Genomic DNA, 72,089 nt, shown 5'->3' on the forward strand with positions numbered 1-72,089 from the left:
TAGGAAGAAGTACAGTCGACGTTTCAGGCCGAGACCCTTCGTCAGGACTAACTGAAGGAAGAGTTAGTAAGGGATTTGAGAGGGGGAGGGGGAGATCCAAAATGATAGGAAGAAGACAGGAGGGGGGAGAGGGATGGAGCCAAGAGCTGGACAGGTGATTGGCAAAAGGGATACGAGAGGATCATGGGACAGGAGGTCCGGGAAGAAAGACAAGGGGGGGGGACCCAGAGGATAGGGCAAAGGGTATATTCAGAGGGACAGACGGAGAAAAAGGAGAGTGAGAGAAAGAATGTGTGTATAAAGAATAGAGTAACAGATGGGGTACGAGGGGGAGGTGGGGCCTTAGCGGAAGTTAGAGAAATCGATGTTCATGCCATCAGGTTGGAGGATACCCAGACGGAATATAAGGTGTTGTTCCTCCCAACCTGAGTGTGGCTTCATCTTTACAGTAGAGGAGGCCGTGGAGACATCAGAATGGGAATGGGATGTGGAATTAAAATGTGTTCCATGGTCGTTGCTGGAGTCCGGGTTTTGAATATGCCCTGGAGGTGTTGGAGCCGGTGAGATCAATGGCAGTGATATACTGCGTCCGGTGCTCCTCCGATGTAGCCTTCTATATATTGGCCAGACCCGACGCAGGACTGGGAGACTGCTTTGCTGAACATTGCTACGGTCTGTCCGCCAGAGAAAGCAGGATCTCCCAGTGGCCACACATTTGTAATTCCACATCCCATTCCCATTCTGACATGTCTATCCACGGCCTCCTCTGCTGTAAAGATGAAGCCACACTCAGGTTGGAGGAACAACACCTTATATTCCGTCTGGGTAGCCTCCAACCTGATGACACGAACATCGACTTCTCTAACTTCCGCGAGGCCCCACCTCTCCCTCGTACCCCATCTGTTACTTATTTTTATGCACACATTCTTTCTCTCACTCTCCTTTTTCTCCCTCTGTCCCTCTGAATATACCTCTTGCCCATCCTCTGGGTCCCCCCCCCCCTTGTCTTTCTTCCCGGACCTCCTGTCCCATGATCCTCTCGTATCCCTTTTGCCAATCACCTGTCCAGCTCTTGGCTCCATCACTCCCCCCTCCTGTCTTCTCCTATCATTTTGGATCTCCCCCTCCCCCTCCAACTTTCAAATCTCTTACTCAATCTTCCTTCAGTTAGTCCTGACGAAGGGTCTCGGCCTGAAACGTCGACTGTACCTCTTCCTGGAGATGCTGCCTGGCCTGCTGCGTTCACCAGCAACTTTTATGTGTGTTGCTTGTGCAATTTGATAGGGTGATTAAGAAGGTGTATTGCCTTCGATAGTTGGGAGATTGAGTTCAAGAGCCGCAAGATAATGTTGCAGTTCTAAAAACTATGGTTAGACCGCACTTACAATATTGTGTTCAGTTCTGGTTGCCTCATTATAGGGCGGTTGGGGCATTTTTAGTGGGGGTGCAGAGAAGGTTTACTAGTATGCTTCTGGGATTAGAGAGAATTTTTTTGAGGATAGATTAAATGAGCTGGGGCATTTCTGTTTGGAACAAAGAATGAGAGGTCTCTTAATGGAGGTGTACAGGATGATAAGAAGCATAGATAGGGTATCCAGCCAGTGCCTCTTCAGGGTGGCAATGACTAATACAAGAGGACATAATTTTAGGTGATTGGAGGACAGTCAGAGGTAGGTTTTTATACTCCAGAGTGTTAAGTATGTGAGGCAGATACATTAGAACATTTAGATAAGCACATGGATGATAAAAACAATTACTGGAGGGCTATGTGAGAAGGAAGGATTAGATGTTCTTACAGTAGGTTTAAAGGTCAACACAATATCATAGGCTGAAGAGCCTGTACTGTTCTATGCAGCAGAAGGCAAAACCATCCTCAAAGAGGGTTGTTGTGGTGGGAGATTTGAATTTTCCCAATATTGATTGGCATCTCCCTCGAGCAAGGGGTTTAGATGGGGTGGAGTTTTGTTAGGTGTGTTCAGGAAGGTTTCTTGACACAATATGTAGATAAGCCTACAAGAGGAGAGACTGTACTTGATCTGGTATTCAGAAATGAACCTGGTCATGTGTCAGGTCTCTCAGTGGGAGAGCATTTTTGAGATAGTGATCACAATTCTATCTCCTTTACCATAGCATTGGAGAGGAACAGGAGCAGACAAATTAGGAAAGCATTTAATTGGAGAAAAGGGAAATATGAAGCTATCAGGCAGGAGACTTCGGAAGCATAAACTAGGAACAGATGTTCTTAAAGGGAAATGAACGGAAGAAATGTGGCAAATGATTAGGGGATATTTGCGTAGTGTTCTGCATAGGTACGTTCCGTTCCAGTGAGACAGGGAAAGGTCGGTAGGGTATAGGAACCGTGGTGTGTAAAGGCTGATGAAAATGTAGTCGAGAAGAAAAGGTTCAAAAAACTAGGCAATGATAGAGATCTAGAAGATTATAAGGCTAGGAGGAAGGAGCTTAAGAATGAAATTAGGAGAGCCAGAAGGGGCCATGAGAAGGCCTTGGCGGGCAGGATTAAGGAAAACCCCAAGGCATTCTAGAAGTATGTGAAGAGCAAGAGGATAAGACGTGAGAGAATAGGACCAATGAAGTGTAACAGTGGAAAGGTGTGTATGGAACCGGAGGAGATAGCAGAGATAACTTAATGAATACTTTGCTTCAGTATTCACTACGGAAGATCTTGGCAATTGTAGGGATGACTTGCAGAGGACTGAAAAGCTTGAGCATATAGACGTTAAGAAAGAGGATGTGCTGGAGGTTTTGGATAGCATCAAGTTGAATAAGTCTCTGGGACTGGACTGAGAAGTACCCCAGGCTACTGTGGGAGGTGAGGGAGGAGATTGCTGAGCCTCTGGCAATGATCTTTGCATCTCATCAAAGGGGACGGGAGAGGTTACGGAAGGTGGAGGGTTGCAGATATTGTTCTCTTATTCAAGAAAGGGAATAGAGACAGCCCAGGTAATTATAGACCAGTGAGTCTTACTTCAGTGGTTGGTAAATTGATGTAGAAGATCCTGAGAGGCAGGATTTATGGAACATTTCGAGAGGTATTATATGGTAAGGAATAGTCAGCTTGGCTTTGTCAAAGGCAGGTCGAGCCTGACTGAATTTTTGAGGATGTGATTAAACACATTGATGAAGGTAGAGCAGTAGATGTAGTGTATATGGATTTCAACAAGGCATTTGATAAGGTACCTCATGCAAGGCTTATTGAGAAAGTAAGGAGGCATGGGATCCAAGGGGACATTGCTTTGTGGATCCAGAATTGGCTTGCCCACAGAAGGCAAAGAGTGGTTGTAGACAGTTATATTCTGCATGGAGGTCAGTGACCAGTGATGTGCCTTAGGTATCTGTTCTGGGACCCCTACTTTCTGTGATTTTTACAAATGACCTGGATGAGGAACTGCAGGGATGGGTTAGTAAATTTGCTGATGACACAAAGGTTGGGGGTGTTGTGGATAGTGTGGAGGGCTGTCAGAGGTTACAGCGGGACATTGATAGGATGCAAAACTGGGCTGAGAAGTCGCAGATGAGTGTGAAGTGGTTCATTTTGGTAGGTCAAATATGATGGGAGATTATAGTATTAATGGTAAGACTCTTGGCAATGTGGAGGATCAGGGGGATCTTGGGGCCCGAGTCTCCCATAGGCCACTCAAAGCTGCCTACACAGGTTGACTCTGTGGTTAAGAAGGCATACGGTGCATTGGCCTCCATCAACCGTGAGATTGAGTTCTAAGAGCTGAGGTAATGTTACAGCTATATAGGACCTTGGTCAGACTGCAATTTCTGAAACTGCACTTTCAGTTCTGGTCACCTCACTACAGGAAGGATGTGGAAAATATAGCAAGGTTGCAGAGGAGATTTACAAAGATGTTGCCTGGATTAGGGAGCATGCCTTATGAGAATAGGTTGAGTGAACTCAGCCTTTTCTCCTTGGAGTGTCAGGATGAGAGGTGACCTGATAGATGTGTATAAGATGATGAGAGGCATTGATCATGTGGATAGTTAGAGGCTTTTCCCCAGGGCTGAAATGGCTAGCACGAGAGGGCACAGTTTTAAGGTGCTTGGAAGTAGGTACAGAGGAGATGTCAGGGTTAAGTTTTTTTACGCAGAGAGTGGTGAGTGCGTGGAATGGGCTGCCAGCAACGGTGGTGGAGATAGATACGATAGGGTATTTTAAGAGACTCCTGGATAGGTACATGGAGCTTAGAAAAATAGAGGGCTATGGTAATTTCTAAAGTAAGTACATGTTCGGCACAGCATTGTTTCTTGAAGGGCCTGTACTGTGCTGTAGGTTTTCTATGTTTCTATAAAAGTGGGTTTTGAGGGGTCTGAAACATCTTTCCACTAGTACATGGATTTAAATTGTATTTACACCCAGAGCAAGAGACAAATATCAAATTCCTACCATTGTCATCCCAAGATGGAAGGAATTTCTCTGCTGTCTCAAGAACTCACCTGGGCATCACATCCTGCCTGTACCCATTGGCATTGTTACTGCCGCCCAGAAGGTAAAGGTGGCCGTGGACTGCAGCCATTCCATGCCAGGCTCGTTCTACTGGGGCATCAGCCCTTCCTTCCCACTGGTTTGACTCTGGGTGGTAACAGTGCATCTCCTTCAAATAATTTCTACCACTTCTCCCACAGGCTACGTATATCTTTCCCGCATGTGCTGCTCCAGCGTGTGCATATACCTAACAGAAGAGAAAGGGTCTGCAAGACATTATTTCCTACAAAGTGAAACCCAATAGTATGAATGGTAGCGATGATTCACTACCAGATGAACTCAACGCCTCTATGCACGCTTTGAAAGGGAGAACACAACTACAGCTGTGAAGATCCCTGCTGCACCTGCTGACCCTGTGATCTCCATCTCAGAGGCCGATGTTAGACTGTATTTAAAAGAGAGTCGAACCCTCACAAGGCAGAAGGTCCTGATGGGAGAATAGTGGGCTGCCTTAATGACTATAGCCCGGTAGCACTCCCATTGGCAGTGATGAAATGCTTTGAGAGGTTGGTTATGACTAGACTGAACTCCTGCCTTAGCAAGGACCTGGACCCATTGCAATTTGTCTATCACCACAACAGGTCAACAGCAGATGCAATCTCAATGGCTCTCCACACAGCTTTAGACCACCTCATCAGGATGCTGTTCATCGACTATAGCTCAGCATTTAACAGCATCATTCCCACAATCCTGATTGAGAAGTTGCAGAACCTGGGCCTCTGTATCCTCCCTCTGCAATTGGATCTTCAACTTCCTTAACTGGAAGACCACAGTCTGTGCGGATTGGTGATAACATATCCTCCTCGCTGACAATCAAAACTGGTGCACCTCAGGGGTGTGTGCTTAGCCCACTGCTTCTACACTCTATATACACATGACTGTGTGGCTAGGCGTAGCTCAAATACCATCTATAAATTTGCTGACGATACAACCATTGTTGGTAGATTCTCAGAGGGCGTACAGGAGTGAGATATGCCAACTAGTGAAATGGTGCTGCAGTAACAACCTGCCATTCAACGTCAGTAAGACGAAAGAGCTGATTGTGGACTTTAGGAACACATACCAATCCTCATAGAAGGATCAGAAGTGGAGAGAGTGAGCAGTTTCATGTTCCTGGGTGTCAAGATCTCTGAGGATCTAACCTGGTCCCAACATATCGATGTAGTTATAAAGAAGGCAAGACAGTGGCTATACTTCATTAGGAGTTTGAAGAGATTTGGCATGTCAACAAATGTCCTCAAAAACTTCTATAGATGTACTGTGGAGAGCATTCTGACAGGCTGCATCACTGTCTGGTATGGAGGGGCTACTACACAGGACCGAAAGAAGCTGCAGATGGTTGTAGATCTAGTCTGCTCCATCTTGGGTACTAGCTTACAAAGTTCCCAGGATATCTTTAGGGAGCGGTGTCTCAGAAAAGGCAGCATCCATTATTAGGGACCTCCAGCACCCAGGGCATGCCCTTCTCTCACTGTTACCATCAGGTAGAAGGTACAGAAGCCTGAAGGCACACACTCAGTGATTCAGGAACAGCTTCTTCCCCTCTGCCATCCGATTCCTAAATGGACATTGAAGCTTTGGACACTACGTCACTTTTTTTAAAAATATACAGTTTTTCTGTTTTTGCACATTTTTAAAATCTATTCAATATATGCAATTGATTTACTTTATTTATTATGTTATATTTTTTTTCTCTCTGCAAGATTACGTATTGAACTGCTGCTGCTAAGTTAATAAATTTCACGTCACATAAACCCAATTCTCAAGTTATTGCTGTACAAGGGGCTCACACCAGTTACTGAAGGCAAAGGTTCACATACTTTTTCCAATAAATACATATAATATTGGATCATTTTTCTCAATAAATATATAAACAAGTACAAGGTTTTTGTGTTATTTATGTAACTGGGTTTCTCTTTATCTAGTTATAGGACGTGTGAAGCTTTGATCGCATTTTAAGTCATATTTATGCAGAAATAGAGAAAATTCTACAAGGTTCACAAACTTTCTAGCACCGCTGTATGTTGATTTCAGCCAGAAACAAACGGGGATCTTTTACAGGAAGAAGAATTATAATGGGAAATAAGAGAATGGAAAAGAAATTGAACAAATTGACAACTGAGTCACTGAAGACATACTGTGATTACCTTAAGTGTCATTTTAGTGCTCTAGCAGAGACGATAAAACTGACTAAAAGGATTCTTGACTGAGGAAAGATGGATACCAATGTTGAGGGTGATAAGTGATGATAGGAAAAGGAATTTGCGAATTGAAGTGGGGGAAAGAGTCGGTGTAGTTTGCAAGGACGGAACAAAGGTTGATTTGTGCTCAACGGGGGGAGGACAGCAGATTTAAATATGCACAATACTTGCAGCAGGGAAAAAAAAATCATCTCACACTCGCTGGAAGTGGGGAGAGGGAAGGCTTATGAAGACAGCAAATCACAAATCAAAACATGAAGTGTTGAGTATTCCAGACTGAATAGCATCAAAGGAAAGAATAACCAGGTGAAAATCAAACTCTTTTTCTTCTGACAGGCATTTAACTATAATTGGCACTTCTACTAAAAGATATACAGATATTGCAAATCAAACTTCGCTAATAAATAGTGAGAATGAAAAAAAACCCAACAAAATGATGACAATGCAGAAAACAATTTATCTTGAAATATCTAACCATTCAAAAAAAAAGTAGATTAGCACAAGGCCAATATTAATATGAACCCTCTGTGCACTGCTGGTATTTCTAGTCAGCTTCAGCCATGGACTGTACATATCTCCACCAATCCAAGAGGGCAGACAACCACTTAATTACTTCAAGTGCAGATTTTTCTATTTAATGCAGCCTCATGTTTTTTGCTGTTTAAAGCCAAGTCAAATGGAATTTTCAACATTAAATGTAAAAAAAAATACAGTCTCCCACTGGGTTTGTAAAGAGTCTGACTTCTAGAAAAGCTAATACTACATTGAAGATTCTTCTGACTGCCATCACTAAGAAACATCTGCTTCAATTATGCCCAGCTTTGCGGAGGTACAATTTAACTAAAGGCAGATTTGATTTAAATGTTGGCAGAATTCCAGCCAATACCTCCAGTGCTAATGTTAGCCTGCGATATAAACTTCCTAAATTAGTGCTCAGCACATCACAGGAACCAGCTTCTCCTCTATGGACTCTGTCTACATTTTTCTAGTGCCTCAGTAAAGCAGGCTACATCAAATACACCACCCACCCCGGACATTCTCTCTTCCCCCATCTCCTATTCAGCAGATGACAGAAAAGCCTGAAGGAACTTCTATCCTGCTGTTATCAGACACTTATTAACTGGCCAACTTGTATGATAAGATGCAATCTTGGCCTAAGACTTTTCCGTTATAACACCATGAGAGATAGGAGCAGAATTAGGCCACTTGACCCACCGAGTCTGCTCCACCATTCCATCGTGGCTGATTATCCCTCTCAACCCCAAATCCCCACCTTCTTCCCGTACCCTGACTAATCAAGAACTTACCAACCTCTGCTTTAAATATACTCAATGACTTGGCCTCCACAGCCACCTGTGGCAATGAATTCCTATGATTCACCATACTCTGGCTAAAGATATTTTATGCCAAAGGACTTCTTCCTCTATGCTATACTCTCAAGCTCACTTAGCAGCACACAGTTAAACCAATGGCTATCGATGGAAATATCACAGAAATGATGCAATATTGGATCTCCTGTTAGGAAACGAATTAGGGCAAGTGACGGAAGTCTGTGTAGGGGAGCACTTTGGTTCCAGTGATCATAACGCCATTAGTTTCAATTTGATCATGGACAAGGATAGATCTGGTCCTAGGATTAAGGTTCTAAACTGGAAGAAGGCCAAATTTGAAGAAATGAGAAAGGATCTAAAAAGCGTGGATTGGGGACAGGTTGTTCTCTGGCAAAGATGTGATTGGTAGGTGGGAGGCCTTCAAAGGGGAAATCTTGAGAGTGCAGAGTTTGTATGTTCCACTGTCAGGATTAAAGGCAAATTGAATAGGAATAAGGAACCTTGGTTCTCAAGGGATATTGCAACTCTGATAAAGAAGAAGAGGGAGTTGTATGAAATGTATAGGAAACAGGGGGTAAATCAGGTGCTTGAGGAGTATAAGAAGTGCAAGAAAATACTTAAGAAAGAAACCAGGAGGGCAAAAAGAAGACATGAGGTTGCCTTGGCAGTCAAAGTGAAGGATAATCCTAAGAGCTTTTACAAGTATATTAAGAGCAAAAGGATTGTAAGGGATAAAATTGGTCCTCGAAGATCAGAGTGGTCGGCTTTGTGCGGAACCAAAGGAAATGGGGGAGATCTTAAATAGGTTTTTTGCATCTGTATTTACTAAAGGAAGCTGGCATGAAATCTATGGAATTGAGGGAATCAAGATCGTAAGACCATGGCAACTGTACAGATTGAAAAGGAGGAGGTGCTTGCTGTCTTGAGGAAAATTAAAGTGGATAAATCCCCGGGACCTGACAGGGTGTTCCCTCGGACCTTGAAGGAGACTAGTGTTGAAATTGCGGGGGCCCTGGCAGAAATATTTAAAATGTCGCTGTCTACAGGTGAAGTGCCGGAGGATTGGAGAGTGGCTCATGTTGTTCCGTTGTTTAAAAAAGGATCGAAAAGTAATCCGGGAAATTATAGGCCGGTGAGTTTAACGTCAGTAGTAGGTAAGTTATTGGAAGGAGTACTAAGAGACAGAATCTACAAGCATTTGGATAGACAGGGGCTTATTAGGGAGAGTCAACATGGCTTTGTGCATGGTAGGTCATGTTTGACCAATCTGTTGGAGTTTTTCGAGGAGGTTACCAAGAAAGTGGATGAAGGGAAGGCAGTGGATATTGTCTACATGGACTTCAGTAAGGCCTTTGACAAGGTCCCGCATGGGAGGTTAGTTAGGAAAATTCAGTCGCTAGGTATACATGGAGAGGTGGTAAATTGGATTGGACATTTTGGCTCGATGGAAGAAGCTTCAGAGAGTGGTGGGTAGAAAATTGCTTCTCTGAGTGGGAGGCCTGTGACTAGTGGTGTGCCACAGGGATCAGTGCTGGGTCCATTGTTATTTGTCATCTATATCGGATATGATCTGGATGATAATGTGGTAAATTGGATCAGCAAGTTTGCTAATAATACAAAGATTGGAGGTGTAGTAGACAGTGAGGAAGGTTTTCAGAGCCGGCAGAGGGACTTGGACCAGCTGGAAAAATGAGCTGAAAAATGGCAGATGGAGTTTAATACTGACAAGTGTGAGGTATTGCACGTTGGAAGGACAAACCAACGTAGAACATACAGGGTTAATGGTAAAGCACTGAGGAGTGCAGTGGAACAGAGGGATCTGGGAATACAGATACAAAATTCCCTAAAAGTGTCGTCACAGGTAGATAGGGTCGTAAAGAGAGCTTTTGGTACATTGGCCTTTATTAATCGAAGTATTGAGTATAAGAGCTGGAATGTTATGATGAGGTCTGTATAAGGCATTGGTGAGGCCGAATCTGGAGTATTGTGTTCAGTTTTGGTCACCAAATTACAGGAATGATATAAATAAGGTTGAAAGAGTGCAGAGAAGGTTTACAAGGATGTTGCCGGGACTTGAGAAACTCAGTTACAGAGAAAGGTTGAATAGGTTAGGACTTTATTCCCTGGAGCGTCAGAAGAATGCGGGGAGATTTGATAGAGGTATATAAAATTATGATGGGTATAGATAGAGTGAATGCAAGCAGGCTTTTTCCACTGAGGCAAGGGGAGAAAAAAACCAGAGGACATGGGTTAAGGGTGAGGGGGGAAAAGTTTAAAAGGGAACATTCAGGGGGGGCTTCTTCATACAGAGAGTGGTGGGAGTATGGAATGAGCTGCCAGACGAGGTGGTAAATGCAGGTTCTTTTTTAACATTTAAGAATAAATTGGACAGATACATGGATGGGAGGTGTATGGAGGGATATGGTCCGTGTGCAGGTCAGTGGGACTAGGCAGAAAATGGTTCAGCACAGCCAAGAAGGGCCAAAGGGCCTGTTTCTGTGCTGTGAGTTTCTATGGTTTAAAATAGCAGTGGTAATATTTATATCTCCACAGAGATAATCAGTCAGTTGAAGCTTAGCAAAATGCATATTTTAGTCAACCTAGAAGATTTTAAGGTAAGCAAGGTACAAGGGAGGAGAAATTTAGGTAATAAATTCCAGAGTCAGGACTTTGAGCAAAGGTATGATTCACAAATCCATGAAAATGAATTAAAATTTATCCTGAAGGAAACAGTCTATTACTGGCAATTTTACTTTCAACCATGTTGAGGGATACAAATACTTTTGGAATTAAGCTTCATCATCAAGTCCTCCCAACAAAATACAGGCTAATTTCACCCATCCCCCTTCCCTCTTTCTGCATTCCCTATTCTGGTCCTCCACTCACCCCCTTTCTCTTCTCCTCACCTGCCCATCACCTCCTTCTTGTTCCCCTCCTCCTTCCCTTTCTCCCATGGTCCACTCTCCTCTCCAATCAGATTCCTCCCTCTCCAGTCTTTCACCACTTCCAGCTATCACCTCCCTGCTTACTTCATTCCCATTCCCTCGCCTGGTCTCACCCATCACCTTCCAGCTTATGTTCCTGCCCCTCCCCACCCCCCTTCTTATTCTGATTTCTTCCCCTTCCTTCCCAGTCCTGATCAAGGGTCTCGGCCTGAAACATCGACTGTTTATTCTCCTCCATAGATACTCCCTGAATCTGCTGAGTTCCTCCAGCATATTGTGTGTCTTGCTGCAAGATATGGAGCAAAGCTCTTATCAACTTTGCCCACACGTTCAGAGTGACAGTTTAAACAGCAGCAATCTTTGAACATTTTGCACATCATCACTGGAAAAAAGTTTGGCACCACCAATAAAGGATTATTATTACCAGCAGAGAGATTCAAAACTAAAAGATACTGATTGCACCAAGTTCTGGTTTTTATATTAGAGGGGAACTTCTTTTAAATCATGTCGATGCACTTCAATGCAAGCTATGCAAGGCGCTATTTTGAGAGCATTACTTACATCGGTAATTTTACACAGTGCTCTCACAGCAGGTCCACGATAATTGTCTTCTTTGCCCGTCATGTCTTTCGTCAAACTGAAGGGAGAAAAAGAACTGTCTAATAATTGCAGCAAGAATTTGGCCACATGACATGAAACAATTCTTTTATTTTGTTGATAAAGAGAACATTTCCAAGACAGCATACACCCATTATACTACCATATCATTTTGCCATTGCCCAAGAGATTCTTTACTCTAGTCTTTAAATCAAGATTCAAGTAGCATCTCTACAACATCAGGATGGTGTACAGCCCACCACAGTCAATATTTTTTGTAGACTTGTCTATAACAAAGAAACATGGTAGCCAATGAAGTTGCTATAACACTTACATAAATGGACAGATTGCAATGATTTTAATCATAATTAGCTAATAACAATGGGAAACTTCAAAGTTCAAAGTAAATTTATTATCAAAGTACATATGTCACCTTATACAACACTGAGATTCATTTTCTTGTGGGCACACTCAACAAATCAAAAGAATAACCATAACTGAATGAATGAAAGTCTGCCAAACAAGGACATTCAACCAGAGTGCAGAAGACAACAAACTGCAAACATAAAAAGAAATAATAATAAATAAGCAATAGATATTGAGAACAAGAGATGAAGATTCTCCTTGAAAGCGAGTTCATTGGTTGTGGGAACATTTCAATGTTGGGGCAAGTGAAGTTGAATGAAGCTACTCCTTTTGCTTCATGAGCCTGATGGTTGAGGAGTAGTAACTGTTCCTGAACCTGATGGCGAGAGTCCAGAGGTGCTAGTGTACCTTCCTTCTTCTTGATGGCAGCACTGGGAAGAGAGCATGTCCTGGGTGGTGGGGGTTTCCTGATGATGGATGCTGCTTTCCTGTGACAGCATTTCATATAGATGTGCTCAATGGTTGGGGGAGCTTTACTCGTGATAGACTGGGCCGTATCCACTACTTTTTGAGGAATTTTTCATCCAAGTGCACTGGTGTTTCCATGCCAGATGTGATGCACCCAGTCAATATACTCTCCACTACAGCTATAGAAGTGTGTCAAGTTTTAGATGACATGCCAAATCTCCACAAACCCCCAAAGGAAGTTTAAGCACTGCCCTGCTTGCTTCGTAATTGCACAGGTCACCCAAAATAATTACACCTAGGAATCCTGCTCTTCAGAATAGTTTCATCTACCCTTTGGGGTAAATATCTCTCCTGAGCACTGCAGAAGACAACTAGCCGAGATATGGTCAAGTCTCCAGATATTTTGACCTTTGGCACAAAGGCAGTCTCCAACATCTGCTGAACACTGTGGACATACTAGGTTGGCACTGGAATAAGTGGCGACACTTGTGGGCTGCACCGGCACATTCTTGGTTTGAGTTTGTTGCCAACATAAACAGCGCATTTCACTGTATGTTTTGATGCACATGTGATAAATGAATCTAAAGATGTTTAGAAAATAATTGACCTCCTTTATTCTTCTGCATTATCTACCACTGGGTGAGACTTTAAAGCAAAATATCTGCTCAAAAGGTCACTTTGCAGAGCGTTTTGGTCAAAACGAAAAAGAAGGAGGGGGGGGGTTTGCTTCTCATTTAACTCGCAGACATTGGATGGCAATAATGAGAAGGCTTGCTTTGATGCATTCCAAAATCTATTAGGACCAGGGGACAAATATTGTTGAAAAATGATGCGAATTCAGAGTTGCTGTAAAGACAGTATGTTCTGTGATGAAGAGTGGATCTTATTAACACCTCATGCTGGTGAAGAACATACTGTCTGCAGTTGGAATATGGCACTTTGGGCGTAATTTATTCCCCATAAACCCCAAAGTAATTGAAACTACACGGCTTCAGGACAAAATTACCATACATGTGGAACTTTATTGCTGATGTTATAGGTTTGGAATCCCTCCCATACCTGTACTTTGAAATCCTGCATGTTGAAGCTGCTGTCCTGGCATCTGTAGTGAACTGTAATATGAAGAGGCGAAAAGAAGAGCTCTAGAATGGCAGAACAGCAGGAACCCGTCACTCTGATATCTCATCCAACCTTCCAGTCTTCATGTTGCACAAACAGGAAATGCTGAGAGACTATTCACTGCTGAATGTCCATCACACATCAGAGTCTAGCCCTGCTCTCACTCTATATCTGCCAGCTTTCAGTCAGTGACTGAACTGCAGCAACTGTGACCAATGGATTTGTTGTTCTTATCTATTAGGGATAAAGTCACATTGGGTTAGTGTGGTTATGCAATGTTAGCATTCATCTGGAGAGGAGTAGAATATATATGCAAGGATTTAATGCTGAGGCATTACAAGGATTAGCCAGACCAAACTTAAGAGTATTGTGAGCAGTTTTGGGATCTGTTTTCTAAGAAAGGATGTGCTGGCATTGGAGAAGCTCCAGAGGCGATTCACAAGAATGATATCGGGAATAACAGGGCTAAAGTATGAGAAACATTTGATGGCACCAGGGCCTGTACTAACTGCGGTTTAGACGAATGGGGGTGGGGTGGGGGGGGTATCTCACTGAAACCTAGCGAATATTAAAATACCTATATAATATGGATGCAGAGAGGATGCTGGAGTCTAGTGGGGGAGTCTAGGACCCAAGGGCACAGCCTCAGAATTGAGGGACATCCAGTTAGGTGAGCAGGAATTTATTTAGCCAGAGGGTAATGAAGCTGTGGAATTCATTACCACAGATTCACTACCTAAAAAGATGGCAGTTCAGGCCAAGCCAATGGGTATATTTAAAGTGAAGGTTGATAGGTTCTTGATTATTAAGAGCATCAAAGGCTATGGGGAGAAGGCAGGAATATGGAGTTGAGAGGGAAAATAAATCAGCCTTGACAAATAGGTGGAGCAGACTTGATGGGCCGAATTCTGCTCCTGTCTCATGTTCAATGCAACACAAACTGGGGTGAAGACATGAACCTCACTAGCTTTCAGCATACCTAGCTTTATCTTGGTAGCCCACTACATAAGATTCCATGGCGACACAGTGAAGCTCACCAGGCAAACCACCATTATTGACTATATCTGGAAAAAAATTGATCAGGACCAATGAATTTTAAAATATACCCCACGTTGCCACGAATAAAACTGCACCCCAAGGAAGGGGATAAATGGGTAAAAACATACTTTCCATGCAAGTGGCTTTTCCAGAAGAAAATTAATAAAATATGCAAAGTTTATTATTTATTGAGAATACAGTGCAGAATAGACCCTTCCGGCCCTTTGAAAGGGGCTGTGCTGCCCAGCAATTCCCTGATTTAATCTGAGTCTAATCATGGGACAATTTACAACACCTAATTAACCTACCAACCATTACGTCTTTGGACCATGGGAGGAAACCGGGGCATCTCTATATTAATACATCATAGAAACTGTTCTGGGCTGCAAATTAACTGAAGATACCTCAGAGATATATGATGATTCAGACTGTGCTCCACTGCAAGATTAACTCTGTTCTACTCTCCAGCAAAGTCAAATTAGGATTAGACTAAAAGGAGGGAAGGGCTAGATTGATGTTGGAGTAGAGTAAAAGGCCAGCACAACATTGTGGGCTGTAGGGTCTGTACTGTTCTATGTTTTATGTTTTAACACTGCCTGAAGAATTTTCCAACACTTTCTGCTTTTAGGTGAGTCTTAAGTGTTTGCTTTAATTAAAAATGTGACTTCAAGAACTAAACATTGTGAAGTGACTGTGAAGGAGCTTCAAGTAACACAAAAAATGCTGCAGGAGCTCAGGCAGCATCGTACATACTTACTGCCCATTACGCCGCTACTGGTTAGGGCAGCAATGAAGGTCCTTCATCTCTGGCTGTGTTCGACAGCTTCCTCTATCATGTCAGCAGCTTCCGCTCAGTTTTCTCTACTGTCAGTCATGCAAGTCCCAGCTGGAGACTCAGGAATACCATCACACTCAGATGTACAAGGATTCTTCATTGCTGTTTCCGTAACAATTTTGTTTTACCAGTCAGGGTTGTTAGCTCCTGAATCTGAAGGACCAGTGGACCACTCTTAGTCTGGCCTCTACCCTTTTTTACCTGTTAGGCATTAGTGACCCTACCAAAAGCCAAAGCATAAAGCCCCGACTCCAGCCAACATAGCTTTCCAGGTCATTGAAGCACACAAGCCCCCAAACCTTATGACAAGGTAGTGGTCCTCTTGGAGGGGGCAGCATCTATAGAAGGGGATAAACAGTTGACATTTTCAGGTCAAACCCCTATCGACGAAGTATCAATAAATCTGATCTGATGAAGAGCGCCAGCCCGAAAGGTTGACTTGTTTATTCCCTCCATAGACGCTGCCTGACTTGCTGAGTTCCTCCAGCATTTTGCATGTGTTCCCTTGGATTTCCAGAATCTGCGGACTCTCCTTTGTTTATGATAGCATATCACTGTAATCTTGCTTTGACAGTATATAACCAGTAAGTTCCCTTAACTAATGAAAACTTCTAAAGGAGAAAAAGAAACTTCAGATGCTCAACATCACATTGACACTCAGCTCCTTAAAAAAAAACAAAGTCTATAATGGAACACAGGTTAACTTGTCAGGTAGAGTTAGACTGAATAAAGTTTAATTGGAAGCACAATGTTGCACAAATTATGAGGTGAAGTCAGAGGAAAATGGGGTTGAGGGGGAACATAAATCAGCCATGATCAAATGGTGGAGAAGATTCAGTAGGCCAAATGGCCTAATTCTGCTCCTGTTTTATGATCACATTTTTAGTTTTCATCCATGTTTTGGCAGCATCAGAAACTAAGCAGTTCTGTGGTTCATGGTGTGCAGAATACTGCTAGCATAGAACTCCACAGCACAGAAACAGGCCCTTCAGCCTATTTAGTCTGTGCTGAACTATGGTATTAATCTGCCTAATTCCATCAATCTCCACCCAAAACATAACCCTCCAATCCCCTCCCACCCATTAACCTATCCAAATTTCTGTTAAGTGTTGCAATCAAGCCCACATTTACCACATCTGCTGGCAGCTCATTCCATACTCCCACAGCCCTCTGAGTGAAGAAGTTTCCCCTCATGTTCTTGTTAAAATATTTCACCTTTCATCCTTAATCCAGTTCTAGACTCTCTCAACCTCAGTGTAAAAAGCTTGCTTGCGTTTACCCTATCTATATCCCTCAAAATTTTGTATACCCCTATCAAATCTCTCCTCATTCTCTTGCACTCTAGGGAATAAAGCTCTAATTTATTCAACCTTTCCCTATAACTCAAGTTCTGGCAACATCCTTGCAATGATTCTTAAATAACCCAAAGGAAAGGTAAGGTGTCTTTATTAACCCCAGGAAACTGACCTGCTGGTAACTATGATGACATCCTCAGCAATGGTAGACATTTCTTTAATTGTCAGGTAGCACATTCTTCGTAAGGTGGGCTAAATGAAACAGCAAGAAAATAAGTGGGTCATTCATTGATATTTTGTGCCTACAAGGTTCAGCAGTAAACACTTGACAATCTGTATGTGAAAATTATTCAGCACTCATACTTTCCTCATTGAATTGATTTTGAAAATTTCGACTAGAAAGGTTGCATTTATCATCTTATTATGAAGCAAGTCACATACAATAAAGTGCTTTGCATCTTCCTACCTATTACAGAGCTAAGCACAGCAGCAATTTTGCATGCGTGAATGGATAAATGATGAGTAAGGCTATTGAATGAGGCTCAAACTGGAATAAGGCAGTTACCACCCTGCTCATCACAAAATACAGGTTTCGACACCCACTCCATATCCTGATCAGAGATACAACTTGCAGGTTGCTTCTAACCTGAATATTGATTTCTCTAACTTCTGGTAATTTTGGCCCCCTCCCCTTCTCTCTTTTTCCGTTCTCCATTCTGGCTCCCCTCTTACCCCCTTCTCTTCTCCTCACCTCACCTGCCCATCATCGCCCTCTGGTGCTCGTCCTTCTCTTTCTCCCATGGTCTACTCTCCTATCAGATGATTCTTTCTTCGGCCCTTTACCTCTTCCACTTACCACCTCCCAGTTTTTCACCCACCTGGCTTCACCCATCACCTCCTGGCTTGATCTCCTTCCACCACCCATCCCAACTTTCTTATTCTGGCTTCTTCCCCCCTTTCTTTCCAGTCCTGAAGGGTCTTGGCTTGAAACTATTTTTATTTATTTATTGACATCTAGCATGGAATAGGCCCTACTGGCCCTTTGAGACATGCCATCCAGCAGCACCCCGATTTTAATCTTAGTCTAATCAACGACCACTTAACCTACCAACCAGTATGTCTTTGGGTTGTGGGAGGAAATCAGAGCACCCGGAGGAAATGTACACAGGGCGAACAAGCAAACTCTTTACAGGCAGCAGTGGGATTCCCCTCCGTAAAGGCTGTCTGACCTGCTGTGTGTGTGTGGCTCTGGAGATCCAGCAACTGCAGAATCAGTCTTTTGTTTACACCTTACTGATGCTTTTATGCTAAATAATGGCAGCTGCTTCAAGGTCCTCGGCAGGATACCTTCTATCTGCCGACTGTGATAACTCCATTCCACTGAACCACAACTGCTGAAACCCCACTGCTTATCAGCTGGTCTCTTGACCCATAATGAACAACCAGGCAAATACGGGGCAAAGGTCCAACTCATCCATGCAAGAAAGGTCTGGAAAGAACTGCTGGGAAAAAAGGACCAACATGTTCTAATGTTACTAACTGATATTCACAAGCCAAGTAACAGAGCTGTTAACTAATCATGACAATTAACCTTCAACAATTATTCCGCAACAGATACAGACAAAGGGTAGGGAAATCTCAGGCTTTGAGTTCTTCCTTCTAGGGAGATTACCATACTTCTCAGATTAGTGAGGGGAGTGGTTTACATCCACTTTCAGCCCAGCCCCCTCCAAACCTCATTACACACAACTCAACATGGAGCATTACAGTACAAGCCCCTTTGGTCATGATGTTAGGCTGACCTTTCAACTTAATGCATGATCAATCTAACCCTTCCCTCCTGCATACCCCTCCAATTTTAAAAAAAAATCATTGTGTCTGCCTAAAAGTTTCCTAAATGCCCCTAATACATCTGCCTCTACCACCAATTGTGGCAGCAGGTTCCACGCACCTTCTACTCTGTGTAAAAAAAAAACACCTGTATCTGACATCCCCCTATATTTTCCTCTAACAACCTTAAATAAATAAATAAATAAATATACCCCTCTCTCACCACCCCCCCATATTAGCTATTTCCACCCTGGGAGACAGCCTCTGGATATCCACTTGACCTATGCTGCTTATAATCTTGTAAACCTCTCTACTACTGACACAATGAAATCTCACATCTGAAATGTAAAGATGTTATGACTCACTGTAAAATTTTAACTAAAGGAGTACTTGGTGATTTCTAACCCAGTAACATTTGATGCAATATAATTAGGGATCAACTTAAAACCCTTCATTTATTCTGCTACAATGCAGAATAGGCCCCTCGGGTCCTGCAAGCTTCACTGTCCTGTGATCCCCAGATTTTAATCTTAGCCTAATCATGGGACAATTTGCAATGTCCTATTAAAAGCATCCAGTAGAAGCCCACATCACAGGGACAGCACGGCAACGATTCCTTACAGGCAGCAGTGGGAATTAAACTCGGGTCACAGGTGGTGTAGTGTTGTGCTAACCACTATGCTACCGAGCCACCCCATGGACTTGCAATGGCATCATTTTGGACAGATGGCTGTCTTTCATTACATCTGTTACAGAGAGAGACCATCCTGGCCAAGGTAAGTTATAAACTATCACAGAAATCAGTAAAGGCCAAAGCACAGAAATAAAGTCTGTCAAGCTTCAATATATTCTTGAGAATTGCAAAGAACAGAATAAAACAGGACATTTTTAAAACTCGAACAGTGCCTAGAATTTTGAACCATAAGATTTACCAGTCGTTCCAAGTTTGCTTTTTTTTATAATGGGATCAGACTGAGTGAAAGTATTAACCCCTTTAGCTGAGGCATAATAGCTTTTCCCTCTGGAGAGCAATGGCTCAGAGCTGGTCATACCGAAACAGGCACAGACTCCGAAGCACAAGAGCACTTATGTGATACGAGTAATGGATACTTACATCATTGGACTGGAAGAGTTTGGTCATAGCAAAAAATGCTTCTGTAGCTTCCACCGAGCCCATGTGCTCTCCCTGTTAACAACAAAAAAGATTTATTTACATTTACAGATTACCCATGAACAAGACCACTGGGTGAACTTACAAGGTTTACGCATGCTTAACTTAACAGCGCAGAACAAAAATGCACATTAGGTTACACAGAAGATGCATTTCACAAATATGTTCCACCTGATGGTATTTCCAACTAATGAGGAAAAGCAGTAAATGCCAAACTCCAGGATGCACGGTCCCCGTGGGAGTTTGGCAGAGTGGAATGGGGGTTGGGTTCTCAAACTCATTTGGAAGGAAAGGAGCATCTTGAGAAGGAACTCATTTAGACACACACAAATCCCTCCATTTGCTCACTTGTTTCTGCAAATAGGTAATTATTATTATTTTTTTTAAAGACGTTTATACAGATTCGGTGTGTCATCTAACACTTTGACAAACTTCTATGGATGCACAGTGGAGAGTATCCTGACTGGTTGCATCACGGCCTGGTATGGAAACACCCATGCCCAAGAACAGAAAATCCTACAAAGTGGTGGATACAGCCGAGTCCTTCACAGGAAAAGCGCCCTCTGCTATTGAGCACATTTACAAGGACACTGCCGCGAGAAAGCAGTACCCAACATCAAGGAGCCCCACCGTCTACGCCATGCTCTCTCCTCACTGCTGCCATTGAGCTGGTGGTGCAGGAGCCTTCGGTCCCACACCATCAGGCTCAGAAACAGTTCCTACCCTTCAATCATCAGGCTCATGAACCAGCGTGGATATCTTCACTCGCCTCAGCACTGAACTGATTCCACGACCTACGGAGTCACTTTCAAGGGCCCACAAGTCATGTTCTCTGTATTATTTATTTATTTATTATTTGTTTTTGTATTTTTACAGTTTATCTTTTTGTACATTGGTTGTTTGCCAGTCTTTGTGTGTAGTTTTTTTTTTAAGTGATTTGATTGTATTTTTGATCTGTGAATGCCTGCAAGAAAACAAATCTCAGGGTAACATATGGCACAACAGTATGTATTTTGATAATAAATAAAATAAAAATACTGGATGTCAGGCAATATCCACCACTGAAAAATAAACATTTGAAAGTCCTGAGGAAGGATATCGGCCTGAAACGTCAACTATTTATTCATTTCCATTGAGGCTGTCTGCCCTGCTGAGTTCCTCAAGAATTTCCATGTGTTGCTCTGGATTTCCAGCATCTGCAGAATCTTGTGTTATTAAAAAATAAAGTTACAAAATCTGAATATCTGAAACAAAAACTACGATGTAGTAAAATATTCAGCAGGTCAGGCAGCATCTGTGGAAAGGGCACTGGAATCAATGACACATACAAAATGTTGGAGTAACTCAGCAGGTCAGGTAACATTTATAGAAAGGAATAATGAGTTGATGTTTCAGGCACAGACCCTTCATCTGGACCTCTTATAAGAGTCTCCGCCCAAAATATTGACCTTAAAATCATTACTAATTCTGAGGAACCTTCTATTGATGGTAAAGATCAAATATAATCACACCAACTGGCACACAGGATTTAAGGGATTGAACAACCTCTCGTCTCCATCTGTTAACTTAAATGTATTTGCAGCTTTATTATTTTACTTCTGGAGGGCAGCAACATTACAAGATCTGGCCATTGAGTAAAACTGAGCAGAAATTCACACTGCTGATGAACCCAAGATGACTGCTCCATCTTAAAATTCTAGATTCCAAAGTTCTCCACATTTCTTCTCCACCCAGCCTTCCAAACCACTGGGATGCCTTCACTCTTGCCCAGGGCCCAACTCCTCTACAAGCACCCGACAACTCGACCATCTTCAATTTCTCTCTTCAACCATCTTCATCATTGGTAAACATCACAGAAAATCAACAAGGTAAGTGCAAGAACTGGCAGGTGGCTGATTGGTACTGGCACTGGAATCCAAGGAGTAATAGTTGGCGTGAACCCAGGAATGATCATAATGCAGTTGTTGCAGGCTTCAGACTGGTCTGTTAAATGGGACAAAATGAGATAGCACAATTCATACTGCAATTGCACCATCTATTGGTGACAACACAGATTGAATCTTCATTCACGGGATATGGACAGCAGTGGCAATACTCTGCACCTACTGCCCATTCATAATTACTCCTCAACCAGCAAGGCAGTTAGGAGTCAAACACATTAGCCAGACCAGTCAAGGACTACATATTTCCTCCCCCCTTCAGCCAGCATGGATAACTTCACCTCAACACTGAGCTGATCACTCAACACAGCCTATCAGCTCATTTTCAAGGACTCTACAATTCATGCTCTCAGTATTATATACATACTTATTAATTTTTTTTAAATATTTGCAGTTTGTCCTCTTTTGCACATTGGCTGCTCGCCAGTCTTTGTGTGTAGTTTTTCCCATCGATTCTTTTGTATCTTTTGATCTACTGGGATTGAGTGCAAAAACTGAATCTCAGAGGTAGTATTCGGTGACATATACGTACTTTGAATCAGGAAAAATTACTTCCTTTTTCAAGTATATCAGCACCGTCGCATAGTAACCAGCACAATGCTTTACAGCACCAGCAACCCGGATTCAATATCCGCTGCTGTCTGTAAGGAGTTTGTACATTCTCCCCATAACCGCATGGGTTTCTTCCATGTGCTCCAGTTTCCTCCTACAGTCCAAAGATCTAACACTTGGTAGGTAATTGGTCATTGTAAATTGTCCCGTGATAAGGTGAAGGGTTAAATTGGGTAATTACTGAGCAGCACGGAAGGACCCACTCCTTGCTGCATCTCAATAAATTATTTATTTACAGCTATATAAGACCTTAGTTAGATCTCACTTGGAATACTGTGTTCAGTTCTGGTCACCTTACTACAGGAAGGGTGTGGATACTATGGAGAGAGTGCAGAGGAGATTAACAAGGATGTTGCCTGGATTGGAGAGCATGCCTTATGAGAATAGGTTGAGTGAACTCGAGTTTTTCTCCTTGGAGCAACAGAGGATGAGAGGTGACCTGACAGAGGTGTACAAGATGATGAGAGGCATTAATTGTGTGGATAGCCAGAGGCTTTTTCCCCCAGGGCTGAAATGGCTAACACGAGGGGGCATAGTTTTAAGGTGCTTGGAAGTTAGGTACAAGGGGAATGTTAGGGGTAAATTTGTTTGTTTGCTTCTTTTTTAAAAAAAGAGTGATGGGTGTGTGGCAGCAAAGGTGGTAGAAGTGGATACAATAGGTCTTTTAAGAGACTTTTAGGTAGGTGCATGGAGTTTAGAAAAAATAGAAGGCCATGCAGTAGGGAAATTCTAGGCAGTTTCTAGAGTAGCACAACATTGTGGGCCGAAGGGCCTGTAACGTGCTTGTAGATTTCTATGTTTCTAATTCTTTTAGAATCTATTGATTGAACAATTAGCCATTTCTCTATTGAATATCTGTTGCCAGAGCTCTCTTCCATGTGAATATTTTGCTTATATATTTTTTATATTTTAATCTTAGACTCTGCAAGACTTGGAGAAGATAAAAAAAACTTCGACCACCTGATTTATTGAACACTAGATTCCAATTAAGAATCAGTGGATAAATTCTCTTTCACTGTTTAAATGCAAACTTTCAACGCCACAGATTCTAAAAGCAGACTCCATTTAAAAAGAATTCCCATGCATGCAACATCTGATCATCAACAGTAAATGAGATGAATTTCAAATAAACTATTTTTTTTTGGTGAGGCTTGACAAGGGCAATCAAATTCTCTGTTTGACACAATATCGGGGGTTCTTCAACTGAGCAAGCAGATGGAAGCTTGATTTAAAGCTTATTTAAAATATAACAGCTCTGACAGTGCACCACTCTCTTGATACTGTGCTGGAGTGTTTGCCTGAATTAAAAAACTTGGACAAGTCTCAACCTTCAGAATCTAGTGCAAGGCTGCCACCTACTGGGGTGGCTGGCAATGACAATGTCAAAATGTCAAAATGCTGCTGGAGGAACTCAGCAGAGTAAGGCTGCATCTATGGAAAAGAGTAAGCAGTCAATGCATTGGGCCGAGAGTCATCTTCAGGACAAGATGTCCACTAGTTTCAACTCATCGGATGACTACAAACCAGAAGCTGGACATCAAAAAGACAACTGTGAAAGTAACAAGACTTCTATTATAATTTTGTCATTTTGTCAGCCTGTATTTACAAGTAAACATATTACTTGGGTGAATGCCATTATATCACTGGCTGCCTCAAGGCGGCAACATCTCAGAATCCCCACCATCCAGGTCATGCAATTTTTTCCCACAGCTATCATTAGGCAGGAGGTACAGAAGCCTAGAAGTCCCACACCACTAAATTCCAGGACAGCTACTTCCCTTCAACCATTTGGTTCTTGAATCAACGGCAAAACTTTGGATCATAAGGTATTATTAAAAGGTAGTTGTACTTGGTCTAATCCCCTTGCACTTGCAATAGATTTGTTTTATTCTATCCTAATTGTGTTTCTTTATCTTATAAGAATTGTATCTATGTTTAATAATGCTGCATATATGATGCAAAAGGTGCCTGTGATGCTGATACAATTATGCTGAGCAGCACAGTTGCTTAGCAGTTAGCATAATGCTATTACTGTGCCAGCGACCAGGATTCAATTCCTCTCACTATTTGCAAACAGCTGGTATGTTCCCTCTGTGGCCATGTGGGTTTCCTCCGGGTGCACTGAGTTTCCACCCACTTTCCAAAGATGTACCAGTTGAGGTTAGTAAGTCGTGGGCATGTTATATTGGCGCCAGAAGCACGGTAACACTTGCAGGCTGCCCTCGGTAAATCTTTTGATTGTGTTGGTCATTGACTCAAAATGACGCATCTCGCTGTATGTTTCAATGTATAAGTAACAAATAAAGCTGGTCTTTATTAAGTTTTTCAGTGCACCAGACCCAAATTTATTGTCATCTGTATTTCTGAACGGTAAACTATTAATGCAATGCCATGATTAAAAGATAGAAACAGCAGTAAGCTTTTCAAAGTTTATTCCATTATCCAATGGGATTTTGGCTGACTTATTTTAACCCTGGGATCCACAGCCTAGGATGCATGGACTCCTCAGTTAATTACATTTAAAAACACTTTCGGTAAAAGACTTAATTTTTGGAGAGTGCTCCACTTGTCCACTAACCTTTCTAAAAAGATGCATTTGTTTACCTCACATTCAGAATATATTATCACATATTGCGCTCTCACCCTTCTGCCCCAATTAGGGTCAGCATCGGAGGGAGGAACATCACAAACCTAAGATTTGCTGGCGACATTGATGGACTTGCAGGAAAAGAGGACAATCTGGCCAACCTGGTCAGCTGTCTTGACAGAGCGTCCACAAAGTTTGGAATGGAAATAAGTGCCGAGAAAACCAAGCTCATGGCAAATGCCAACGGTGCCATCACAACAGACATCTCAGTCCGTGGTCAGAAACTTGAGACAGTGCAGCAGTTCAAATACCTGGGGGCAATCATCAGTGATGAAAGATCAAGACCAGTAGTCCTGGCAAGAACCGCAGAGACAATGACCTCACTACCCAAACTCAAGACAATATGGAGGGACAGCAACATCACCATGAAGTACAAGCTTATACTTCTGTGTGCATTGGTATTCTCCATCTTCCTGTACGCATGTGAGACATGGACCCTCACAGCAGAACTATAGAGGAAGAGACAGGCATTGGAAATGAGATGCTATCGCAACATCTTGGGCATCTCATACTTGGACCACATCACAAACGAGCAGGTCTGCAAGACCATCCTGCACCACATTGGCCCCCATGAAGACCTTCTCACAACAGTGAAGAAAGCTGAGATGGTACGGCCACGTAACAAGATCCAGTGGCCTTGCAGAGACCATTCTACAAGGAACTGTGCAGGGAAAAGGAGAGGTAGACAGCGGAAAAGATGGATGGACAACATTAACGAATGGACAGGGAAAACATCTGCAGTGACCCAGGCTCTGGCACACAACCACGACAGATGGAACAGACTGGTGCAAAGCTTGTCATGACAGCGCTCCCCTGCCAATGGACTCCACCAGGAGTTAAGAGTGCAAGGAAGGAAGGATACCCCTCATAATATTGTATTGTTCATTCCCTACACTCCAGGGAATAAAGCCCTAACCTATTCAACCTTTCCCTGTAACTCAGGCCCTCAAGTCCTGGCAACATCCTTGTAAGTTTTCTCTGCACTCTTTCAATCTTATCAATACATTTCCTGTAGGTAGGTGACCAGAACTGTACAAGGATTCCACAAGTTAGTGCAAACACAAGTTGAGTCAAACGCCTGGTTTTATCTATTGATTCTGTGTAGTTACAAAACCCTCAAAAAGTTGTAAATTTTAAGCTACAGGGAGCTCTTTGGAGAAAACAACTATACCAATTAGACAGCATGTTCCTATGATGATAGGCTAATCGAGCTAGGGCTTTTTCCTCTCTGGAGAGAAGGAGGTTCACTTAACAGAGTTGTACAAGATGCTAAGAAGCAGAAACCAAGTGAACAGCCAGACTTTTTCCACAGTGTGAAAAATGGAGAATACAAGACAGCATGATTTGAGGAAAGCATAGGGAGATGTCAGAGGCAGGTTTTTTTTTTTTAAATTACACAAGGAGCGGCGAGTGTGTGGAAGATACATTGGGGACATTTAATAGACTCCTATATAGGCACATGGATAATAGAAAAATGGAGGGTGATGTGAGAGGGAAGAGTTAGGTTGATTTTGGAGTGGATTAAAGAATTGGCCTGCACTGTACTATTCTATGTTCAACCAGCATTCCATGTTTGGATTTCATCAATGTATCAAGAAGCAATAATACATCTAGCAACATTCATCATGGATCTTCCTGCTGTCATCATCAGATCAAGTCCAGCAGTGTGACCAGAGACATAACCAAAGACTCGTATTTTTATCACGGTCACTTTTACAAACAGAAGTTCTCCTAGCCACCGAAACCAACGATCCTGCTGCATGAAACCCCACCTTATGTTTTAGCAAACCATAAGGAAGCTTTCCAACAATGATTGCATAGATTGATGATATCAGATACAAATTGCTTTTTCCTCCTCAGGACAGGCGAGTCTAGAACTTGGGTGAAAGGTGAAATATTTACGGGGAATCCTGAGAGGAAGTTTCTTCACTCAAGAGATTTTTCCCATCTGCAAACAACAAATCTCTCAGTGGCCCATTATTTTAATTCCTAAACCCATTCCTATTCTGACAGGTCCGTCCTATGGCCATGGCCAGCGATTTCTCCAACTTCAGGTGATTTCCGCCGCACCCCCCCCCCCCCCAAACCACTATATCAATTTCCCCTCTGGTCCCTTACCTCTTCTCCTCACCTGCCTTTCAGCTCCCACTGGTGCCTATCCTCTTTCCCTTTCTCCCATAGTCCACTCCTCTTCCAGCAGATTCCTTCTGCTACAGCCCCATCTTTTCCACCTATCACCTCCCAGATTCATACTTCAGTCCCCCTCCCACCCACCTGACTTCACCTATAGTTTGTCTAACTTCCCCTCCCCCCACCTTTTTATTCTAGCGTCTTCCCCTTTCCTTTGCAGTCATGACGAAGGGTCTTGGCCCCAAACTCTATACACTTCCATGAATGCTGCCTGGCCTGCTGAGTTAAGAGGGTCGTGTACATGTGTGGAATAGCACAAGCAGTAGATTTGGGTTCAGTTGTAACATTTAAGAGAAGTTTAGATATGTACAGTACATGGATGAGAAGTATGGAGGGCTATGGTCTGGGTGCACGTAGAGATGGGACTAGACAGAAAATCAGGCTGGCATGGACTACATAGGCCGAAGGGCACTGTTTCTGTGCTGTAATGCTATATGACTGAAAATGCTATTCCAACAAATTTTTTTTCCAGAGTACTAGCATTCCTTGTTCCAAAGATATGAAGAGCAGTCTAACCTGGTTTATCAGGTACAGGATCTTGGTCAAAATGTGAGCACATTTCCGAGGATTGATAGGAGTTTCATTAAAAACTCGAGCCTAAGGAGAGAAAATAGCAAAAGTTAGTGTTTCTTCTATTTCATAAATAATCTTAGCAAACTAAGAATTAGCATAGAGGTGAGATAGGTCATGATACAACACATAAAATTACTATTAGACCCAAGCTCATGTTTTAAATTTACCTTCTCCATCTCCCCCTCCAGAACAGAGAAAGCTGGAGGCTACCACACAAAAGTCTTAAGCAACATTAAGCATTCATTTGGCTGATATTTGGGTGTCAGGAGGAGTGGGGTGAAGGAGACCGAGGTGAACCATGAATATAGAAGTTAATACATCTCAGAAAGTCTTTGGAATCTGAAGATAACCGCCACACCAAAAAAACCCATTTGTACGGATTGTTTAATGGAAACAAGATGCATGCAGGTTAGGGGAAAAACGTGCTTAAATAGCAATACGAAGTTGAATGGAAGAAGGCTGCTGTAGAGAATAAACACTGATAAGGACAATTTGGGAGCTGCACAGTCGTTGCATTTCTCCAATTTCTATGTAATTTAAACACTACAGCTTGACACAACTGAATGATTTTACTACACCATCTCAGGATGCAGTTAGAATCAATCAAAGGCAAGAGTAAGAGTGTTTTTCCTTTCCAATGCATTAGTCAATCAGATTTTGTTTCTAAATGACACACATAGAATTATGACCATTAGCTTGTTGTTTAAATATTGTAGCTCATTTAATTTACAATTTAAATTCCTCAGCTGCTGTGATGACATTTGAAGCTGTATTCCCCAGCTCATTAGTCCACTGCCAACACAATACCACTATAAATCGTCCACAGGATGTGCGACAGCTCAACTTGGGTCTTGCAATTTAATCAACGCCCATCTGTCTGCCACTTTCCACTGTTTATTTTAATCTCCTGTTTGACACTTAAATCTGGTCAACCTCCACTGGGACAGCCCCTGACACCGGGGTCTCACTTCCCACTACTGTTGACATTTACTGGGAATGTTGTACACGAAGGGTTTGAAGCATTGTTGAAGATCCCGACCACCCCATCCCACAATCTCTTGGACCCACCATCATCAGGGAGGAGGTACAGGAGCATCAGGACGAGGATTGCCAGACTGGGTAACAGCTTCTTCCCTTAGGCTGTGAGACTACTGAATACCCTGCCACCACCAAGGTCTCATCACTAGGACCGAGAGCTGTTTACATGTACTGCAATCTACATGAATTTTGAATTAAATGTTATTAACTTATTTGAGGTAATATTTTGTTTTACGTTGTGCTGTGTGTGATATATGTTTTATCAGTGTATGTCATATATATGTGGGGTGTATGGGGTGTCAGGGAGGGGTAGCACCTCTGGTGGGGGAACATGTCGCGTCCTTTTCAGGGCAGTTAGTCCAGCTTTGGACCCCACCTGGCACTCAGTTCTCACCTGTGGCTCCCCGTAGCTGTATGCATACAACAGCGGCCACACCCCGGGCAACGGCTTCGACAAGCCGGCTAAACCAGGTGAGGGTAGCCGACGGGTCTCTCAAACCCTCGGTGAGATAGGGAGTTGTCTATCCCAGCATCTGAAGACAGACTCCGGCGGATTGAGCGGACGAGACCAATGGAAGGTCCAAAGGTCAAGAAGGCGGATCTCTGCAAGCGTCGTGGAACGTGTAGAGCAGGACAAGACACAGAAGACATCCTGGTCATCCACTGCGCCTAGTCCCTATCTCCAGCCATCTCGACTCTCTTTGTCTTGCCACTGGATCCAGATGGGAATTGGGAAGAGGGAGTGAGGCTGACGCTGCGCAACTCTCCCTCACTTAAATCCAAATCACGCGCTAGTCTCGACACCATCATTATGGTGTCGAGGTCCTCATCGACGTCAATGATGGACGAACAACATATATATGTACAGTCAGAGGACAATAAACTGGAACTTGACAAATAACTGAATGAGAAGGCAAATGGTTTGAACATTTTTGAGAGTCAAAAATAACCTGCTTCCACCCATATTCTGTGCAACCCAAGAAAGGTAACAAGGACAATAATGAGATCTACTCAGTGGCCACTTTACTGGGTACCTCCTATACCTAACAAAGTGGCCACTAGATGCATGATCATGGTCGTCTGCTACTGTTGCCCATCCACTTCAAGATTCAACAAGTTAATGGGTGCTTTTCTTCACCTTTGAGTTACACTAGGGTTGGTGGTGTTGTTAAGAGGGCGTATGGTGTGTTGGTATTCATCAACCATGGGATTGAATTCAAGAGCCGCGAGATAACGTTGTAGCTATACAAGACCTTGGTCAGACCCCACTTGGAATACTGTGTTCAGTTCTGGTCACCTCACTGTGGGATGGATGTGGATGCTATGGAGGGAGAGCAGAGGAGATTTATGGAGATGTTGTTGGATTGGAGAATGTGTCATGAGAATAGGTTGATTGAACTTGGCCTTCTCTCCTTGGAGCAACGGAGGATGAGAGTTGACCTGATAGAGGTGTATAAGATGATGAGAGGCATTGATGGTGTGGATGGCCAAAGGTTATTTCCCCAGTGCTGAAATGGCTAACACAAGGGGGCATAGTTTTAGAGGTTCTTGGAAGCACCTTACACTTTATTAGATATATCTGCTTATTTATATGATCAAGTGGCACCAACTCAATGCATTAAAGCATGTAGATATTGTCAAAAGGTTCAATTGTTCAGAGCAAACATGAGAATAGAGAAGAAATGTGATCCAAGTGACGTTGACAATGGAATGATCATTGGTGACAGATAGGGGTGGTTTGAGTATCTCAGAAACTGCTGATCTCCTGGGATTTTCATGCACAACGATCTCTTGTTCTCACACCATTCTTAGTAAACACTAAAATACACCCAGTGAGCAGCAGTTTTGTGGGCATAAATGCCTTGTTAATGAGAGAGCTCAGGGGAGATTGGCCAGACTGCTTCAAGCTGACAGGAAAGCGACAGTAACTCAAACAACCACCTGTTACGACAGTAATAGAACATAAAACAAAAATCTACAGCACACTTACAGGTCTTTTTTGGCCCACAATGTTGTACCAACCATGTAACCTACTCTAGAAACTGCCTAAGAATTAATCCTACTGCATAGCCCTCTATTTTCCTAAGCTTTCCGTGTGCCCATATAAGAGTCTCTTAAAAGACCCTATTGTATCTGTATGATACACCACCATTGCTGACATGTGTGGATTCCACACATCCACCACTCTCTGTATGAAAACTTTGCTCCTGTCATCCCCTCTGAAATTGGCTAAATGCAGGAAAATGGCACTGGCTTAGATTGGAATCCTGGCAAGCATTGATCAAATGAGCTGATGGGTCCATTTATAAGTCATAGGATTCCATCACTGCCTAATGAATATGGAAAGACTAGCTGGTCCAAATTCTTTAAGTTTTGAGAGTGCAGGACTGGAAAAATGAGGTACATCAAGATCAGTGTCTTACCTCCTGCAGTACAGTACTCTTCTCCAAATGCTGAAATGGATTTGAGCCCCCACCTGGGGAAGGAAACAGGAAAATATAAAAAAAAACCATCATGACATAGTATACAGGAGTAACAACACACTACAACAGAATATCAAAAATACCCCAGGATTCTCAACAGAGTACTGAAACAAGAAACTCTAACTGACTAGTTCAGGTTCCAGGAAATATGTAAAATTATGAATCTACAGGAGGTTTATGTTGTGGAACAAATGAAACCTATGCCCGAGAAACAAAGATTGAGCTGGTGGTAGAAGACCACAAAGATAAACCTGCACTGGGAATTTTGGATGATTACTGAAATTTAAGGAGTGATGGTATAGCAGCCAAATCAGAACAAGGGTGGAATAATATAGGAGGAGAAAAAAAAGGCAGGATGGTCCACCAACTGTTGAAAATGGGAGGTCAGAAACTCAACAAGCCAGGCTGAAGTTAGGAGTTTACCAACACTAGATTGGGCATCAGTTGCTGATGGGACTCAGCAGAGGATGGAATCGGGCAAATTTTCGAAAGTGGAAATGAGTGTTCCAATAGTGAATGGGATGTGAAGTTAGAAGTTCCAATTAGGCTCAGGAAGAACACCCAAGACACAGGATCAACAGTAGGACAGAAAACTCATTCTTATCACACAGATAAGAGAAATTCATGTCCCACCTGCGCCTCTTCTGCCTGGGTTGTAAACTGAACTTTTATTACAACAGTGAAGCAGTAAATTCTTAAGTGTTCTCTTGCATTTTTATACTCAAGCATCTCATTTGTTCCTTTCTCTGATGAACCTCTTCCTTTTTCCAGGGCCTCTCTCTCTCTGAAAACCTATATCCTTGCCTTTTATTCTTACAGAAACATACAAACTCTGTACTCTCAAAATTTTACTTTTGAAGGCCTTCCACTTACAAGTATACCTTTGCCAGAAAACACACTTTCCCAGAAACCAACCTATCCCAATCCACACTTGCCAGATCCTTTCTCTGATCCTTTCTTGACACAAATCTGTCACCTGCTCTGTCTAATTCTTAATAAGAGATCTATGCACTCTCTAGCTAGGACCTCTATATACTGATTAAGGAACCTTTCCTTGAACACATTTGACAAACTCTTTCCCGTCCAGCCCGTTTACAGTATGGGAGTTCCATACTGGTAAATTAAAATCACATACAATCACAACATTATGTTTCATACAAAAGTCTGCGAGCTCTTCTACAGACTTGCTATCTAAATCCCGCTGATTGTTGGGTGATATATAATATAGCCCCATCAACGTAGTCATCCTTTTCCAATTCCTCAGTTCCACCCATACATCTTCAGTAGACGAGCTCTCCGGTCTGGGCACTGCCATGACATTTTCTCTAACCAGTAATGCCATCCATCCCCCTTTAATCCCTCCCGCTCTTTCATGTCTAAAGCAATGGAACCCTGAGCCACCAGTCCTGCCCCTTTGCAACCAAGTCTCATTAATAGTACAATGTCATAATTCCACCTGCTGATCCATGCCCTTTCCTAGCACTGAAATATACATAACTCAGAGCATGAATCCTACCATTCTCAACCTTACAACTCCTTACTTCTGATATGTAGGCACAACCACTTCACCATCTGATCTGATAAAGTAGGTAAAAGGGTTAACACTTCATTAAACGAGCAGCAGCCTGATTTTCTGAAAGAAACCGCTGATGATCAACAGATCTGCTAAGCCATGCTGAGCCATATTTCTTCTTGGAGGTAGCTAGCTAGAGTTTCAGGATGCTTATCTCCTTGTGCACTCACGCGTAGAGATAGGACCCCTACTCTAGCCTGTTTCTGTATGTTCTGTCCATTATGCTTATTTTGTAACTTGTCTTTTGGGGCCGTCATGTAGTGGATAACTTTGACTCCAGCCTGTCTTGTGTGGGAGGTATCTGAACAAGTATATCTGTGGTTTAAGAGGAATTGTTAGTTCGTTGGTGGATCGGGCAGGAACAGTCACAGACAGACTATTCCTGTTTGAGGCGACTAATTGAGTAAGCCCCAGGTGCTTTGAATAAAGAGTTTGTACTTAATACGGTCTCTGAGTGACTTCAACCGGATTCGACTTCCACAGATCTGGCACTCTGATTCCAACCCCCCCCAACTCTAGTTTAAATCTCACCCTCCCTCCACCCACCCCACCCTGTGCAGCACTAGCAAACTTTCCTGCAAGAATACTAGTTCAGGTGCAAACCATCCCTTCTGTACAGGTCTCATCCTCCCTGGAAGGGGGTCCAATGGTCAACTGTGTGAAGCTTGATGTCACATTTTGTCCTGTAATTTCCTTTAAAGTACCTTGGGACATTATAAGACCACAAGATACAAGAGCAGAATTAGGCCATTTGGTCCATCGAGTCTGCATAGCATTCCCTAAATATTTACAGTGAGCAAAGATGAACAGTGTCCAAGCATAGAGACAATTTGCATGAATTATGCCATCTATTTTATGAACCAACAAATCTGATTATATTGGCAACATCGGACTCTGCCATGCCAATCACACCTCAAGAATCAGCACCTCAAACTCCTCCTGGATCCACAACCTGATGGCTTGAACTATGAATTGTCCAACTTGTGGAAAGCTGCTCCCCCTCCGTCCACAAGACATAGGGGTAGGATCAGGCTATTTGACCCATTGAGCCATCTCCAACACTCTATCATGGCTGATTTATTTTCCCACCCAAATCATCACCTGCCATTTTTCCCCCAGAACCTTTGATGCCCTTATTAATCCAGAACTTGTCAACCTCTGCTTTAAATACTGTAGATTCTGACTAAATGGGCCATTAGTTAATCAGGAAAGCCACTTACTTTGGACAATTCTGAAAAAACAAAAACATTGAGAATATAGCCAGGATTCCCTTCATTTATTTGAGATGCTTAATTGGGACATAGTTTCTAACTAGCAAAGAAAGACAAGGAAATCTGCAGATGCTGGAAATTCAAGCAACACACACAAAATTGCTGGTGGAATGCAGCAGGTCAGGCAGCATCTACAGGAAAAAGGTACAGTCGACATTTCGGGCCAAGACCCTTCGTCAGGACTGTCCAGGGATCACAACAGCTATTTCTGTAAACTCTCCTGCCAATGTATCACAGTCATGGTACCCTAGATGCAGTGTAACCTGGTTTTTTTTAAAAAACACAGCTGAAACACATGTTTTATCCCTCTGAACACCAATGCTCAAGACAGAAAATAAAGCTCCATTAAGCATAGTAAGATCATGAACTGTGATGGAACCAACATACTGATAACAATGCACAGCTTGGTTAGTGGGATGGAAAATATTCAAAATCTGGAAGCACCACTCTCTCAAAAAAATATCAACTATATTTTATTTTAAAAGGAAATGAGCAGATATACTAGATTATAAGATGTAGGAGCAGAATTAGGCCATTTGGCCCAGCAAGTCTGCTCCGCCATTCAATCATCCTCTACCTCATTTTCCTGCCTACTCCATGTAACCTTTGATGTCCTTTTTAATTAAGAAGCTATCAACCTCCACTTTAAATATATCCAATGACTTGCCCTCCACAGCTGACTGTGGCAATGAATTCCACAGATTCACCACCCTCTGGCTAAATAAACTGACCAGTTGCCAGCAGTATTTTTTAAAACTGTGCTTATGTCAGGCTACTTCGCAAAAGTGAAACAGAAAAGCACTCTCATATCCGTATACAAGTCACTCTCTAAGAAATTAGAGCATATAATTAAGTACATTCTAGAGGAAGGAGAGCATCAAGCTTATTGAGGTAGGTTAATTGGATACAATAAATTGCCTCTGGTATGTAATCTCTGGTGGGCTGTGTTAAACAATGGAATTAGTGTAAAATCAGTGTTTGAGAAGGGCTTGATACCATGCTGTATAACTGTATCTTATTTATCCTGCCAGATGGGTGTTAAAGATCCCTGGGCTTTTCTTAAGTAAATCACGGTAGTTCACCCAGTGTGCAGTCCAGCAATTTTCCCTCAACCATAAACCCAGCACAGATTATCTGATCATTTGCAGGAGACCCCCCACGTTACGTTTTCCATTTCCAGAAAAGACTTTTCAATCATGTAAACTCATTATCTACACTTGTACCAAGAAATACATGCAGAAAATAAAATAAAATGTGATGCACATATTCTATAACAGCAAGTTTTAATTCTATATCCCAGGCATTTTGGAAGTGATTTGTAAATTTGATAAGAATGAAGTTTGATTACCTAAATTGCTTTAAAACAAATGTCACCTTGTTACTTATGGGGTCTCCATGCAAAAATAAGCTACAGCATTTCCAGCACTACAGAAGTAAGTAAATGCACTTCAGAAGTGCTAAAGTGCACTATAAATATACTTTGATCAAAAATTTATGTATAAATGGGAGCTTTTCTTCTAGTGAACTTGAAAATGTTCAAAATCAATTGCTAAGTTTTAACAAAAATCTACTTATCATGGTAGAAGCAGACTATCAGTGTCACACAATATTAAATTTTGAAATAGAACTATCAAACTACAGCTTAAAGCTATATATTTTGCCATTCAAACCATCTACTAATTTTCTAATGCGTTGACGCTTAACTCTAAAATATCACATTTTAACTGTTTCCAGCAGAACGTTAAACTGACTTTCATGAGGTGACACTGTAACAAAGCTGAGTGTCAGTGTATTTCTGCATTATGTCACTGTAATTTACACATAGATCAGAGACAGGAACTGGACAAGGAGAGACTCTTGCAGAAGAGCAGAGATGCTGTTGCACTTGTGAAGAGAGAAGCTATTGGTGGTGAGTGACTGCTACCAAAATGTCATTAATGGAACTACACAAGTGGATCTCACCCAAACGGGGAAAAACATAGGCAAACATTGGAAGACAATGTGTAGTCAGGTGTACAGTTGAGAAGAACAAGGATAGTTCTGATAATAGATAAATCTACCTGAAACTTTAACTCGTTTCCTCTCTCTGCTGATACCATCTCACTTAACATTCCCAGTACATTATTTATTGAGATACAGTACAGCATAGAATAGGCCTTTTGAGATGCACCACAAAGCAATCCCACAATTTAGTCCTAGCCTAATCACAGGACAACTTACAATGACCAATAAACCTATCAACAGGTATGTCTTTGGACTTTGGGAGCAAACCCACGCTGTCACAGGGAGAACGTACAAACTCCTTGCAGACAGTGGAGGGAATTAAATCCAGGTCATTGGTACTGTAAAGTGTGTGCATATGCTACCATACTTCAGAGACCATAGGCTACCTTTCCAACAGTCTCATGGATTAGGCAAAGAATGTCACTGATAATATTGATCAGAGATATTTAAGTATTGAGATAGGATCCCAAACCTAACTGTAAGGATTTAATACAGTTGTCCAGGTAGGATAGGCATGGACTTTTAAGACTGCAACTACAAAAAGAAGGAAAAATCATTAAAATCATCAGCACAGTATTTTGCAAGAATGAAAGGGTAAAGGGATTTTTCTTTTTAATTCAGAAGGATACAGATTTTAATGTGGGCTCAGGAGGGCAAACTCAGGTCATTTGATTTTGATTCAACTTTATTGTCATTGTACCGAGTACAGATACAAAGCCAAAGAAATGCAGTTAGCAACACAAGCCCAAAGCATGATCGATCCACCCCCGTACTTAACAGTTGGAGAGGTGTCTTTTCATGAAATTCTGCTCCCTTTTTCTCCAAACATACCTTTGCTCATTGCAGCCAAAAAGTTCTATTTTAATTTCATCAGTCCACAGGACTTGTTTTCAAAATGCATCAGGCTTGTTTAGGTGTTCCTTTGCAAACTTCTGACGCTGAATTTTGTGGTGAGGACATAGGGAAAGGTTTTCTTCTGATGACTCTTCCATGAGGGTCATATTTGTGCAGGTGTCACTGCAACAGTAGAACAGTACACCACCACTCCAGAGTCTACTAAATCTTCCTGAAAGTCTTTTGCAGTCAAACAGGGGTTTTGATTTGCCTTTCCAGCAATCCTACAAGCAGTTCTCTCGGAAAGTTTTCTCTGGTCTTCCAGACCTCAACTTGACCTCCACAGTTCCTGTTAACTGCCATTTCTTAATAACATTACGAACTGAGGAAATGGCTACCTGAAAATGCTTTGCTATCTTCTTATAGCCTTCTCCTGCTTTGTGGGCATCATTTATTTTAATTTTCAGAGTGCTAGGCAGCTGCTTAGAGGAGCCCATGGCTGCTGATTGTTGGGACAAGGTTTGAGGAGTCAGGGTATTTATAAAGCTCTGAAATTTGCATCACCTGGCCTTTCCTAACGATGATTGTGAACAGGCTATACCCTAACAAGCTAATTAAGGTCTGAGACCTTGGTAAAAGTTATCTGAGAGCTCAAATCTCTTGGGGTGCCCAAACTTTTGCATGGTGTTCCTTTCCTTTTTTTCGCTCTAAAATGGTACAAAACAAAAATAAGACACTAATCTTGCTTAAAATGTTGAAAAGAATGTTTCATCTTTAACTTTATGACATTTGGAGATCAGTTCATCTACTCACTTAACTATTCACAGAAACAGAAATTTTAACCAGGGTTGCCCAAACTTTTACACACCACTGTATATGTGCCTAAGACTTTTGCACAGTACTGTAGAATTTCAGATGGCGACAAGGAGGCTTACAGGAGTGAGACAGATCAGCGGATTGGTATCGGAACAACAATTTTACACTTAGAAAGAGCAAGGAACTGATTGGGAACTTCAGGAAGAGAAAGTTAGGATAGCATGCACTAGACCTCATCATGGAAAATGTGGGTCTAACATGAAGCAGGCACACTCCAGTTGTACTTCATTAGGAGTTTGTGGAGCTTTGGTATGTCACTAAAGACTTTCTGTAGATACATGGTGGAGATCACTCTGACTGGTTGTATTATGGCCTGATTCAGCCAGCTCCATCAAAGGCACAGACCTCCCTACCATCAAGAGCATCTTTCGGAGGTGGTGCCTAAAGAAGGTGATGTGCATCACTGAAGTCCAGCAACATCTGTGACATGCCCCCTTCTCATTACTACAATAGACGCGGGGAACAATACTACAGTGGCGCGGGGAACATTCCACTGGTAGAATGAATGAATTCAATTAAATACCAGCAAATTCTGGAAGCACAAACATCACACCACCTGTAAAAAGAAGTTTTTACAACAGGATAATGATCCTAAACACACCTCAAAATCCACAATGGACTACCTTCAAGAGGCGCAAGCTGAAGGTTTTGCCATGGCCCTCACAGTCCCCTGACCTAAACATCTGATTGAAAATCTGTGGATAGACCTCAAAAGAGCAGTGCATGCAAGACGGCCCAGGAATCTCACAGAACTAGAAGACTTTAGCAAGGAAGAATGGGGTGAAAATCCCCCAATCAAGAATTGAAAGACTCTTAGCTGGCTACAGAAAGCGTTTACAAGCTGTGATACTTGCCAAAGGGGGTGTTACTAAGTACTGACCATGCAGGGTGCCCAACCCTTTGTTTTGGGCCCTTTTCCTTTTTTGTTATTTTGAAAACTGTAAAAGATAGAGATAAAAAAGTAATCTTGCTTAAAATATTAAAGAAATGTGTCATCTTTAACTTTATGCCTTTTGGAAAATCAGGTCATCTTTTACTTGCTTAGCTATTCACAGTAACAGAAGTTTTGACCGGGGTGCCCAAACTTTTGCATGCCACTGTATATAGCAAGGGTGCCTAAAACTTTTCCACGGTGAGGCTACATTTGTCAATATGGGAGCCATAAACAAGTTTCATAAATCTGGTGGGAGCAAAGGACGGTGGGAACGGTGAGGCTGGAGCACCATGGGAGGGGTGTGGGACCAGTGGGCTATAGGAGTGCCAGAGCAGACACATCCAGCGCCAAGACCCCAAGCAAAATAATTTGATTCCAAACAATTGGTTTATTGATTATTACAGTTCCCGTATCCTCCCCGTTCCCCTTCCCTTTTCCCAACCTACTGATTCCTCTCTCCCTGCCCCCTTCCCATTCTCAATCCACAATAGAGACCCATATCAGAATCAGGTTTATCACTCACATATGATGAAGATTTGTTTCTTTTTGCAGCAGCAGTACAGTGCAATACATAAAATTACTAGTGTACTGTGGAAAAGTCTTAGGCACCCTAGCTATATATAGCTTTTGCACAGTACTGTACCTACTTCAGTGGTGTCACCAGAACATTTATCATTGGCATTCAGGCTGTGCTTAGCCAAAGTCAAGACCAAAGAGTACAGCAGTGGGTTAAGTACCCCACTGAGATGCAGCTGTGTTGACAGTCAGCTAGAAGTTATTACCCATCTGCACTAACTGTGGTCGCTCAATAAGCAAGATGAGGATCCAGTTGCAGAGAGTAGTACAAAGGCCTAGGTTTTGAAGCTTGATTATTAGTACAAGGGAATGATGGTGCTGAACACCAAGCTACAGTACTGTACAAAAGTCTTAGGCACTCCAGTGTGCCCAAGACTTTTGCACAGTACTGTAGTAATTTTATGCATTGAACTGTACTGCTACTGCAAAAAAAAAATCATGACACATCAGAGTGATGATAAACCTTGATTCTAACACGATCTCTATTGTGGACTGAAAGCGGGAAGGGGACAAGGAGAGAGGAATCATGGTTCGGGGAAAAAGGGAGTGGGAAGCACTGGAGTGACATTCTAATGAGATGGTAATTTGTTCTGCTGACATGTTAAAAATTAGACTTCAAGCTAAGCTCTGCTGGCTTGTACACCTGAAGAATGGGATGTGGTAAAACTGGCCAACAAAATGTGAAACTATAGTTGAAAAAACGAGGCAAAAAGGCTATCTCATCCTGCACATCGCCTCTCAAGGTAGATGACCTTTGGCCTATTAAGGCAACCAAAGAGTCTTTGTCTTAAAATACCACTGTTGCTGGGCCAGTGACTATGGGGGTAGCTTAAAAAATTGTTTCCTGCTACAGTGACAGGAAAGGGTATAAAAAAAGATTCTATTCTGTGTGCGGGAGAGTAGACCACTGGTACGGACCCATTTGTTTGCCCGAGAAGTGCTCTCTCTCCAGTAGCGAGCTACTAATAAAGAAGCAGTTGCTTTATCTCCCATAGTACTGTGTGTTCTTGCATCAGATAATAATTAGAAGTAAGGTTTAACAATTTTCCTTCCTTTTATCATATCATGATACTAATGATCAATAAACCAATTGTTTGGAATCAAATGATCAATAAGTCAGTTGCTTGGAATCAAATGGCCTTGCTTCTCTGAGTGTCACAGGGCTAAGTGTGTCTGCACTGAGTACACCACCCCTCTCCCCTGCCCCTGGCACTCTTCCTCTGCCACCTGTCTCCACATCCCTCCTCTCTCCCCGTGGTGCTCCATCCTCCCCATTCACAACATCGTTTCTGCTCCCACCAGACTTACAAACTTATACACTGCTACCACATTGACAAATACTGTTCTGTCAGCAAAAGTCTTAAGCACCGTGGCTACATGTGCCTAAGACTTTTGGACCAGTACTGTGAGACTGATTGATGAAGAAGTTCAGTCTGAAGTCTGTTTTGCTGCTGTGTGCAGGGCTCCTTCAAAGCTGAGTGGAGAGCCAGGGAGATTACATCCACTGTTGGACCTGTACCTGTTGTGGCGGTAGGCGAATTGCAACAGGTCCCAGTAATTAATCAGACAGGAGTTAATACTAGCCACAACCAACCTCTCAAAGCACTTCATTACAGTAAAAGTGAGTGCTATTGAGTTACTGAGGCAGCTCACCACAGAGTCTGGCCCTGTGGCTCAGAAGGGTAGGGAAAGGAAGAAGGGAAGGCAGTAGGTTAATCAGGGGACTCTATAGTTAGGGGGTCGGGAGACAGGCGATTTTGCGGACGCAGGAAAGAAACTCGGATGGTAGTTTTTGCCTCCCAGGTGCCAGGATCTGGGATGTTTCAGGTATCGCGTCCAAGAGATATCCTGCAGTGGGAGGGAGAGACAGCCGGAGGTCATGGTACATATTGGCACCATTGACATAGGTAGAGAGAAAGGGAAGAGGTCCTGAAAAAAGACTACAGGGAGTTAGGAAGGAAGTTTGAGAAGCAGGACCGCAAAGGTAGTAATCTCGGGATTACTGCCCTTGTGCCACGCGACAGTGGAGTTATAGGAATAGAGATGGAGGTGGCAGGATGGAAATGCAACAGTGGCCGAGGGATTGGAGCAGGGGACAGGGATAAGCAGATTTCTGACGATCATTGGGACCTCTACTGGGGCAGGTGTGACCTGTACAAAAAGGACAGGTTGCACTTGAATCCAGGGGGACCAATATCCTGGCGGGGAGGTTTGCTAAGGCTACTGGGGAGAGTTTCAAACTACGAATTGTAAACACAAAATACTCTGCAGATGCTGGGGTCAAAGCAACACTCACAACACGCTGCAGGAGAACTCAGCAGGTCAGGCAGCATGCATGGAAACGATCAGTCAATGTTTCGGGCCGGAACCCTTTGTCAGGACTGAAGAGGGAAGGGGCAGAGGCCCTCAATATATAAGTTTGCTGATGACACCACAATTGTAGGCCGTATCTCGGGTAATGATGAGTTTTGAGTACAAAAGGAAATTAAGAACCTGGCGGCATGGTGCGAAGACAGATACCCTACCCCTCAATGTCAGCAAGATGAAGGAATTGGTTGTTGACTTCAGAAGGAGTAGTGGGCCGCACAGACCCCATCTACATCGGTGGTGCGCAAGTAAGGGAACAGGTCAAAAGCTTTAAGTTCCTCGGGGTCAATATCACAAATGACCTGACTTGGTCCAACTTACAAGCAGAGTCCACCGCCAGGAGAAGGCCCACCAACGCCTTTACTTCCTGAGGAAGCTAAGGAAATTTGGCCTGTCCCCTTAAAACCCTCACTAATTTTTATAGATGGCACCATAGAAAGCATTCTTCTAGGGTGCATCACAACCTGGTATGGAAGTTATCCTGTCCAAGACCGGAAGAAGCTGCAGAAGATCGTGAACACAGCCCAGCATATCACACGAACCAACCTTCCGTCCTTGGACTCACTTTACACCGCACCGGACTGTCGGGGCAGTGCTGCCAGGATAATGGCAGAACACGACCCGCCCAGCCAACACACTTTTCGTCCCTCTTCCCTCCGGGAGAAGGCTCAGGAGCTTAAAGACTCGTATGGCCAGATTTGGGAACAGCTTCTTTCCAACTGTGCTCTGCAGACTGCTAACGGATCCTGACCCAGGATCTGGGCCGTACCCTTCCAAATATCCGGACCTGCATCTTGGTTTTCTTGCACTACCTTACTTTCCCTTTTCTATGTTCTATTTATGATTTATAATTTAAATTTTTAATATTTACTATTGATTTGTACTCCAGAGAGCACAAAGCGCAGAATCAAGTTATTGCTGTGATGATTGTATGTTCTAGTCTATCAATTGTTTGGTGACAATAAAGTGATAAAGATTGTATAACGTATAAAGAAGGCGGGGGGAGGGTGGGAAAGGAGAAGGCTGGTAGGTTCCAGGTGAAGAAACCAGTAAGGGGAAAGATAAAGGGGTAGGGGGGAGAGGAAGCAGGGAGGGGATAGGCAGGAAAGGTGAAGGAATAGGGGAAAGCATAATGGGTAGTAGAAAGAGGCGAAACCATAAGGGAGGTAGCAGGCAGCTGGGGGAGGAGGCAGAGTGAAACTGGGATGGGGGAAGGGAGGGGGAGGGAATTACCAGTGGGTGGGAACGGAAATGAAGAGATGGGGAAGAGGCGGTTGGCTCACAAATAGAGAAAGCTTGTAGACAGTGCGAGAGGGAGGACAGGCAGGTGATAGAGAAGGGACGCGCTCAGACCGACGGTTTAAGAGGTGTCTATTTTAATGCAAGGTAGTACTGTGAACAAAGTGGATGAGCTTAAAATGTGGATCCAGGTACTTGGAGCTATGATGTGGTGGCTATGTACAGAGACTTGGATGGCTCAGGGACAGAAATGGTTGCTTCAAGTGCTGGGTTTTCTAGATGTTTCAGAAAGGACGGAGGGAGGCAAGAAGAGGTGGGGGGCGCGGCACTGTTAATCAGAGATAGTGTAACGGCTGTAGAAAAGGTGAGATGCCATAGGAGTCTCTGCGGCTGGAGGTGTAGGAACAGGGAGGGGTCAATAACTTTACTGGGTGTTTTTTATAAGCCACCCAATAGTAAAGTCAAATCGTCACTTTTTATTGTCATTTCGACCATAACTGCTGGTACAGTACACAGTAAAAATGAGACAACGTTTTTGAGGACCATGGTGCTACATGAAACAATACAGAAACTACATTGAACTAGGTAAAACAACATAAAAACTACATTAGACTACAGTCCTACCCAGGACTGCATAAAGTGCACAAAACAGTGCAGGCATTACAATAAATAATAAACAAGACAATAGGCACAGTAGAGGGCAGTAGGTTGGTGTCAGTCCAGGCTCTGGGTATTGAGGAGTCTGATGACTTGGAGGAAGAAACTGTTACATAGTCTGGTCGTGAGAGCCCGAATGCTTTGGTGCCTTTTGCCAGATGGCAGGAGAGAGAAGAGTTTGTATGAGTACGTGGGGTTCTTCATAATGCTGTTTGCTTTGCCAATGCAGCGTGTGGTGTAAATGTCTGTAATGGCAGGAAGACAAGCGCTCCCCAATGATCTTCTCAGCTGACCTCACTATCCGCTGCAGGGTCTTGTGATTCAAGACGGTGCAATTCCTGAACCAGGCAGTGATGCAGCTACTCAGGATGCTCTCGATACAACCTCTGTAGAATGTGGTGAGGATGGAGGGTGGCAGATGGACTTTTCTCAGCCTTCGCAGAAAGTAGAGACGCTGCTGGGCTTTCTTGGCTATGGAGCTGATGTTGAGGGACCAGGTGAGATTCTCCACCAGGTAAACACCAAGAAATTTGGTGCTCTTAACAGTCTCTATGAAGGAGTCGTCAATGTTCAGCAGAGAGTGGTCATTCCGTGTCATCCTGAAGTCAACAACCATCTCTTTTGTTTTGTTCACATTCAGAGACAGGTTGTTGGCCTTGCACCAGTCCGTTAGCCGCTGCACCTCCTCTCTGTATGCTGACTCATTGTTCCTGCTGATGAGACCCACCACGGTCGTGTCATCGGCGAACTTGATGATGTGGTTCGAGCTGTGTGTTGCAGCACAGTCGTGGGTCAGCAGAGCGAACAGCAGTGGACTGAGCACACAGTCCTGGGGGGCCACCGTGCTCTGTGTGATGGAGATGCTGCTTCCGATCTAGAATGACTGAGGTCTCCCAGTCAGGAAGTCTAGGATCCAGTTGCAGAGGGAAGTTAAACGCAAACAACAGGAATTCTGCAGATGCTGGAAATTCAAGCAACATACATCAAAGTTGCTGGTGAACGCAGCAGGCCAGGCAGCATCTATAGGAAGAGGCGCAGTCGACGTTTCAGGCCGAGACCCTTCGTCAGGACTAACTGATGGGGAGCAGTGAGAGATGGTTTCACTGAACTCCTGTCGAAGAGAGGATCTAAACTTCTTCGGTGTAGGCATCACCGGAAGAGGCTTCGCAGTAGTGAATTTAGACGCAAACAACAGGAATTCTGCAGATGCTGGAAATTCAAGCAACATACATCAAAGTTGCTGGTGAACGCAGCAGGCCAGGCAGCATCTATAGGAAGAGGCGCAGTCGACGTTTCAGGCCGAGACCCTTCGTCAGGACTAACTGATGGGGAACAGTGAGAGATGGTTTCACTGAACTCCCGTCGAAGAGAGGATCTAAACTTCTTCGGTGTAGGCATCACCGGAAGAGGCTTCGCAGTAGTGAATTTAAACGCAAACAACAGGAATTCTGCAGATGCTGGAAATTCAAGCAACATACATCAAAGTTGCTGGTGAACGCAGCAGGCCAGGCAGAGGGAAGTGTTCAGGCCCAGTAGGCTCAGCTTTCCAATCAGTTTCTGAGGAATGATTGTGTTGAATGCTGAACTGAAGTCTATGAACAGCATTCGAACGTACATGTCTTTTTTGTCCAGGTGGGTTGCAGGGCCAGGTGGAGGGTCATGGCAATGGCGTCATCTGTTGAGCGGTTGGGACAGTACTCAAACTGCAGGGGATCCAGTGAGGGGGGCAGCAGGGTCTTGATCTGCCTGAACATCAAGATGAACAGAGATATAGAGGAGCAGAAAGGGAAACAGATCCTGGAGAGGTGTAATAATTAGAGTTGTCGTGATGGGAGATTTTAATTTCCCAAATATCGATTGGCATCTCCCTAGAGCGAGGGGTTTAGATGGGGTGGAGTTTGGTGTGTTCAGGAAGGTTTCTTGACACAATATGTAGATAAGCCTACAAAGGAGAGGCTGTACTTGATTTGGTATTGGGAAATGAACCTGGTCAGGTGTCAGATCTCTCAGTGGGACAGCATTTTGGAGATAGTGATCATAATTCTATCTCCTTTACAATAGCATTGGAGAGAGATAGGAACAGACAAGTTAGAAAAGCGTTTAATTGGAGTAAGGAGAATTATGAGGCTATCAGGCAGGAAACTGGAAGCTTAAATTGGGAACAGATGTTCTCAGGGAAAAGTATGGAAGAAATGTGGCAAATATTCAGGGGATATTTGTGTGGAGTTCTGCATAGGTACGTTCCAACGAGACGGGGAAGTTATGGTAGGGTACAGGAACCGTGGTGTACAAAGGCTGTATTAAATCTAGTCAAGAAGAAAAGTAAAGCTGACAAAAGGTTCAGAGAGCTAGGTAATGTTAGAGATCTAGAAGATTATAAGGCTAATAGGAAGGAGTTTAAGGAGGAAATTAGGAGAGCCAGAAGGGGCCATGAGAAGGCCTTGGCGGGCAGGATTAAGGAAAACACCAAGGCATTCTACAAGTATGTGAAGAGCAAGAGGATATGATGTGAAAGAATAGGACCTATCAAGTGTGACAGTGGAAAAGTGTGTATGGAACCAGAGGAAATAGCAGAGGTACTTAATGAATACCTTACTTCAGTATTCACTATGGAAAAGAATCTTGGCGATTATAGGGATGACTTGCAGTGGACTGAAAAGCTTGAGCATGTAGATACTAAGAAAGAGGATGTGCTGGAGCTTTTGGAAATCATTAAGTTGGATAAGTCGCTGGGACCGGATGAGATGTACCCCAGGCTACTGTGGGAGGCCAGAGAGGAGATTGCTGAGCCTCTGGCTATGATCTTTGCATCATCAATGGGGACAGGAGAGATTCCTGAGGATTGGAGGGTTGCAGATGTTGTTCCTTTATTCAGGAAAGGAAGTAGAGATAGCCCAGGAAATTATAGGCCAGTGAGTCTTACTTCAGTGGTTGCTAAGTTGTTGGAGAAGAACCTGAGAGGCAGGATTTATGAACATTTGGAGAGGCATAATATGATTAGGAATCGTCAGCATGGCTTTGTCAAGGGCAGGTCATGCCTTACGAGCCTGAATGAATTTTTTGAGGATGTGACTAAACACATTGATGAAGGAAGAGCAGTAGATGTAGTGTATATAGATTTGAGAAAGGAATTTGATAAGGTACCCCATGCAAGGCTAATTGAGAAAGTAGGGAGGCATGGGATCCAAGGGAACATTGCTTTGTGGATCCAGAACTGGCTTGCCCACAGAAGGCAGTGGTTGTAGACGGGTCATTATCTGCATGAAGGTCAGTGACCAGTGGTGTGCCTCAGGGATCTGTTCTGGGACCCATAATCTTCATGATTTTTATAAATGACCTGGATGAGGAAGTGGAGGGATGGGTTAGTAAGTTTGCTGATGACACAAAAGTTGGAGGTGTTGTGGATAGTGTGGAGGGCTGTCAGAGGTTACAGCGGGACATCGATAGGATGCAAAACTGGGAGTTCAACCCAGATAAGTGTGAAGTGGTTTATTTTGGTAGGTCAAATACGATGGCTGAATATAGTACTAATGGTGAGACTCTTGGCAGTGTGGAAGATCAGAAGGATCTTGGGGTCTGAGTCCATAGGATGCTTAAAGCAGCTGCGCAGGTTGACTCTGTGGTTAAGGCGGCATATAGTGCATTGGCCTTCATCAATCGTGGAATTGAATTTAGGAGCCGAGAGGTAATGTTACAGCTATATAGGACCCTGGTCAGACCCCACTTGGGAGTACTGTGCTCAGTTCTGGTCGCCTCACTACAGGAAGGATGTGGAAGCCATAGAAAAGGTACAGAGGAGATTTACAAGGATGTTGCCTGAATTGGGGAGCATGCCTTATGAAAACTGCTTGAGTGAACTCAGCCTTTTGTCCTTGGAGCGACGGAGGATGAGAGTTGACCTGATAGAGTTGTATAAAATGATGAGAGGCTTTGATCATGTGGATAGTCAGAGGCTTTTTCCCGAGGGGTGAAATGGTTGCCACAAGAGGACATAGTTTTAAGGTGCTGGGGAGTAGGTACAGAGGAGATGTCAGGGGTAAGTGTTTTTTTTTTTTTACTCAGAGTGGTGAGTGTGTGGAATGGGCTGCTGGCAATGGTGGTGGAGGCGGATAAGATAGGGTCTTTTAAGAGACTTTTGGATAGGTACATGGAGCTTAGAAAAATAGAGGGCTATGGGTAAGCCTAGTAATTTCTAAGGTACGGACATGTTCGGCACAACTTTGTGGGCCAAAGGGCCTGTATTGTGCTGTAGGTTTTCTATGTTTCTTCTTGGGCACTGGAAGGATTGCTGCCTTTTGAAGCAGTGGGAACCTCAGAACACAGCAGAGGTCAAATACATCCTTGAACACTCCAACCAGCTGGTCACACGGGTTTTCAGTACCCTGCCAGTTACACCATCGGGGCCTGGTGATCTGTGAGGATTCACCCTCCTGAAGGATGTTCAGACATAGACCTCTAAGACAGAGATCACAGGGTCATTGGGATGTTATGGGTGTAGTGTAGCGCATTTGCAGGGAGAACTGGGTCATTATCACCGACAATATGATGCCAAGCCCAAGTGACACAACAAAATAACCCACCAGCACAACTGAGAAGATTCCCAGTAAGCTGCCAACCACAGCTGATGACTCTGTGGAAACAACAGCAGTACAACAATACAGATGCTTGACCACACAACCTACATCCTTATAACTTTTCACCTTATTCTACCTGCACTGCACTTTCTCTGTAGCTGTTGCACTTTATTCTGCATTGTTATTGTTTTACTTTGTACTACCTCAAAAAATTGTTGCAATTATTTGATCTGTGTGAACAATATGCAAGACAAGGTTTTCACTGTATCTTAGTACATGTGACAATTAAAGCCACATATTCCAATGCACTGAGGTAAAATGAAAAAAACTATTTTGCACGCTAATATTTAATCACATTAGTACATCGTGCTAGTACAAGGTAATACAATAACAGAATACACAATAAAGTGCTACTGTTACAGAGAAAGTTCAGTGCAGGAAGACAATAAGGTGCAAGGTGACATCCAAGAATATCAACAAAAACAGAAATCAACTACAATCGCACGGTCATCATTATTTTACCCTCACTGGCCTTCGGCAGGGTATTTTTGGAGAACAAGATGCTCTACATCATCTCCCGGACCCTCATCTCTCATCTACAGGCCCTGGTCCTTAGCCTGGTGCTGCCATAGCAACCAATCCCGACCACCTTCCCGACGGAGCCGCAACTCACCAGACTTCCTCGTCCTTTTTGTCAAACTTCTTCAACATCTTTCCGAGCCCCGGTGTTAAACTCTCTGCCGAGATAAGTGGCTGCAAGATATTTTCCCCGACTCCCCGGTAAGTCCACTGCTCCGTCTTCCGGTGACTGCACTTTTACTTCCTGCCAGCCAGTCACACCGACACGTCACTGATCACGCGCTCTCTCACACTGCGCATGCTTCAGCACTTGGGGCACACGGAGACAGGATTCGCAATTTGCGAAAGCGTGTTGCTGCTGGATCCAGAGTCTGCGCATGCGTTGGAATCCCAGACTCGTGTGCAGTCTGGTCTTAATTCTGAGCATGCGCCAACTGCACAAGTGGGAATTTGTAGTTTCAGAAGTAAAAAGTTCAAAAAGATTATTTATCAGTAAATATATGTCACAATATACAATCCTGAGATTTATTTTCCTGCGGGCATGCTTAGTAAATCTATGGACTAGTAAGGATCAATGAAAGATCAACCAGCGTGCAGAAGACAAATTATTCCTAAAGAAAAACTCCAAGAACAGTTGTGGTACCTAGTTTGCTAGGTTTTAAAATACCATAGGGTTCAACAGGAATTGTTTTTGCATAAGACTGTACATACTGGGTGTGTGATGAAAAAAGCACAACAGTGCCTCTTTCACCTTAGACGGCTGAAGAAGTTCAGCGTGAGTCCCCAAATCCTTGTACTTCCTACAGGGGCACCATCGAGAGCATCCTGACCGGCTGTGTCATTGCCCGGTACGGGAACTGTACTACCCTCAATCACAGGGCGCTGCAGAGAGTGGTGTGGACAGCCTAGTGCTTCTATTGTGGATGTGAACTTCCCACTACTCAGGATATTTACAGCAGCAGCATTAAAAAGGGCCCAGAGGATCATCTGGGACTACAGCCACCCCAACCACAAACTGTTCAGCTGCTACCATCTGGCAAATAGTACCTCAGCATTAAGGCCAGGACCAACAGTCTCCGGGACAACTTCTTTCACCAGGCCATCGCATTTATCAATACACACTGATCTGACTGCATATCTGACTGTACATGCATTATACAAAACAATTGTGTATACAATCTTATGTTTGGGCAATGTCCTCCCATATTTCCCTGCCTTATCACTTGTACATTGCGACAGAGACACAACAGAAAGAATTTTACTTCCTTGGATGTAAGGAATAAAATAAATACAAATGCAAAGACTCTGCACCTTACAGTCTAATACCAGGAAAAGTTCAAGCACAAAATGCTGGAAGAACTCAGCAGGTCAGGCAGCATCTGCAGAGGGATTTTCCCTCCATAGGTGCTGCCTGACCTGCTGAGTTCCTCCAGCATAGTTTTAACTCATGCATTTATTTATTGATTGATTGATCAACTGATACAGCATGGTTACAGGCCCTTCTAGCCCAATGAGCTCGAGCTCACGCTGCCCAATTACACCCTTGTGACAAATTAACTATTAACCCTAACTCTCCTTGGAATCTGGGAAGTAACCGGAGCACCTGGATGAAACCCACACAGTCACGGGGAGAATGTACAAACTCCTTATAGACAGCCGTGGGATTGCGTGTGTTGATCCAGATTTCCAACATCTTCAGTATCAGGAAAAGTTGAAAAGTGGGATAAATGTGGCCATTAATGAGAGAGAGAAAAAAAACCAAAGAAAAAAAAGGCCATGCTAGAACTTCGAAACATCGAAGAGTTTCTGTAAACCTAGAAGAAACTAAAAAGGCTAAAAATACCCAGCAGACCAGACAGTCTGTGGAGAGAGAAAATCTGCATTAATGTACAGGTGACGGCCATAAAACAGAGCTGGCTAATTCAGAGACAGTTGGGAAAGCTAGAGACACAACAGACTGTAGATACTGGAATCCAGGTTCAACAATCTGCTTGAGAAACTCATCTGTGAGGGGCAATTGAATTAAAACATAGAACATAGAGGATAATACAGGAACAGGCCCTTTTGCACACAATATTGTGTCAAATCAGCTAAAAAGCAAATCTAAAGCACCCAAACACATCTCTCCTACCCACACAATGTCCATATCTCTCCATCTTCCTCATATTCATGTGCCTATCTAAATATCTCTTAAAAGCCTCTAATGTATTTGTCTCTATCACCCTATCAGGCAGTATTCCAGGCATCCACCACCCTCGGAGTAAAAATCTTACCCCTCACATCCTCTTTGAACATGCCCCTCTCTCCTTCAATGCACGTCCTCTGGTATTAGACATTTCAACCCTGAGAAACCCTCTGTCCACTCTATCTATGCCTCTCATAATCTTATAAACCTCCATCTGATCTCCCGCCAGCCTCCAATGCTCCAGAGAAAACAACCTAAGTTTATCCAGTCTCTAAACCAGGCAGCATCCTGGTAAAGCTCGTCTGCACCCTCTCCAATGCTTCACCATCCTTCCTATAGTTGGGTGACCAGAACTGTATATAATGCTCCAGATGTGGCCAAACCAGAACAGTTGACATTTCAGGTCAAAGCTCTGCATCAGGACCTCTCAACCTGCTGAGTTCCTTTAGCACATTGCTTGTAGCCAATAGGAAAGATAATTGTGTCTTTCACATTTTAACAAATTTGCTTTCTATTTTTTCCTCTCTCTAGCTTCCTTCATTCACAGAGTAATTGTTCCACTCCAAATGCATTGCTTGACTTGTCAACCATAACAGACATTCCACCCTAACCCCTTTGGGACTTCTGAACACCTGGATAACAGAGTATCAGACTTTTAATCTACTTTCTTTCTTTCGGAATATTCATCTCCCATTTTACCACACATTACCATTCATTTCTCGAAGAGCAGTCGATTTAAACTTTTCTTAACATTACTACAGCAAAGTGACCTGGGTTCAGTTCCACCACTGTCTGTAAGAGTTTTCTACATTCTCCCTGTGACCATGTGATTTCCTCCGGGTGCTCTAGTTTCCTCCAAAGATGGATGGGTTAGTGGGTTAATGGGTCACTAATGTGCAAAAGGCAACAAACTGTGCAAATACAAGGGAGAAAGAAACAATAATAATAACAATTACTAAATAAGCAATAAATATCAAGAACATGAGATGAAAAGACCTTGGAAGTGAGTCCATTAGTTGTGGGAACATTTCAGTGATGGGGCAGGTGAAGCTGAGTGAAGTTATCCCCTCTGGTTCAAGAGCCTGATGGTTGAGAGGTAATAACTGTTCCTGAACCTGGTGGTGTGGGTCCTGAGGCTCCTGTACCACCTTTCTGATGGCAGCTGTGAGAAGAGAGCATGTCCTGTGTGAGTGGGGATGATAGATGCTGCTTTCCCACAACAGTGCTCCGTGTAGGTGTGATCAATGCTGCAGAGAGCTTTACGAGTGACGGACTGGGCTTTTATGTTCAAGGGTATTGGTGTTCCCATGCCAGGCCGTGATGCAACCAGTTAGTATACTCAAATGGGATAGACATGATGAGTAGATGGACTTCATCTATACTGCAAAATTTTTTTTTCTTAGATTTGACATGACAACTGCAAATATACAGCAGAACTCTGAACTAATATCCTGTTGTATGTTCCAGATGAGGCAACACTTCATCTGTGAATCTGCTGGGGCCGCCTGTTGTGTCTGGTGCGCTGGATGCAGCCTCTCCTGCAAATTGGGGGACCTGCTTCATCAAGCACCTCTACTCCATCCACCAGAAGCGGGACTTCTTGGTGGCCGAACATCTGAATTTCGATTCCCATTCCCGTTCCGACATGTCGGTCCACGCCTTTCTCCTGTGCCAAGATCAGGCCACCGTCAGGGTGGAGGAGCAACATCTTATATTCTGTCTGGGTAGCCTTCAATCTGAAGACATGAATATTGATTTCTCCTTCCGATTAAAAAAAAAATTCCCTCCCCCTCTCCTCTTCTAATACCCACTCCGGCCTCTTACCTCTTCTCACCTTCCTATCACCTGATGCCCCTCCTCTTTCCCTTTCTCCTATGGTCCACTCTCCCTCCTATCAGATTCCTTCCTCTCCAACCCTTTATCTTTCCCACCCGCCTGACTTCACCTATCACCTTCTAGCTACCCTCCTTCCCCTCCCCCCAACTTTTTATTCTGGTTAATTCTCCCTTCCTTTCCAGTCCTGTAGAAGGATTTCGACCCAAAACATTGACAATTTGTTCATCTCCATAGATGCTGCCTGACCTGCTGAGTTCCTCCAGCACTTTGTGTGTGTGTGTGTGTGTGTGTGTGTGTGTTGCTTTGGATTTCCAACATTTGCAGACTTTCTCATGCTTATGTTCTTTTATTCATATAAAATTCTTTCAAGATCTTATTACAGTTAGAGGCAATGTACATGAGTTTGGACAATGACCAGAATCAGGTTTACTATCCCTGACATATGTCATGACATTTGTTTTGTGGCAGCAGTATATTGCAAGACATAAAAAATTACTACAGGATACAAACAGAAATCAAATATATGAATAGTGCAAAAGAGGAATTGTGAGGTAATGTTCATGAGTTCATGAAACATTTGGAAATCTGATGGCGAAGGGGAAGAAGCTGTTCCTAAGTCTGATTTAGCAATTTAACTCTGTTTAGCTGAGCACCTTTTACTTAGTGTGACCCTCATGGAGGCCATCTAGCAGTTTGAAACTGGTGACTATACCTGTCATCTGACAGGACGTCGGAGTAAGTTTGTTCCCTGTGATCAATCTGCTGATAGTTGACTGCAAATATGCAATACAAACAGGTTTTTAAGTATTGTATATAACAGCATGAATTGCGCACTGTTTTGAGTGCTTAAAATGAGCCTAATGACCTACTTTTGTTCTTTGGTATCATACAAAATTCTTGGAATTACCTGACACCAGAAAATGATGTTTGATCACCCTGTGTCTGCGTAATTTCTTACCTTTAGAACCTGACAACTATGAAATTGGTACATTCAGCGAATAAAGACTGGGTTATTTCGGTGCTTTGCACATATTGTCCTCCAGGTTTAGTCACATTACAATACACAAAAGAAAGTACTTAACTCACTCTACAATGTTTTGTACCATCTGGGTACAATTAATTCCTAACCCAATACCCATTTCTGTGCCTATTGAAACAGGAACAACTAGCGAGTATCTGGGTGAGATTCCTTCCTGTAGCGCAGCTGTTAGTGTGACACTATTGCAGCTCAGGCCGTCAGGGTTCGGAGCTCAATCCCAGCATCCTCTGTAAGGAGTCTCTGTACATCCTCCCCGTGGAATGCCTGGGTTTCCCCTGAGGGCTCTGATTTCCTCCCACAGTCCAAAAGACATACCTGGTGGGTTAAATGGTCATTGTAAGTAAAGTTGGGGTTAAATTTACTTTTTTATTGAGATACAGTGTGGAATAGGCCCTTCTGGCCTTTCAAGCCATGTCTCCTTAACAACCCCCGATTTAACCCTTGATTTAAATCTTTTTAAAAAATTATTTATTTATTGATTGATTGATTGATTGATTAAGATACGGCTGAAGAGGCCAGAAGAGCCTATCCCGTGCTATATCTCAAAGTTTAAAGAAGAATAAAACTTCTTACAACTTTTTAAAACTTGCCCAACTCACTTGTTTGGAACGGAAAATTGATCTAGGGTCTTTCTTGTCCAATTCAGTAGTGAATTCACCTCTTACACCTCTACGAAAGAATTAGTGCTCTTGAAAAATTAAAGCAGCAAACAGAATCATTGAGTCCACAGACTGAATACATTTCTATCAATTTCTTCAGTGTAATTCCTTAGATAACTCAGCCACTCAGTCTCTGCCAAGAATCAGTTCATTAGTTTTCACTTCAATGGAATATTAAGCCCATTGTACCCAGAGTCTGTAAAGAGTCTCTCTGTTGTACACCATTTAGAAACAGATGGTTATCAGCAAATTAAAAAAAACTAAGGCAATGTGTCAAGCCTGCAGGATTCTTAGTTCCAATCTGCTGATTACTCACCATGGTCGTGGTCGTGGTCGTCACTGAAAAACATTTTTGTTGTCTGACAGGACTTTGGGAGTATGCTTGCTCCCTGCGATCAACTTCTCGGCAGCTGACGTTGCTTTCGTGTGCAGAAACAGCAGCACTTTGACCCCTAGGTGGTAATGTCAGTTCAGCAATACAGGTGTGGGAGGAAGGAGTTACGGAAAACCGACAGTTGAGGTAATCTTGTTAAAAGGGCATTGCTTCATCTAGTTAGTGGGGCCCACTCTCACACCAGATTGTACTCACTCCAGAACTATGACTAAAGTTGTGACAAGATCTTAAGAGAAATGGAGTTTACAGCACAGAAGCAGACAGTTTGGCCAGCCTGTCACTCATCAAGGTAAAGGAATGGATGAATATTCAAAGTTCAGAACTTATTATCAACAAATGCTCATGTTACCCAACACTATATTATCTAATCATGTTATCTAATACTATATTGAGATTCATTTTCTTGCAGGCATTTGCAGGAAAATAAAGAAATACTATAGAACTTACGAGAAACTACATAGAGTGATAAACAACCTATGTGGGAAAAAAAGAAAAAAAATGCAAATAAAAAATAATACTGGGAGCATGAGTTGTGAAGGGTCCTTGAAAAATTGAGTCACAAAGTGCTGCAGGAACCTAGCAAGTCAGACAGCATCTGTGGAGATGAATAAGCAGTCAACATTTTGGATTGAGAACCTTCAGTCCTGATGAAAGATCTCAGCCCGAAACGCTGACTGTTTATTCCTTTTGTTAGGTGCTGCCTGACCTGCTGAGTTCCTCCGGCACTTTGGATGCATAACTCTAGATTTCCAGCTTCTGCAGAATCTCTTGAAAGTGAGTCTGTAGATTCTGGAGTCAGTTCAGAGTTCTGGTGAGTGAAGTTATCTGTGCTGCTTCAGGAACCTGAAACAATCTATTTATATAACATATGTAATGTAGTTCTAGTTATTATGTTCTTTATTTTATTGGGTTTTATTGTGCTGAGCACCTCTACATGAAGCAGCATCCATCATCAAAGACTCCCACCACCCAGACAATGCTGTCTTTTCACCCCTGCCATCAGGAAGAAGGTACAAGAGCCTCAAATCTCTACCACCAGTTCAACGACAGCTATTATCCCTCAACCATCAAGCTCTTGAACCAGAGGAGATCATTTCACTTGCCGCATCACCAAACTGTTCCACAACCAATGGACTCACTTTCAAGGACTCTTCATCTCATGTTTTCGATATTTATTGTTTACTTATTTATTTTTTCTTTCTATATTTTCATATTTTGTTGTCTGCACTTTGGTTGTTTGTCCACTCTGTTGGGTGCGGTCTTTCATTGATTCTATTACGTTTCTTGGATTTGCTGAGTATACCCCCAAGAAAATAAATCTCAGGGTTGTATATGATGACATAAATGTATTTCTATAACAAACTCACTTTGAACTTTTGAACGTTAGCTTTTTTTGAGCTGCATCAGATCTGGAGTAACAATTACTTTGTTCTCCTCTACTCTTGTGTACTGAGAATTACTCTGAACAATTTTGAAACTTGAATAATTGTTTCTGAATATGGCTGTGTAGGCCCTAAGGCTTCTGTACCTCCTGTCCAATGGTAGTAGCGAGAAGAGAACAAGGCCTGGATGGAGGGGGTCTATGATGATGGATGCTGCTTTCTTGTGGCAGTGCTCTATGTAAATATGTTTAATGGTGGGAAGGGCTTTGTCTGCGATGTACTCGGCTGAATCCATCACCTCCTGTAGACTTCTCCGACCCAGGGCATTGGTGTTTCCACAGCAGCATTGAGTCATTATTGCCAAGAACTTGAGACTGAGCCTGAGTGACACAACAAGGTAACCCACCAGCATGTCTGAGAAGGTTCCCAAAGGTTCCAAGCAGGGAATGAAGAAAGAGAAATCACTGTGTCAAAGAAAGGGAAACATAGTGTCCAAGACACAAGAGATTCCGCAGCTAATCCGGAGTAACACACTCTCTTCTTCTTCTTCCTGGAAGGAAGAACTTACAGGTCTGCAGAGAAAGCAAGGAGAAGTAAGATTTTCAAAGAGCCAGTATAGAGATGATGGGCTGAATAGTCAACTTCAGACCTCCAAGATCCAGTAGGTTCCATGAAAAATCAAGTCATTTTCCAATCTGTGTCGTTAGCTCTGCATTGGCTACAGCTTTTGCTCCCATCCTTTTTGCCCTGGTGAGGTCAGTAAGGACACTGAGGGGGGTGGCGGGCACATTCAGCGGCAAGTAGAACCTCATAAACACAAGCAATTCTGCAGATGCTGGAAATCTTGAGCAAGCACATTCAAAATGCCGGAGGATCTCAACAGGTCAGGCAGGTGCTCTGCATAGATTCTGCCTGGCCTGCTGAGTATCTTCAGCATGTTATACAAGTAGAATCTCTTGTCTTTGCTGTTTCTCCTGGATGAAAACACATTTCTCTTCTCTGGTTAAAGAGGTAGGAAAGGAATTGTTCGCCTTGGTCAATAAATTGCCTAATTAAAGGATTGACACCTTGCTGGGTCTCCATGTTTGACTGGAGAGGGCTAGCGAGAACATTTGATTATCATTGCTGATGATAAGCAAATGCTCTCCACACCTCGTTGGGTGGGAGGTTCTTGAGGATTCAGTCAGTTGTCTCCTTGTTCTCCCTGAAGGCTTCTTACCTGTGCTTAGCTGCCACGGTGAAAAAGAGCTTGTTTTGCTTTTGTTACCGCGCTGTTGTTGTTGCTGCCGAGCATGGTGGGCATGCGATGTTGGCACAAGAAATTCTGCAGATGCTGGAAATGGAAAGCAACACACACAAAATGCTGGAGGAACTCAACAGGTCAGGCAGCATCTGTGGAAATAAACAAACAGTTGATGTTTCAAGTTGAGACACTTCTTCAGGACTTGCTGTGTTGGCGCTGGAATGTGTGGAGTCACTTGTGGGCTGCCTCCCAGCACATCCTTAGTTGTGTTGGATGTTTCTGCAAACAACACATGTCTCTGTATATTTTGAGGTCATCATCAACATTTTGTGCCATGTCCAAGAACATTTGATTATCGCTGCTGATAATAAGGAAATGATAAGCAATATGACGTGGGTGATCATGGACTTTCCATGGCTGTGATTTTTTTTTACAGAAGTGGTTTGCCATTTCCCTGTTCTGGGCAGTACCTTTACAAGACAGTTGTCTTCTCCATGTGTGTGTGTGTGTGTGTGTGTGTGTGTGTGTGTATGGAGAAAAAGTCCTTGCTTCGTTGTTCTTTCAGTTTTTAATCTTTATTTTCTGTGCCACCCAGCAACCCCTGATTTAACCCTGGCCTAATCACGGGACAATTTACAATAACCAATTAACCTACCAACCAGTACGCTGCTTGACTGTGGGAGGAAACCAGAGCACCCGGAGGAAACCCATGCAGTTACAGGGAGAATGTACAAGCTCCTTACAGACAGCGGCTTGGTGTTGCTTATTGTGCTCTGTGTTGTTCTGCCAAGCACTGTGAGCGCTGGAGAAAGTGGCGATAAGCACACCCTTTCAGGTGGTCCCCAACCACCAGCCTGCGGACCGGTACCGGGCTGCAAAGCATGTGCTACCGGGCCGCGAGGAAACGATATGAGTCAGCTGCACCTTTCCTCATTCCCTGTCACACACTGTTGAACTTGAACATAGAGTTGCCAACTGTCCCGTGTTTGCCGGGACATCCTGTATATTGGGATAAATTGGTTTGTCCCGTATTTCCCCCACTAAGGTAGAGCGTTCCTATGAAAACGTTCGTGCTGAAATGTAGCAAAGCGCAGAAGCAATTACCATTAATTTATTACTTGATATGGGAAAAATTTTTGAGTGTTCCCAGACCCAAAAAATAACCTACCAGATCATTCCAAATAACACATAAAACCTAAAATAACACTAACATATAGTAAAAGCAGGAATGATATGATAAATACACAGCCTGTATAAAGTAGAAATAATGTATGTACAGTGTAGTTGGGAAGATTAAGTCAAAACCGGTTTGTGGAAAAAAATCAGCACGTACGCGCATGCGCACACAGGTGCCCGCGCAAGGCTTCATGGTCATGGTAGTCTTTCCTGGGGTAAAGTGTCCCGGGATTTGACTGCTACTTTTGTCCCTTATTTGGGAGTGAGAAAGCTGGCAACCCTAACTGCAGAAGACATGTTGAGGTGAGTTTAACCCTACTTGAACACCCCCCCACCCGGTCGACCAGTCCGCAAGAATATTGTCAATATTAAACTGGTCCACAGTGCAAAGAAGGTTGGGTACCCCTGCCTTAGGTGTTTCCTGTCTTTATTTCAACTTTCCAGCGTCTGCAATTTTTTGGGTTTTTTTTTGAGCTCCCATATTTACTTTTGTTCAGGAGAGATTGAACTGAGCATTTAAGACTATAAGACCATGAGGCATAGGAGCATAATTAGGCCATTTGGCCCATTAAACCTTCTCCCCCATTTCATCATGACTGATCCATTTTCGCTCTCAACTCCAATCTCTCGCCTCCTCCCCTTATACCTTCATCCCCTGACCAATTAAGAATCTATCAACTTCTGTCTCAAATATACCCGATGACTTGGCCTCCATAGCCATCTGTGGCAACAAATTCCACAGGTTCACCATTCTCTGACTAAAGAAATTCCTCCTCATCACTCGTCATATGAGGAGTCATCAAACACTCCTCATATCACAAGCCTTTCAATCCCAGAATCATTTTTGTGAACCTCCTTTGAGCTCCCTCTAATGTCAACACATTTTTTTAGCATAAGGGGCCCAAAACTGCTCACAATACTCCAAGTGAGGCCTCACCAGTGCTTTATAAAGCCTCAACATTACATCCTTGCTTTTATATTCTAGTCCTCTGGAAATGAATGCTAACATTGCATTTGCCTTCCTCACTACCGACTCCTGCAAATTAACCTTTGGGGAATCCTGCAGGAGGAGTCCCAATTTGTGGGAGGATTCCTTTCTCCGCAAAGAAAACTCCTTACTAGAGCAATGACAGCCAAGGTGAGTTTTCCCATTTTCTCCAAAGTTGCCATTTTTGAGATCTTTGATTGAGAGTTGTATGCTCAAAGAAGTAAAATGGGATAATTTTAGTTATTGGCCAGGCCATTGTAACCCAGCAGGGAGGTTGTATTGGGGATACATTTTGCATTTTGCATTTTGAGTCTCTCCGCGGTTCTAATTGCCATACTGTGTGAAGGGTGGGGTGGCACTGGAGCTGATGCAGAGAAGAATTGATAGAACATTGCAGCACAGTACAGGCCCTTCGGCCCACAATGCTGTGTCAATATTTTAACCTACTCCGAGATCAATCCAACCCTTCTCTCCCTCATAGCTCCCCATTTTCCTTTAATCCATGTGCCTAACTAAGAAATGCCCCTAATGTATCTGCCTCTACCATCACCTCAGCAGTGCATTCCATGCACTTACCACTCTCTGTATAAACCTCTGACATGCCCCCTATACTTTCTCCCAATCACCTTAAAATTGTGCGCCCTTGTATTAGCCATTTCTACCTTGGGATAAAGTCTCTGGCTTATACTCTGTGCCCCTTATTACATTATGAAAAACCCTAACAAAAGTGAAGAAGCATTTAATGTTAAAATAAACTAGGTTAGCAGCAGGTAAGAAGGTGTTGGAAACCACTTTTTTTTAATAATACCTTTTAAAGAAATTATACTTTTTAACAGACTCAAGTATTTTTCACACTCACTAACAAAAAGTGGTATAGCTGCTAAACTAACGGTTTATCACAGTTTTTAAAGATGAAGCCACACTCAGGTTGGAGGAACAACACCTTATATTCCGTCTGGGTAGCCTCCAACCTGATGGCATGAACATCGACTTCTCTAACTTCCGCTAATGCCCCACCTCCCCCTCGTACCCCATCCGTTATTTATTTATATACACACATTCTTTCTCTCACTCTTCTTTTTCTCCCTCTGTCCCTCTGACTATACCCCTTACCCATCCTCTGGGTTCCCCCCCCTCCCCCTTTTCCTTCTCCCTGGGCCTCCTGTCCCATGATCCTCTCATATCCCTTTTGCCAATCACCTGTCCAGCTCTTGGCTCCATCCCTCCCCCTCCTGTCTTCTCCTATCATTTTGGATCTCTCCCTCCCCCTCCCACTTTCAAATCTCTTACTAGCTCTTCCTTCAGTTAGTCCTGATGAAGGGCCTCGTCCCGAAACGTCGACTGTACCTCTTCCTAGAGATGCTGCCTGTGCCTGCTGCGTTCACCAGCAACTTTGATGTGTGTTGCTGGTGTTACGTAACCGGCAACAATGAATATTAATCGAGACAGGTTTTATGAAAACAACCAAACATTTATTAAACACATATAAACGATAAGGGAAAAAAAAACAAAGGAAAACTTTAACCGGAGGTTTAATAGGTACGCAGCTGTTCATCAACTCCACTTGGCTCTGGTTCTTAAAGCGTTAAATGTGAAAACAGTTCTTAAAGCGATACAGTCAGATATAGTTCTTAAAGAGATAACTTCGATAGTCCAACAGTTTTACACATTCAATTGGGAGAGACTTCTCTGGAGAAAGATTTCTTCACCGACGCACCTTTACTGCTGGTTCCGTCCACAGGATTCCCGATGCCGAAAATAAACAGTTTAAGTCAACTGACCTTAAATTCCTTTAGAGAGAGAGAGAGCCTTTTTGCATGAACTCATTGCCCTTTTGCAAGAGTTATCTTAATGCAGGTTCTCTTCAACGAAGACTCAATAAGGTCAATACTTTATTAAACTACTAAACGATACCAACTTCTCTCGATCCTTCACTTCGATGAGTTCTTCACTCTCCCTTCAAAACTGTCGGAATTGAGTGAATTGGCACTTCCAGCCACAAATTTCCAGTCCAAGTAATATGGAATCTTTCAACAGAACGTACAACCGTTTTAAAAATGAAACTGCGTCACAAAAACAAATACAACAGAAACGGAGACACAGCATGTTCTACCTGGAAATCTACAAACTCAAAAACTAACTGCATCACCTGGGCCGACCCTTATATAGTCACGGGGCACATGTCATCACGTGACCTCACATCGGCGGAAAAATCACATCAGGTGACCTCCAAAAGACCATTACATCACTCTCACAAAAAAAACAAATCTCCATGAGCATGTAACACTGGTTTATCACCTTTCTCATTTTTCATTGGCTAAGTATTAGCACAATACCCACGTGATGTAACTGTTTTAATTATGTAGCCTATTAACCAGTTTATCACTAAGGAATTTTCTTTTTCTTATCTATAAAAGTGATAGATTTTTCAGAAGCACCATCTTTATTCCTTTGTCTTCCACCCCTTAGCATTAACCCTCCCATCAGCATTGCCTCCCGGCTCTTTACTTAGTTTGCTTAGCATTTGTATGTTTGTTTGTACTCTAAAATAAACTGAAATCTTGAAATTAAGACTGCTCGCCATTCTTTGCCTCCCAGAAGGATCAGAAATTAAACAGAGATCCAACAAAGGGATTAATTAACCGCATAACTAATATCTTTCCCTCCTTCCTAGGCTGTTCTTTCCTTCCGAAGGTCCTGGTCATTGACTAGAGGGGATTGTGCAATTAAATTGCAGTCACGAACACTGACATTTACCTCATTTCACAGCAGGATTTCCATCTTTTGCCACTGGTTGAATGCCCATGTTGGCGCAGTCTTTCATTGATTCTGTTATGGTTATTACTCTATTATGGAATTATTGAGTAGGTCCGATAGAAAATTAATCTCGGTAGAGTTACTAGGACTTGATGTTTCAATCCCTATGGTAAGTCGGCACTCTCGATGTTGGCAGTGGGTTTGAAGTGGTGACAAGGAGGGAGGGTAGGTACGTCATTGGGGTCGTCAGGTGGGCACCCTCCTTCTTTGACGTTTCGTTGATAAGCCCACGTCGTCTCCAAAGGGCTCAACGGTGCTACCTGGCGTCCCAGATACACCCCCCTCAGTTCTGTACCCTCCTGTCTTCATCTTGCAGCCCAGTTGTTGTCTTTCCTTTTAATCCAAATCCAGTTGCTGCTTCCTTCTGCTGCATTTGACAAGGACTTGATTGCTTGTTGGAGGGAGTGACCCCTCACCCCCATCTTCTTCAATAGACTGGTCGTAGATGTAGCAACGAATCCCCTGCATCCCACTTCTACAGGGAATATCTTGGTCTTCCAGCCATTTTGGGCAGCTTCAGTTGCCAGTTCAGAGTAGTTGGTCTTTTTCCTCTCATAAGCTTCTTCGATACCATCTTCCCATGGTACTGTCAATTCCACAACATATGCCAGCTTGGCTGCTGTGGACCACAGGACCATGTCTGGCCGGAGTGTTGTAGCTGCAATGTCTGGGGGAAACACAAGCTTTTTTTCCAAGTCTGACGTCCATTTTCCAATCCCAAGCAACCTGCAGAATGCTTACATCTTTTGATGTTATATGGTGATATATATGTACTTTGATAATAAATTTACTTTGAACTTTGATTTAATGGTGAGGAGTGTCTCCCCTCAGCTGTGCTTCTTCTCAGCAAACGTATATTTCATTTGGAGCTTGGGGAGACTTGGTATAGCTTATTGTAATCTACATTTTTTATGTATTGCAATGTACTGCTGTCACAAAACAATCAATTTCACAAAGTACTGTATGCCAGAGATGTTAAAACCGATTTTGATTCTGATTCAGACTTTTCTTCAACCTTTTTCTTCTAATTGTAGGGTTCAATGAATTCTACCAGGGTGGTGTAATAAATGTTGGTTTGCTATGTTGTGTTGGGTTTGCTACGGGGTATGAACATGGAGTAGCATGGCATGTTGGAAGCAAGCGGACACGCGGGCTGTCCCTAGCACTCCCTCAGACTGTGTTGGTCATTGATGCCAACGAAGCTTTTAACTCTACCTCCATCCTTTTAGCATCACGGACATTTGGAATTGGAAAGGTCAGGTATGGCCTGAATCGGGGTGGCGGGGCCCAGGCCCGAGAGCGTATCGAAGCGGCAGTGCCTGGGTCCGAGAGCAAAGAACAACCTGAGGCTTGACCGATTTAGGCACCCAGCCAGATTGAAAAGATCAGGGCGTCGGGACCAGTGGCAGGGGACGAGCCGGTGCTCAGCTTGTTATTCCATGAGGTTTATTCGTCTCTGCGCTGAACTGAGGCTGTAGCCTGCAACTAACGATCTCTTGAACAGGCTACAGTGATGACCGGTTTTGTAGCAGTGGCCTCACTTCGTGAACTTCAGTTGTTTATTGTTTGCACGATTTTTTTGTCTGCACATTGGGTGTTTGATGGTCTTTTTTAATGTGTTCTATTGGGTTTCTTTGTTTTGTGGCTGCCTGTAAGGAGACAAATCTCAAGGTTGTATATAGTATACATACTTTGATGATAAACACACTTTGACTTTGACTTGCCCAGTGAACCAGTTTGCAAAGTTCTACAGGAATACGGCGGACAACATTTTGATTGGTTGCATCACAGCCTGGTGTGGAGGCTCTCAGGCATAGGATCGAAAGAGGCTGCAGAGGATTGTCGTCTCAGCCGATTCCATCTTGGGCACAACACTTCCCACCATTGAGGACATCTTCAAGAAGTGGTGACCTGGCCATCTGGACAATACCCTCTTCTTGTTACCACCATCACCAGCTGAAGCCACTCTGTCAATGATTCTGGAACTGCTACTTCCCCCACTTACCCCATCCGTTATTTATTTATTTACACACATTCTTTTTCTCCCTCTGTCCCTCTGACTATACCCCTTGCCCATCCTCTGGGCTTCCCCCCCCCCACTGCTTTTCCTTCTCCCTGGGCCTCCTGTCCCATGATCCTCTCACATCCCTTTTGCCAATCACCTGTCCAGCTCTTGGCTCCATCCCTCCCCCTCCTGTCTTCTCCTATCATTTCGGATCTCCCCCTCCCCCTCCCACTTTCAAATCTCTTACTAGCTCTTCTTTCAGTTAGTCCTGACGAAGGGTCTCGGCCCGAAACGTCGACTGTACCTCTTCCTAGAGATGCTGCCTGGCCTGCTGTGTTCACCAGCAACTTTTATGTGTGTTGCTTGAAATTCCAGCATCTGCAGATTTCCTTGTGTTTACTTCCTCCACCATCAGCTTTCTGAACAGTGTCTGAAGATGATGTAGTATGGCATGTTGGAGGCATGGAGACATTTGTGGGCTGCCCCAGCACACCCTCAGACTGTGTTAGTCATTGATGCAAATGACGCATTTAACTCTATGCTGTGGTGTTTTGATGTACATGTGACAACCAAAGCTAATCTCTGAAAAAAAAACACCATCACATTATTTCGGGTGGCGGGAGGAAGTGTAAGGTGCTCTTTTCCTCCGCTAGCCTGCAGGTGACCCTTGGGCAAGATGTAGCCCCCCCCCACCCCCGATCAGGGTCGCATGGGAGCGGGGGGTGGGTGATCATATGAGCGGGGCGTGCATATCATAAATCTTGGTTACGTGACCACTGATGCCAGGCAGACAATCTCTGAAGAGTATTGATAGTGGTTGGAGTCACCCATCTTGTAAAGACACTGCCCAGGAGAAGGCAATGGCAAAACACTTGTGTAGAAATATTTGCCAAGGTCATGACATGGCACATAATGATGATGTTGATGAAATTATAGTAATTTTTATGTCTTTGCACTGTACTGCTGCTGCAAAACAACAAAATTTAGTCATATAAGACAATGATAATAAACTAGATTCTGCGTCGGTAACGTGCCCAGAGTAAGCAAGACATTACAGGATGCACAGTCCTGCAATGCTGCTATCCAGCCATTAGGGGGCTCCTTTAGTGGTAAACCCCTCCCAGTGGCAGAAGCCAGTTACTGCAAGCTTTACATTCAGAATCAGTTTAATATCACTGGCATATGTCACAAAATTTGTTGCATTTTGCCACAGCGGTACAATGCAATGCATAATAATTAAAAACAGTGAATTACAGTAAATATATACAAATTAAATAAGTTGTGCAAAAAAGTAGTGAGGTAATGTTCATAGTTTCAACATTCATTCATAAATTGGATGACAGAGGAGATGAAGCTGTTTCTGAATCATTGACTGTGTGCCTTCAGGCTCCTGTACTTTCCCCCTGATAGTAGCAATGAGAACAAGACATGACCTGGGTGATGGGGGTCCTTAATGATGGATGCTGCCTTTTTGAAGCATTGCTCCTTGAAGATATCCTGGTTGCTGAGGAGGATGGAGCCCATGATGGAGCTGACTAAGTTTACAGCTTTCTGCAGCTTATTCTGATCCTGTGCAGTAGTTTCCCCCCTACCCCATACTGCCCCATACTGCCCCATACTAACTGGTGATTCAGCCAGTTAGAATGCTCTCCATGATACATCTATAGAAACTTGCAAGTATGTCTTTGGTGACATACCAAATCTCCTCAAACTCCTAATAAAATCTAGCCAATAACTTGCCTCCACAGCCGCCTGTGGCAATGAACTCCACAGATTAACTACTCTCTGGCTAAATTCCTCCTCACCTCTGTTCTAAATGGATGCCCTTCTCTTCTGAGGCCACACCCTCTTTTCCTAGATGACTGAATGTAAGATCCGGGTTCTGATGTAGGGCCACAATCCGAAAAATTGACTGTCCATATCCTGGTGGCGGCCTGATGTTCTGAGCTCTTCCAGCAGATTGTTAGTTGCTTCAGATTCCAATATTGGCATCTCTTCTATCATCAGGTTAATATTTGCTTCATTCCCCACAGATGTTGCTTGATCTGCTGAGGATTCTCGATAACTTCCACTTTTACCACTGCAGCTAACCCACTTCCACCTGGGTCCCACTTACTATACACCTCAGGCCACACTCTGAGCTGGCATCTTTCTAGATGGGGCACTCCCAACTAAGACTTTATAAGTCATTGCTCAGACCACTTTTGGAGTGTTGTGAGCAGTTTTGGGTCCCATATCTGAGAAAGTACAGTACTGTCTTAGGCACCCTAGCTATATATATGTGCTTAACACTTCTGCACAGTATTGTACTTTCTTAGATATGGTCCCAAAACTGCTCACAATACTCCAAATGTGGTAATTTTATGGATTGCAGTGTACTGCTGTTGCAAAAAAACCCACAAATTTTATGACATAGGTAAGTGATGATAAACCTGATTCTAATCTGGGTCTCTGATTGTGGACTGAGAGTGGGAAGGGGGCAAGGAGCGGGGAATCATAGTTGGGAAAAGGGGAAGGGAGCGCATCAGAGAGTCAGTCTGTAATGATCAATAATCCAATTATTTGTAATCAAATGACCTTGCCTGATGTCTCAGGGCAGGGCTGTACCCACTTCACCCCCCGACCCCGGGCACTCCTTCTCTGCCACATGTTCCACGCAGCGTTCCACCCTCGCCATTCCCAACATCCTATGCTCCCGCCAGATTTACAAACTCATTCTCCATTCCATGTTGACAAATACAGAACTGTGGAAAAGTCTTAGACACCCTAGCAATAGATGCGTGTCTAAAGACTTTTGCGCGGTATTGTATGTGCAGGTCCAGAGGAGGTTCACAAGAATGAACCCTGGAATGAAAACATTAATGTGTAAAGAGCATTTGATGGCTCTGGACCTGTTCTGGCTGGAGTTTAGAAAAATGAGAGTGGGGGGGGGATTTCTTTGAAACCTACAAAATATTGAAAGGTCTAGGTAGAGTAGACATAGACATGGAGAGGATGCTTCCAATACTGGGAGAGTCTCTAACCTGCGGGCACAGCCTCAGAGTAGAAGGACTTCCCTTTAGAACAGAGATGAGAAGGAATTTCTTTAACCAGAGGGTGGTGAGTTTCCAGAATTCATTGGAAAAGGGCTTGTTTTGTTGCGATATGTTAATTTTCATTTTGTTGTGTTTGGTGTTCTTCTGCTGGGCATTGTGGGTATTCTATGTTGGTGCCGGAATGTGTGGTGACACTTGCAGGCTGCCCCCAGCACACCCTTGGTTGTTAACGCAAACGACACATTATACTGTATTTTTCATTGTACATGTGATAAATAAATCTGAATCAGAAGTCTGAAATATATAGACAAGGCTTCACAAAGAAGTCATTAGGGCCCAAAACACTGGGGACAAATGCGTAAGTCAAGGCCCGAAGGTCAAACCCGCGATCAGCCAGTCCTGGGGTGGTCCAAAGATAGAGGTCCAGTGTCTGTGAATCGGAGAGTCCGGGTTCGTGTCCCGGAGGCTCAGGGTCTGAGAGTCCGGGGTCATGTCCTGGGGTTGGAGCCCTAACTGCGTGCACATGTGGGCAATGTGGGAGTGGTGGGTGGGATGGGATAGAGGCTGTTGTCCTGTTTTGTTTGCTTGTTGCTGTTTTCCCTCTTGCTCGTGTTGGTCTGCTGAACATTGTGGGCACGCTACGTTGGTGCCAGAATGTGTGGCAACACTTGAGGCTGTCCCCAGCACATCCTCAACACAAGTGACACATTCCACTCTATACTTCGGTGTATATGAGACAACTAAATCTGACCTGACTGACCTGCTGAGTTCCTCCAGCGCATTGTGAGTGTTCTTAGCCTTCCGTATTGTTTCAAACTGCCAGCACAGTAAACCATCTCAGAGACTCTATCTTGGGCCCACCATATTGATGTCATCACAAAGAACATAGAACATAGAACATAGAATAGTACAGCACAGTACAGGCTCTTCGGCCCACGAAGTTGTGCCGACCCTAAAACCCTGCCTCCCATATAACCCCCTACCTTAAATTCCTCCATATACCTGTCTAGTAGTCTCTTAAACTTCACGAGTGTATCTGCCTCCACCACCGACTCAGGCAGAGTATTCCACGCACGAACCACTCTCTGAGTAAAAAACCTTCCTCTAATATCCCCCTTGAACTTCCCACCCCTTACCTTAAAGCCATGTCCTCTTGTATTGAGCAGAGGTGCCCTGGGGAAGAGGCGCTGGCTATCCACTCTGCCTCTTTTCCTCTCATTATCTTGTACACCTCTATCATGTCTCCTCTCATCCTCCTTCTCTCCAAAGAGTAAAGCCCTAGCTCCCTTAATCTCTGATCATAATGCATACTCTCTAAACCAGGCAGCATCCTGGTAAATCTCCTCTGTACCCTTTCCAATGCTTCCACATCCTTCCTATAGTGAGGCGACCAGAACTGGACACAGTACTCCAAGTGTGGCCTAACCAGAGTTTTATAGAGCTGCATCATTACTTTGCGACTCTTAAACTCTATCCCTCGACTTATGAAAGCTAACACCCCACAAGCTTTCTTAACTACCCTATCCACCTGTGAGGCAACTTTCAGGGATCTGTGGACATGTACCCCCAGGTTCCTCTGCTCCTCCACACTACCAAGTATCCTGCCATCTACTTTGTACTCTGCCTTGGAGTTTGTCTTTCCAAAGTGTACCACCTCACATTTCTCTGGGTTGAACTCCATCTGCCACTTCTCAGCCCACTTCTGCATCCTATCAATATTTCTCTGCAATCTTCAACAATCCTCTACACCATCTACAACACCACCAACCTTTGTGTCGTCTGCAAATTTGCTCTAAACCACTCTTCTATCCCAACATCCAGGTCGTTAATAAAAATCATGAAAAGTAGAGGTCCCAGAACAGATCCTTGTGGGACACCACTAGTCACAATCCTCCAATCTGAATGTACTCCCTCTACCATGACCCTCTGCCTTCTGCAGGCAAGCCAATTCTGAATCCACCTGGCCAAACTTCCCTGAATCCCATGCCTTCTAACTTTCTGAATAAGCCTACCGTGTGGAACTGCAGCAGCTCTTGACCTCACAATCTGTCTCGTTTACTTTACTGTTTACCTGCACTGCACTGCACTTTATTTGCTGTAACACTTCATTCTGCACTCTGTTAGCGTTTTACCTTGTTCTTCCTCAATGCACGGTGTAATGGTCTGATCTGAACGAACAGTATGCAAGACAAGTTTTTCACTGTACGTGACAATAACAAACCAATTCTAATTCCAATTCCAGTACCTTGTTCAGAGTTTGTAGAGATGCCGTGTGTCACTACAGACTCTTACAAGCTTCTACAGATGTACCGTGGACAGCATGCTGTCCAGTTGCATCATTGCCAATATACAGGATAAAAAGGGGCTGCAGAGGGCTGTAGATTCAGCACAGGCAGAACCAAAGAACATCTTCAAGAGGTGGCGAATTAAGGAGGTGGTATCCATCACTAAGGAACCTCACCATCCAGGACATGTACTCTTCTGGTGGACTGGTGTGAAAACAACAACCTAAGTCTGAATGTGGAGAGGACCAAGGGAATGATTGTGGACTTTTGGAAGGTGCAGATAAACCATCCCCACTCCGTGCATACATGGCTCCTCCACAGAGAGAGTTAAGTGCACCAAGTTCCTGGGAGTTCCATTAAGGATACGCTCACCAGGTTCCTCAATATCACTTCCCTGAATAAGAAGGCACAGCAGCGCCTCCACTTCCTGAGGAAAGTGAGGCACGCGAGGAGTCCCTTGCCCCTCCATCATAACTGAATTTTACAGGAGCACCATTGAGAACATATCCCGACAAGTTGCATCTCCCCCACCTGGTTTGGGAGCAGCAGAGCATCAGACCAGAAATACCAACAAAGGACTGTGAGAACGGCCGAGAGAATGGTAGGAGTCTCCCTAACATCCATTGGGAAAATTCAACAGGATCACTGCGTATCCAGGGCCCTTGGTATTGTCAAGGATCCCACCGATCCATCCAGCATCCTCTTTCATTTTCTACCATCAGGCATGAGATTCTGATGCAAAAAGACAAGAATGGTCAGGATGGGAAACAGTCTCTTTCCTCAGCTGATTAGGCTTCTGAACTCCCTGCCACATCGCATTCGAAGTGTCACCGAATAATTGATTGTGTACCTTACAATATTTAATTTATGTACTTTGCTTACCTATGAATAATTCATTAGTAGATTTAACTTTCCAAAATTATTGAGTGTTATATGTGTGTTATGTACATAATCTATGTATATAAGCTAACTTATGTATTTATATTTATTGTGTTTTATATATTTGTTCTCAGTTCAAGCTGGTAAAATCTGAGGTTCAGACATAGCCAAGCACACTCATTTCTCAACTGCTAGGAACTTTCAGACTATTCCAGTGGTGTTTAGTATTGTGGCTTTCTGAAGATTTACAGAGATATTACTGTGTAGCCCTAATTGTTTAACGTTATTGTGTAATATCTTTGAGATGATACCAGTTGTAGATATTACTATCGGGACAATATATACCCTGTTCATGATCCAGAGTTTTTCAATTTCCTCTTTTAACTCATCATATTTCTGGTGTTTTTCACTTATTGATTTTAGTAGGTTATGTGTCTTTGAAATGGCTGTATATATTAAGTAAGTTGTTTATGCTGTATTATATCCAGGTGGTTATTACAGAGTGTCCTATCTGTAATGATGGATTGGTCGTAAAATAATTTGTGGAGTTCTGACTCTAAAATTGGATCGACCCTGTATTTTTAGTAGAGTATAGTTTCTTTTGAGTTTGTATTTCAAAGCAAGATTTTGGTGAATAATGTTTGCCACTCGATTGTAATCAGATTGAGTTAAACTGCTGCAGAATCCTCTAATATGTTGGATTGTTTCTAGCTTCTCTTGGCATTTTCTACATTTATCATCTTGAATTTGTTGGACTTTTATTATATATTTTGACTATTTTTTGTGTTAACTACCTGGTCCTATACTGCCACAAGGAACCCTTCCGTTTCTGGGAAGAAGTCTCCAACTCTGAGCCAGGCGTTCAACGCTTCTTTATTGACATCTAGTCTGTTCAAATTGTGAGGATGTCTTCCATGGAGGGCTATGCTCTTCCATCGGTTAACTTTTTCTTCAATAGTGATTTTTCTGGGTTGTGCTCTCATTTACGTTTAGTGGTGTGTACGTCTCATCAGAATTGCATACGCTCAGGTGGAGTGCTGAATCCTGTTTTCGTTGATGAAAACCTTTCCTTAGAATTTGTATCTGACTGTTGTGTAGATTTTTGATGTCCATTATTCCTCTTCCCCCCTTCTGTTCTCGGTAGTGTTCATCTAAGCACATTTAAGTGTAGTGTTCTCTGAAATTTGTGATTTCAGTGCTGATTTTTCCTTTGTAAATATACCAGATGAGTTCTAAGAACCAAGATATTATGCCAAAAGAATACGTTGATATGGGTATAGCAAAAGTGTTTATTGCCTTTGTTATACTTTTACTGTTGAGGTCAGTTTGGCAGATTTTCTTAATCCTGAAGTAAATTCTGTCAAAAGAATTTATGATCTATTTGTTTGCTTGTTGATATCCCAGATACTGACATGTTTCATATTTATCCATCAGTTGTGTTGTATCCTGCTGCTCTGTTTTGTATTCTATTAGCTCTATTGCACCTTTCTGTA

The 72,089-nt window shown here is 43.2% G+C and overlaps 1 protein-coding gene across 1 annotated transcript; it reads right to left on the bottom strand.

Moving 5' to 3' along the window:
* Nucleotides 1–11,452: 11,452 nt before the first annotated feature.
* On the bottom strand, nt 11,453–54,857 carry LOC134338191 (coatomer subunit gamma-1-like). Its single transcript, XM_063033838.1, has 6 exons — nt 54,709–54,857; nt 31,130–31,182; nt 27,612–27,692; nt 19,650–19,721; nt 16,878–16,957; nt 11,453–11,624 (listed from the first exon to the last, which is right to left on the bottom strand). The coding sequence occupies exons 1-6, from the start codon at nt 54,740–54,742 to the stop codon at nt 11,468–11,470; spliced, it is 477 nt and encodes a 158-aa protein (XP_062889908.1). The 5' UTR covers nt 54,743–54,857; the 3' UTR covers nt 11,453–11,467.
* Between the last annotated feature and the right edge of the window lie 17,232 nt (nt 54,858–72,089).

This window comes from Mobula hypostoma, chromosome 26 (genome assembly GCF_963921235.1).
Source record: "Mobula hypostoma chromosome 26, sMobHyp1.1, whole genome shotgun sequence".
In the NCBI taxonomy this organism is placed as follows: domain Eukaryota; kingdom Metazoa; phylum Chordata; class Chondrichthyes; order Myliobatiformes; family Myliobatidae; genus Mobula; species Mobula hypostoma.

Excerpts from the sequence above, each read along its gene's own strand:
- LOC134338191 (XM_063033838.1), bottom strand. The coding sequence starts at position 54,742 with ATGTTTTTCAGTGACGACCACGACCACGACCATG. Across the intron at positions 31,183-54,708 it reads CGACCACGACCACGACCATG|GTGGGGGCTCAAATCCATTT; the intron begins GTGAGTAATCAG and ends TTCCTTCCCCAG. Across the intron at positions 27,693-31,129 it reads AGAGTACTGTACTGCAGGAG|GCTCGAGTTTTTAATGAAAC; the intron begins GTAAGACACTGA and ends TTCTCTCCTTAG.